Consider the following 67,321-nt stretch of genomic DNA (forward strand, 5'->3'; position numbering starts at 1 on the left):
TGCTATTGCGTGTCAAGAAGTAAATATAAGCATTACGGCACAACTATTCATTAACAGACCCAGTGACACCGAGACTGTAGTTATTTTGCTGTTTTGAGTTCCATTATTCTAAGGTTCTTCAAGATTTTAAAATTTAGTGAGTGTACATACTTAGGATTAAAGTCTGATTTCAAACATAAAATAAAGACAGATGAGAGCAGTTAAATATACTATGGTTGTAAAGCACGAGAGATGGATCTTCTGGACTGGCCGAAGTTATCATGACCGAAATGAACAGGCTACAACATTTCACTCTCAAATCAAAGAAAAAAATTACAACCTGTTGGTCAAAAGGAGCAGCTTTTGTGCCACTCCCCCAAATATTGCTCCCTCCGAAGTACCCTTCTGGCCAGAAACTCTGAGGGATTGGATATTCATCATTGGACGTCATCAAACGGAACACTGAAAAAATACAGCTTCTCTATAAGCCTGTATGACTTTGGTAATAAGTTTTCTCTCATAACCCTTTATTTATTTTTTTCATATGTTGTTTACCCAGCTAAGATTTTCAGAAGGTACTTATTTAAAAGCAGACGTACAATAAAAGTGACTTACTTAATTATTGTGCACACAATTCTGATATCAGACACCATAACGTTCCACATCTTTAAAATATCAAGAGCTGTAAAACGACCAATCATTCGCTCATATTTAATGTTTAAAGAAATAAAGAATTAAAACTGGCAAGAAAATATTAGAGAGAATATGAAAATATAACATACTGAATGTAGTCCGCAGTCCATTCAAGGCGATATTTGTGCATACCATGACTCCAGTCAGATTGGCTGTTGGTTAGATAACAAAATGGTTGGCAAAAATGTTTTCAATTCAACGCTGTTGTAGAATTGAAATAAGTCATTTCGCACAACATTTATTTAATTATTCAACCAGTTTACAGAACAATGTTTAATTTAAATGAAATACGTGTACAATAAAACTGTATTTTATCTAGGACTGTCGTATACTTTTTTTCAACAATGTTCCAATCCATGAATAACATTCGGCTTCTTCACAAGGGTATAATTTGAAAAATTTCAGTAACATGTATCCAAAACCAAAAATGATAAATATACAGATATTTGCTATGGCTTTGGGTCAATAAGTACTTAATCAAGAACGATCGAACAATAAATTTAATAACTTACAGAGTTCAATGGGTGAGGGAGAATCTGTTTTGTCCAGCATCCGGTCCCCAGTGCATAGTTGCTCCAACCTCATCTACACCGTGGTTGTGTCCATTGCCATCAACGGCTCGGGTATTGCCTGTAAATAAAGCATGATTTCCATTAGCTCGTGAGTTTCCTGACATAATAGTATCATATACCTCGTGCAAATGCTCAATGCAATATCTCCATTGTTTTAACTCTTACATCATATTCCTAAGTAATTTAATATCTCTATCGCAGAAGAGCTATTTTGGTTTTCTGCACATGCGATATGCTAATACATTTAATATTACTTGCGGAAAAACACCAATTTGGTTTTCTGCCTATGTGATATTAGTCTACTTTTGCCTTAAGACTGCAACGATCAAAGTCGACTAGGCACTTATTGCTAATTGCTTGGAAAGCATTCGCCTGATAACAGACAGAAACAAATAAAACATGTCTTACAAGAACTTCGCCACTATTTTTGATTGAGAATGGTCTCCAGTTTTTACCTGACAAAAAGACTCCATATATCGTATATATGTCTATAACTTATTGATTATTTCAATAAATATATTGGTTTTTGCCAATGAATGTTTAGACCATTTGAATATTACCCGTTTAATATTATAAGTATGGCATTTCCGAGAAGGTAATATGAAATGTTCACCCTTCGAAGTATGACCATCAACCTCCACTGACGCTTCGGTTGATATTCATATTTCTTAAGAAATGCAGTATTTATACAATACCACACTTGCTGGTCTATGTTATTTATATATATTATATACATGTGTAATAACTCATTTCCTCATTTATATGAGATCATTATGCTGGATGCTAGTATGCTTAAGCGTTATTCTATCAGCTGGCAAACTTGTGAAATATATCAGTGTTACCATTTTCTTCGTTGGTTGGCTAAAATTTAAAAAGATCCTAATATCATCTATTTAGAATAATGTTTCATATATCAAATTTATTACATATGTAGAAAGTTTTAAACACAATATCCTGAAATAACGTCAAACAACCACTAACGACATGTACCCCGGACCAGTATGCTAAATAATTTTTAATAATAATTACACTTTTTTTCCTCACCTCTGCTTTTCCCATGATATCAATTTCCTCCTGACCTTGGCATGCACCATAGTTAATTGCTTCTTGGCAACATCCAGATAGCTACATCGACAATGTTTATTTCATTTCAAGGTACATAATTGAACTGGTACTTTCAAATAATATTTTATTCCATATTCGTAAGAAGTCATTAAAATAATATGCCAATTTATGTCTTCTATTTCTGAGCTAAGCTTAGTAATTAAAAGATCAAAAGCTAATCAAAACAATAATTCAATCAACGAAACAATTATCTTGGGTTCAGTTCTTCTTTTAAGTTTACAATACACCTTTAGAAATGAACATTTGAATTAATTTCACTTTTAAACAACAAGGATATTAAAAGTTTGTTTATCCAAAGTAATACATATTATGTACTTTTCCTCATTACCTGGCCAGATCCAGTCTCCTCTTGGGACTCGTGCCATAACTTCAACCACACCAAATCTTATTGTAGCTTTAGACGTGATTTTTCCCGACATCACCGGAGGGAGTATTCCATCCTTACCAGCTCGGTAGCAACCATGCCGGTCAGCGTTTGTGCAATATCCATATAGAGCTTGAATTAGAATCGGTGGATATCATTTTATGCTGGACGGGAAATATGGTTGACTTTCAGATAGGTACGTGTTTAGTTCAGTACTGAATTAACATAAGGCACTTTAAACTATAAATGTATGTTGCTTTTATTATATGCTATTCAGTCAATTATCGAAATATTATGGGTATGTTTACAGTGAAAAATATCAGACATAGTTTTCACTGTTAAGAAACTAAAACCTGGCTAAATTTAGTCAAAACATAAAATAAAAAGAAAATTTATTTGTTTTACATGTAAGATCGAAATATATTTCACCCGCACAGCCGTAGTAAGCTCGTGTTCATGACCCACAATGACCTATAACACGTAACTAAGTTGCTTGATAACGAATAGGTATTATAGCGTTCATCCTGAAAGGCACTGTTTACAGTTTAATATGTATGTGTCTGTCAGTATATTATCCTAAGTAACGTTTTTGATGTACCTCGGTATAAATGACAATGACCGGCCCCCGATATCAAGCAGTTTTGCATATAGGTTTTCATCCGCGTATCGCTATATATGATATCGTAGTTGATCTGTGTTATACAGAATTTTGCCAAAAATACGAGCATGCAGTTTTCTGGTACAGTATTTGTACTGACCAGCTAGAATACAGATTTAATGATCAAGTTGTGTATTAAAAGCAATTCCATGAAAGCCTCATTTGGTCAAAAATTTTAAGAAATGGCAAAATACTGGAATTTTGAGTATTAGTCTAGGAGAACTTCTGCAGCTGCTAGTTGATATAAAAGTAAAAGTATTGTCAGATACACACCCTTAAGGTCCATAACGCCTGAATGGAGAGATCCCTCATTATAGTTTTGGATATCGTGGTGAGAAGTCTGAAATTTGCCAAAACATATTTTAACTTGCCGTGATGAAAACTATCAGAGCTATTGCGATTTCCCCGGCGTCAGCATTGTGTGAAGACATCTTGCTAACGATTCTCAGCTACCTCAAATATTATTATTACTCATCAGAACTGAACAAAACTTCATCCATGCCTTTCTCATGATAAAATATTGGACCTAGATGATATAGGTTCCATAACTCGCACTGCTACATTTTGTATTTTCCCATCTTTTGTCTTATACTTTTTAAACAACATTCTGTTTGCGATTGTCCGCGAGTTGGTATTTAAGTAACTACGCACCACAATACTTAACTGTTTTACAATGATAATACCAACTGAATGACAAGGTATTAGATAAGCGCTGCTTTCATTTAGATAAAATGTTGCTCTTTTTGTAGTAAGCTACTTTTTTCAATTTTCGCGACTGTTAGTGAATTAGTATCACAGTACCTACACATTAAACTAAATGAAACTTCACACAATCCTACGTTATAATAATACCTACGTTTTACTTTATTACTTGATAGAACTATTCCCCTTTTTATTTGCTTTAGTTTCTCAGTAACTTCACAGCATAAGTAAATGATGCTTTACATTTGTCTTTGCCAGAATAATTCAAATAGTATAACTGTTGATGTCATTTTGATAAAATTATCTCTCTTTTCATATTTTAACACATTTTTATACAAATTAGAACGCAAATTTATGTTTCTTTTGTCATTCTTTAGTACAGTTTGTTATTTCTTGCTGCGAAGTCAAAGTGGGAATATAGAAATGATGTTCATAAACCCGTGTTCCCATGCGACCACCGAACAATGGTCTAATCTCTTTCCCTCCAAACCCCATTCCCATTCCCCCGACCACACCCACCATACACACATCACCACTGCTACCTCCTCCAAAATTTTGTTTCATTTTCATTTTGTTTCTCGTGTCTTAGTATTCTGTCACCTGCCACCAACTAACCCCTCTTTATATACATTTAGTTTCAGTTAGTAACATTCCTCGCTTCCCCATTTTCACTGTTTTTTGCGATCTCAGTAATTTTTCTTTACTCTAAAATCGAACCCCCGCCCACCAAACAGGATAAGATCGAAATACAGAGATTTTTGCCGAAATTTCGGTCTAATTTGCTTAGCTTGGCCGTTATCCGGATTTTATAGAATGGTAAATTATTCCATTATTATAATAGTTTCCCCCAAATGTTTGCTTTTTACCCCTGAAGTTATTTCTGCGATGATATATAGCTTCAAGTCCATGACAATTCATACATTCATTTTCCTCTTAAATCCGTTATATTTATAACAGTGTTACACTTACTGGCTTAATGAAAAGATGTCCATTCCTAGTAAAGATGTTTCTTGCTTCAGGTACGTACGCTTGGATCTCCCAGTTCTGAAAAATAATGTTCAAGATGGTTGAAAATAATTGGCAGTAACTTTGACTTTGTGTCACTCTGTATTTTGTTCGTTTATTCGTTGATAATATATCATTTTTTAGTTACTCTTGAAGGTCAAATTATAGTGATTTCGATAACTATGATTTGTATTTTTAACAGCTTTAAAAAGAAATCTATAACAGGAAAATGACACATTAAGTTATAATATCACTTACATATCCTCCATACATAGATACTTCGTAGTCCCATCCGGCGGGGTTAAATGCTCCGTTGAAATCGTCACGGAACACTCGGGTGCATGCTCTTTGTACTCTATTTGGTGGTGCTACAGCTAAACTTGTTTCCTCTTAGATTGTACATTAAATTTTATATTTAATCGTTAATCGTTAATATTCTTGATAATGTATGACAATGAAGACTTTGGCTCAAATTGTATTTACCATTTATTTGCCTTTTTTGTATGCTGGTATTAGCTACATAAGACCTCAAAAACGTATGCAGCAATTTTTGTTTTTGTCTCAGACTTTACTTAAAATGTATTTGTATTAAAAGTATCTCCCCAATCACATTCAGTGAAGACCATCAGTTGAACATGATTGCTGAAAAGTAGACAATTACTTTTACACGAAATGGTGATTTATGTCGGCTGTACATGGAGATACAATTTTTCATTAACACAAAATATTAAAGAATGCTTGATTATATATCCATTACCTGGGTATATTTTTCCTTGCCGGATACACAGATTTAACAACGATTCTCCAACAATGGTGTATTTATTTGCTTTCTGTCAGACGAATCAGCTCCAGGGTTACGGTGGTACCACGGCCGTCGCTAAATGAACGCAAGCATATCTGTACCTTAAGTAGCTGTAACATTGAACTTTTTGATGTGAAATTATTTTGTTGATTTTTCAATAGGTAAGGTAACTTTCTAAAATTGTCAAAATGTAACCAAATCATGACTGACCAAAAATGTGAAATGACTTGCCATAAAAATAGCCCATAAAACAACGTATTTATAGATACATGTACTTAACAAGGCTAGCGCTCATACAATTTAATATACATTAATTGACATAATCGTCATTATTAAATATAACATTTTTTGGTTGTACATATTCAAGAAAGAATGATAAAACAAACCATGTCCTTATAATATACAGTAGTGCGTACTACAAAACAGATGAGATATACACTTGTGATTTTAAATATTCAGTCAAATTATGAATAATAAAATATCAGTATTAATGTGACTAAACCAAAAACAAACATATCATATTCACTTTTTGTCACATAGTTGGTCAGTATTTACTTTTTATTGGAAGTTTATATAAACCATTGTTTTCATTATAACATTTCAGACATTTTAGATTGCCTCTGAGTAACTGCTAGTCGGTATAACTTACGCAATTAAAGACATAATTATTGAAAGTAAGTAACCTCGAAGAACCATAAGTACTGGAATATAAGAAATGATAATCATGTTAAACTTACCTGCCTGATGAAAAGGTCCCTGATGTGTAACTCCTTTGATATTGTAATTTACATCATATATCTTCATTCCAGGCATATCTGTATGAGAAAACAATACATTTATCAAATTTTCACAACCATACTTGATTTTTCTATAGTCTTTTTAATGCTTGCGTGTTAAGTTTAAACTACAAACGCAGAAATATATATATAATTGATTGAAGGGTCATGCTTCCAAATGAATAATACAATTCTATCTTTTTAAACAAAGAACTACTGATATCAGATATAGAAAACGGAAACAGTATTGTTTAAAATGATATTTTAATGCGCAAGATAGATATCAAATCCAGATAGCGAGATTAACACTTTCTAAACTTCCTGAAATGTACAGAATCACTTTAGAATTTCTTACCATAATTACTGAGTGTTGGAAGTATTTTCTAAATTTTGACACGTTTGAAATAAATGTGCAGACACGCAGATTTAAAGCTAAATTTTGCTTATTAAAATAGATAACCTAAAAAAGAAAAGAATTAATGACAAACACTTTCAAGAAAAATGATAGTACATACCGTCAACCGAAACTCCACATCTTTCTCCGCGCGAGATGATTAGTTTTGGTGAGGATGTTTAGCACTATTGGCGACGCTAAAATACATAGCAGCAACGCGTTAAACATGGTTAGACTCCCGTATCTCCGGCAGAAATAATATAAGACGTGGAGGTAAGAAGTATTTATATCATTTCTCTTATCACTTGGCTAAACGACACGCAAGTCATGTCATGCGATGTCGCATATGTCAAACGCTGTACTATTTTCTTACCCCCTGCACTAGATAGTCCTCAACTTTACAAAAGAAAAAGGTAAATACGGTCTTAAACTCATATAAACGCACAGAATTATCCTCTTGAGCGCTTTTTTTTTTGCAAAGGTAGTAAGTGCACAGTAGTTCGGATCAAGGAATAGAAAGTTAAAAAAAAAAACAGGACATGTTTGAATATGTCATTTAATAAAACTTAAATTTTGATTTAATCATATTTCATTGCTAATATAAATCTAGAACAACACATTAAAATAAACACACATAATATGGTGATGAAGCTGATTTAAGTAAAAAGCAAAAGGGTTGGACCACAAGTTTTTCCAACATTAATGACGACCCTCCCCTGAAATAAGGTAACAAAATTATCAGATGAATACATACTAAGTAAATGTTTTATATGTAATATCTTATATTTACTTTTGGAAAAAATATCCAACAAAGATAAGCTATGACATGAAAAATCAAATTTAATTTTTTAAAAAAAGGAAATCTATGTTTTGTTCGCTTTCCACGTCCCCGATGCAACAATGTTGATATGTAATATAAATATATTTGCTTGTTATCCCCTTACCACTTGTAAACGACAGCTACTTATGAACTTTTAAAATATGTCATTGTTAAATATCGTTTAGGTTGCTTTTATATAATATGTACTTGACGACATTTATGATAGCCTTGACTTCATCTGTTAAAATAATCACAGCCAAGTACTTAGGGGTGATACTGTCGCGTGTTAAGAAACAATTGTCGACATTGAAAAGCAAAATTTGGACATTTAAAGTATAATGATCTGCATCTTCCGGTAATAATTTCCGCATTCCACAGACTGAAGATATCCCGTAAGTGGTTATGAATAATTTTGCAATTAAGATTGCTGCATTTATTTATTTATTCGTGCGGATGAATTGTGAAATCTCTCACCAAAATGAAAAAAGGAAAGGTACTAAATGTGGTTGAATTTTTCCTTTTAACTGTACTTAAGACTGATAAAGAAAATAGAGCGGCGTATCTCCGATAAAGTTATTTCCAAAGATTTTGACAGATGATGATATGAAAAATTTTGCTAAATGTAGCCCGACGTGAACCAATAGTGTTATCTGCATTGTTTCTTAATGAATAATATTAGTTTTAAATACAGTATCTGGAAATTGTTCTATCAAATAGTTTGGTAACTCTCCACGGCTATATTTATATAACAATATTAATTTTTGCATGTTTCTTCTATCTGATAACGAAACCCAGCCTATTTAATGAAGTAATCTATCTATTGATACGGGTCGAGTTAGACCTTTTTAACAATTCGAGTTGCATCGGTATTGAATGTTATCTTATAATTAGTTTCGTAAATTGTAACAACTGTCGACCAGACTATCATGCATATTCATAATATCTTAAGTAGTATGATTATTGATTCAACGTTTTTTCGCTAAGTTTTGAATTTCAACATACTCCATTTTGTTCCTAAACTTTGGCTGCCTTGATCATGCATGATCCATCATTGCTAAAAGTTACCCCTAAATGTTTTATGGCTATCAAAAAAGTGTGTCTTGAAAATAAAGTGTCAGTAAACTGCGCTTTTGTTTGGCTAGTGAAATGTACATAACTTCAATTTTTGCTGGATTAAACTTAATTAGCCATTGTTTTTCCCAACGTGATATAATATTCAAATCTGTGTTTATCGTTGTGTCGATGTATTTAATGTCATTGGAACTAACTGCTAAACAGCTGTCGTCGAAAAACAATCGTGTTATCTTAGAAAGAGAATCAGCAATATCATTAACGTATATCAAAAAAAAGCAAAGGCCCGCGCACTGAGCTCTGGGGCACGCCGACATTAATAACGCTTTCATAAAAAAATTCTGATCCCACGAAAATCTTTTGTTTCCTACAGTCTAGATAACTAAAAATCCAATTTTTGATACTGCCAGTCACTCCATATTGTTTCAGTTTGTAAAAAAGACCCTTATGTCTAACAAAATCAAAAACTTTAACTGATATAGCGAAAAAAAAAAACCATACATGTGGCATTTCTGTCATCAAAGCGTAAAAATTTGATTATTAAATATCAATTAGCGGATAGAACTGTAGAATGACCCGGGATAAATCCAATGATTTTTAAAATAAATATATTTTCATGAAAATCTCTAATATAAGTAGTTGAATAATAATGCATTCCTTACCTTGCCAAGACAGCTAATGATGACACAGGTCTGTAATTAGAAGTAGTAGCTTTTATCGCCCTTTTTAAATGAACGGCATAACGTTTACAGTTTTCCAACTGTCAGATACTTATTTAACTCCAATCTGTATAAAATAAAACTGCAATGTTTGCAAACAGTTAATCGCGTTTTCTTAACATTCGATGACTATCTCTTCAGGCCCACGTGCTTTGTTGAACAACAAGATTGAGAAACATCCAACTACATCTTGTTCAGTACTTTTTTATCATTTAGTACATTATTTGTTTACTTGTCGTGTGGTAATGGTATCTTCTGATTCGTCAATAGAAGAAATAGATACAAAACATCATTTAATTTGTCAGCCTTATCCTTATCTGTAAATGCAAGAGAATCGTTCTGTTTACATAAAGTAGTAGGCATTTGTAATTTGAAAGTATGTTTCATTGACTAATAATTTAAACAATTTCCAGTATTTTCCTGCAGTTTGACGAGTTTCCAAGTCACTTAATGTGGATTTCTATATTATTAAAAGAAAAGTTTTTTGCTATTTTAACATGTTTTTCCGGTCTGTCGCGCTTTTTTGAAACTTTTTCCTTTTTTCTGAATGTACTTTAGAGGCATATCTCGCGGTCGAATTGTACTATAGTGATTCCTAAACACGACCAGATCAGTTTTCTAATTTGTCATTCAATAATACAAAATTTTGCTTTTTTAGTAATTCCATATTCGCGTTTGAAGGTGATTAGACTGATAACATATGTTAATATATCAAATGTTCCAAAATGATCACTTACTGACTTTTCAGTATTATATATTGACCGTATGTTAAACACGTAAAGAAGACGAAATTCCCGGATAGGATCTATAATGGGGGACTTATTCGTGTAGCACTCCTCCTTATTACATTTCTTAAATTATTTAATATAAAAATTTTCTTAAGTTTGTGGTTGTTTTGGATTCAACTGGTCTTCGGTAATGTCCTCCTGACCATGTATATAATATTACATAATTCCTCTAACGCACTACTCTAAACAGATACTGATGCGATCCCAAATTTCAACAGTTGAATGTGAGTCGTAAAGGTTACAGATTAAATAAGTATTTGTTTCGTCTTTTATTTTAAGCCAAATTGATTCCGGTAAAATATTCTCTAGATCATATAATCTTTCTGAGTGAATCATTGACGAAACATAAATAATAAGACGGTATTGTCTTTACTATACATTTTGTCAAAACCGTTAAGATGTAGGGAGTCATCTGGAATATCAGTTTATAATTTACTTTCTGTAAAAACAAAGTATATCGTAATCAAGAAAATTATCCTTAATATAATCAAATTTAATATTTCTTTACTTCTTATGTTTGATGAAATATTGACAAGCCTGCCGTCGTAATTTATCCGGGTCCAAGATTTTCCTCTATATCCCTGACAACATAAGTAATGAACCTGCAATGTAAAAGAAAAATACGCAACCAAACAAAAATGTCAATTTGCGACGAATGAGCATCAACTATTTCAAGCGCACGCTTCTAAACACTGCTAAAACGGGGCAAAAGGAAAAGTATTAGTTCACTGTACTAAAATAGACTGCATTTATAAGCGAGTGATAAAAACGGGTAATTGAGCGAGCAACTTTACAAATCCCGTCAAATACTAGTTGTATAAAACATGATTGATATTCAAATTTCATGTATAGTCGCTGCCTTCTAATATGAAAAAAAGTCCAATGGCCGCTCTGTATGAAACTATGTCATCACCCATTGGGGTAGTTAATGACCAATGTTAGCACACAGACATTTCAAAAGAATAAGAGAAAGGGAAAACTGAACTTAAATGACGAAACATATACAGTAAGCATCAACAACTCTTACTTCTCTTTAACATTATGACATAACCTATAAAACAGGTATCCATAATAATATATGAACGGCAAGCAAAGGAGGAGATACAAATCCGCCACGACATAATGTATATAACAGGTATCTATATACGAATAATACGTAAAGGTGGAGAGACAACTCCGCCTCTAAACAAACAACAGAAACATGCACACCAAGGCAGAGAAGAAACTTACTAGAAAGCTTTAAAGACTAAAAAAAATATGTTTAATTAACAGCATGCATATGGTAAATAGGAGGCGGAGGGGAAGGTGGAACCGCTTTGTTCGATTTTTTAGATTTTCAAGATGAATATAATCCGTAATTTGGTACCGTTCTTACCGCGTCTTCTCTGTCGTAGAGTGCATTTGGGGCACCCCAAACACATATAGATCTGCGGACTAAATAACATGTTTTACAAAGGTAGTAAGTACACCGTAGTTATTTTAGAAAGTACAAAACAGCACATGTGTGCAAACTTAAATGACGAAACACATACAGTAAGCATCAACAACTCTTACTTCTATCTAACATTATGACATAACCTATGAAACAGGTATCTATATGAACTGTACGCAAAGTTGGGGATATATATCCGCCACAAGCAACAAAGTTGCATCCCTAACCAAGGTGCACTCACTAGCCAAGCACAATATACCAAAGGCTTCTACAAAGGTAGTTAAATGTTATACCTGTAGCAAATTAGGAAGCAATAGATGCAACTTCTTCATAAAACCCATTACAATTCAATAATGTACGTGTCAATATTAAACAACACTCATAGTTAAAGAACAAGCACAAAGCATTCTTATACCGAACTGCGTGTGCAGTATATACAGTTTCATCCTAAAACACAATCCAGCCTTATACTAACTGCGTGTGCAGTATATACAGTTTCATCCAAAAACAAAAACACAAACCAGCCTTATACTGAACTGCGTGTGCAGTATATACAGTTTCATCCAAAAACAAAAACACAAACCAGCCTTATACTGAACTGCTTGTGCAGTATATACAGTTTCATCCAAAAACACGACCAACCTTAAACTGAAATTTATGTGTATTATGTAAAACTGCTGAATTTTCCATAAGCACGAGCCAGCCTTATACTGAAATTCGTGTGCATCAATGATAGTATTATGTAAAAGTCCTTAACAGGAAGCACGAGCCAGCCTTATACTAAAATGCGTGTGCATCAATGATAGTATTATGTAAAAGTCCTTAACAGAAAGCACGAACCAGCCTTATACTAAAATGCGTGTGTATCAATGATAGTATTATGTTAAAGTCCTTAACAGGAAGCACGAACCAGACTTATACTGAATTTCGTGTGCAATAACGATAGCAGTATATTAAAGTACTTATCTAGAAACACGAACCAGCCTTATACTGAAATCCATGCACATCAAAGAGTTTTAATAAAGAAAACATGAAACATGAACCAACATCCATTAGAATTGCAACGTGTATTATGTTACCACTAATTGAATCAGCAGAACCAGCATGATTACCTTAATCAAAGCAAAACAATTGCACATAGTGTAACAGAAAAAAGGGAATATCATGTTGCACTATTACAGCAAGCGTAACTATTCCGGCATAAGATAAAAAATACTTGATATGTTCCTGGGCAACAAGAACTAGTTGTCCAGACTGTGTAAAAAAATTACCTACTCAATAACATACAAATTGTGTTGCTCTGTAAGATAAAACTTTCTTATAGAAAACAAACATATAACAATGTATTGTCTAAATAATATCAAAGAACCAGCCAGCCTGATGCTGACGTCCCAATAGTAATGAGCTGCTAACACATACATTTACGAGTGAATATTTCTGAACCGAACTAAAAGTGACATCAGACACTGCGGATGGGCACAACTTACTTTGGTAAGCGTATGTATCTCTGTAAAGCATTAGAATGCCAATTAACGACCCATCTTTTTAATACATACTGTCATCTGAGTGGCCCTGCAAAGCAGCAACAGTTGCAGCACAAATCCTAAAAGAATGTGATTTGTAAAGTTTTAAACATAGAAAAATTATAGCATAGTTACACCTCAAAATGGTAGCAACGCATCTTGGTACTCACTACCAAATATTCGGCCGGGTTTTGGTTGTCACTACAAAACATAGTACCAAAATGCGCTGGATATGTAACAACCAACGCTAAAACGGTTTCTGATAATATCTTACATGAATTTACAAAAAAAAAAAGATAAATTAATTTGTGACAATGGGCCAATATTATTTAATAGAGAGTCATGAAGGACTTTAGTTGCTCATCCACCCTAACCTTTGACCTTAAAAATATAACGCCAAGCCCCTAATCAGTCAAGCAACCATTGGAATCACACGTGAGAGAGCAATGCATCTTAACTGTGAATTTCAAAGAACTTACCACAAACGTTTAACCACAATTATTTGATGCGTCGTTCGCATGACCACGGGACAGGTTTCACAAACGCCCATAAGTAAGTATAGACCGTTTGCGATTAAAATTCAGAAGATTCATTTCTGAGTAAATGATATATATCTTGCCCATCTAAACACACAGAACCCACCATTTCCATGCGTTGTCCGGAGAGGACCCCAAAGTACCATTCGCATATATACATCAAAATAAAAATCTAAATCTAACGAAGGAGAATTTAGTTTTTGGAAAATTATTGGAGTAAGCCAACGCCCACATTTTACCATTTTTTACGTTGTGTTTCAAAGTTATCTGTGGTGGACTCTCGAAACCACTCACTTTTAAAGAGAAAAAAACATCTTTTTTGCCGGAAATATTTATCTAAGACCACTAAAACATGCACCATTTATATTTATTTGGGATATTTTAAAAAATATCTAGGTAGAGGACTAACGTGTCATCCTCACATTTATATTTCGTTTTACAGAATTCAGCATTTTCGTGCTCTAAATATTCTCGTTGGACTATCCCTCCGACGACACTAGCACATTAAAACAACAAAACAATACAACGTTATTGCATAGGACGCGTCGTTTGAGGCCCCTTTCACACGCTCAGGAATATATATTTTGGTTGTTTTTATACTAAAACTATATCTCGGGAGGGGAACTCCGAACCCCCTCCCCCAACCATTTTTATAGGAGACATTCCCTCCTTTTATCTCTCTCTTTTGTGCATAATGTAGAAATAAGCAGTCCCTGGTGCAGAAAAATCTACCAAAATACGTTCCATTCTATGATCCTTAACACATCATATGTATCCTTGCAACGCATTTTGTCGCTACCAAAACTCGGCCGAATTTTGGTAGTGACTACCAAAATTCGTTGCTACCATTTTGAGGTAAACTGGAGATGAAATAACTTTTATGTAACTGGTTTTCCATCGTCAAATTGAAACAAAGGACCTGGATTATCACCCTTGCTCTGCAAATATATTTGTAAGGTTTTGGCTGGACTAACAGTGGGGTACAAATGATGGGTAGGAATGAAAAGAGTTACAGAGAATTGACTGTGTTTGAATTTGAGCAATGTGAGTTCTACACCTTGAAATTTACCGTTAACACTAACCATCTGCACACTTTCCTTTTGTAAAACGTAAGTATTGGCCAAGTTACTGTTCATCACACACGTAAAAGAAAAACACAACAAAATGCTAAACAACACATTGTTCCAAAAAACAAATGATTTGAATGTAGCAGTATGGCATGATATTTTTTTATTAGAGAGTAGGTACCTTGTAGGAAGTGGTACAATTTCAGATACATATAAACAAAATGGTAAACAAAAATGTTGGACTAATCTCCTGAATTTCCCCTATATACTGTATAGGTTAAAGTTAAATAGATTGGACCACTAACATAACAAAACACAGTCATAATTATTCCATACAGCTCCAATTTCCTAGACTTGATGGGTGTAAATGGCGATCTTCATTGATAATGCATACAGACTGTTATGTTAAGATACTTATCCTATTATACCAAGATAAAAGATTTAATTCAAAAGCAATTCAAAAGTATCTTACAGAGGATTTTATTTCACTAATCTTGCAGTTTTATTGTACTTTATTCAGTATTCGCTGCTTGAGGGAGCTTGTCCCAAAATGTTTTAAAACCCTTCACTTATTCAAATGAATCATATAGATCATTCAGCTGAAAGAGGCATTATCTTTCAATGAAATTTGACAAAGTTTTTTGAATCAGGGAAGATTGCATAAAATACAGTAAGACTATTTGGTATAGGGACTATCCCTAGCTGTAAATAATGCTAAAATCTTAATGATCGATATGACATTTATCTTTTTGTAGTCGGACGTTCTATGAGTTGTCTTTTGATAAATTTGTTTAGAGATTTAAAACAAACTCCATTTGTTATATATTATACTGATATATTATGTAGTACCAGAATTTACAAAAAAAAAATATCATTATAAAGCTTAGAAAGTGATTTCTTAGTCCTTCAAATTCAGGCAAGCTAGATGCTGTAAACATATGTGTTCATATTATTTGGGACTACAATCAAAAATCAAAGCGCTCAAAGCGCTGATGGTGGCTGCTGATCAATGTGTAAATATTGGAAAGTGACATCTGAGGAATTCTTAATATAAACCAGAAGAACTGTTTTTTCAAAATATTCGGATTGTGTTTCAAACTTAATCCTTTTTCACTGCCAGTCATTGTTTACATACACACTGATTCAGTCTTTAACGAATAGTTTTGGTCCTTTTTGATTATTTGTGACGAGAACTACAACATGTATTACACTGACGGTGTTTTTACTATAAATAAATAATATAAGCTTCTTTCCAAATCATTCTGCTTTTAAGATTTCTTTCTAAAACGTTTAGTCCTTATCAGATGGCTGTGGTTTTCATGAGATTTTTGTGAAAGAAAACACCACAAACATGCACCAGAAATATACCTCAGAATGTCAGTTCTGCAGCCAGTGTATTTTAGAGGTGCATTAATTATAACTCCATCTCTTATACATAATAGCAGGCTTCGCAAAAATATGCTGGACATTCAGTCTTACAACTTTAGTCAGACCGAGAAAAAAATCGAAAAATATGTAACTGGCAAAACAAAACCATTTTAATTTTGATACATATATTTGTATCAACCAAGACATCTTTAGCAGCACCATGAGAAAACCAGCATAGTGCGTTTGCGACCAGCATGGATCCAGACCAGACTATGTGCATCTATGCATAAAAGATCTCACTAAATTTATGCTAATTAGTGTTAATTGGCAGTATCAACATGTCAATGCTGAATATCGATTTTTCTATAAATAGCTTAATTAACATGTGGTCATATTTTCGCGTGTTTGAAACGAACAATTCGGCAACATTCGTAGATCACTAGGGTTGCATTAATACAATATATTACAATTTGATAGCTATGACGAACATTTAAGTTTATTCTGACATATATGAAAATTGTTACAACTTGCTGGAAAAGCTATGGGAGGTACAAACTGGTATTGTCTATGGACCGGAAATGTTCGGAAACCTTCGTGATGTGTCTTTTCCGTTGAAATTCCGTTTCTATTTTTAGCCATGGATTATTGCTATCTTTATCATATTCAGTCTTATATCTCGGGTGTTATATATATGACACTGCGGTTAGGATACAGGATTCCCCAGATTCCCAGGCTAGGATTCCACCTTTTCTACGTTATAAGCTACGTGACCTCTAGGAAGTACTTTATGGTGTCCCGGATATGATACGATGATAAGGAACAACCAATAGCTAAATATATTCGCTCCAGTTCAGATGACAAGAGGTCATCGTTTATTCACGTGGCATAAATTTGCATATTTGTATTCATACACGTGGTTGTTTTAATTAAAACGTTAACTTCAGTTTATGTTGATTTTAGTCGCCGAATTTACATTAAAACTGATATTAAGGCATACCTTATAGCATTGCATATTCTGCACTTTGTGTAAATATAATTGTTTCCCTGGAAAGCCTGGAACTATTTTTGGTTGCGGGTTTATCCCGCAAACAAAGTTAAGTGTATTTCTGACAATCATGTAGCATCTTTATTTGATTCCAAATCACAACTAAAGGAATTTGTTCATGTGCTACACAAAGTAGTCCCATTCATGAACAATGCGGATGCATTATCAATGATCAAGCATTTCATATTTATCCTCTATCCATTCACACTGGTCATTTAGATTATATAAGATTTGTCAATGATTAGGTATTCCAGCCCATGGTTACATCACTGACTTCCAGCTGTTCATGTAAGGTCAGGCAGAGTTTATCTTACATCAAGGCATATTAGTATTTGTTTCTTATACATGTATATTTATAGATTGGCATTTAAAATGAAAATAAACCTAGCAAAACCCGCAACCACCAGACATCTCAAGGCTTTGATTGGTTGTTAGGATCGTCTTAAGAACTGATAAGATTTCTCAAACTTAGTATTCTTTTTAACACTGGTGGCAGCAGCCACCAAACAAAATGTAAATTATATCTAATTTACTTTCCAATTCAATACATGTATACCACAATCAATAAAAACAATGGCAGCTTTTTGATATAATTATCTTTGAATGTCTTGTTCATTGAATTAATCTTTTAACGAATGGCTTATAATGGGCACAGCTCTAGTTAATCTTTTAAATTGGGATACCGGGCAATATTTCAAAATCCCGTTTGGGCATCCCTTAAGCAAAACAAAGATATAAACTGATTATGAATAATCAACTATATTATATCAAATGTTACATCATAAGGTCTGATAATAATTTTAACAATGATGACCGTGGAGGGCGGGCGAGATTTTATTTTCCCTTGTTCTTTAGCGCCTCTCAATCTACGCGAGGATGTGAAAAAAGAAGTGACGTATAAGGATACGATTAACGTCACATGTACATGGTGGCGAATAAGGTGTAGCCGAAATAACAGAGACTATCCTACAGAGATAAGTCATTAATCGATGTATCCTCACCTCAAAGAGCAAAGAATGACAACTCTTGTCTGAGTTTAGTATTAACCACGTTCTTACCATGGAAAAGTATTACATGCGCTTATAGTGACAACGTAAAATACATTTGAATAAAAGTGTGTTTCAACATCTATTCCAGCATAAAACTGCTGTTCTTGTCACTTTTCAGGGGCTGTTTTAACAGGAAAAAAATAGGTGTTAACAGAGAGATTCTCACATTTCTGCGCATTTCATGGAAATTTAATGACGTTGAGGGGCAATATATCCATTTGCCATTATTTGCTATTATTTGCTATTATTTGCGCGTTTTATGCTAAAATAACGTCAGCGCATGCTCATTTCGCTTTATAATATCTTCAGAATCCCTTAGGATACGTTGGCACACTCGCCCTACCAGACTTAGGCACCAACCAATCCCTCAAGATTTTGCAAATAAAAACAACAACAAGAAACATGCGTTATCCCTACAAAACAGATATATTTTTCTGTGAGTAAAAACTATCAGTGCATTACTGAGGCAGGCGGTTTTGAAACCTTATTCATTGAAAATACAAGCAAAATCTGTGACAGTAAACCAATAATCACTCAGAAATTAACAGTGTAGGTTGTATATTTGTGTTTTGAATATGTGTTATATTCAAATAAATCACATACTGGAGTAAACTCGGTTATTAGTTTGATCTGTAGTATGGTGTCTTTTTTAATTGAACTCTACTATTAAATCCCCAGTCTTTCCTTGCACCGTTGTTGCATATTAATTCTGGTGATCTTTGTTATTTTGCTCAAAAGGAAAAGGCTTCATGCAAAAGTAGTTGTTGTTTTTAGAATCCTGCACCTTTGTGCGAGTGAAAACAAAGACATTTTTATTCGAAAATACTTTTATTTATTGATCTGATAACGACTTATATTAGCACTGATACATAGATACATAATCAATTTCCATGGCAACATCGTCGCCATGCCACGTGGGTAGCCAGTTTCCTCTTCCGTTCCAGAAGTCCTGTGGCTCTGTCGGTGAATTATTGTTCCATGGTTTTGGTGTGTCATAGCTCCAATTGTCAGGGAAAAATCCATTAGTTCCAGCAATGGCGACATTCAGAATCAAATAAAACTGCAAGAAGAAATACTGTTTATATATCGATCACAAGACCTTTACTTTTAGTTTAAAAGAATTTCGTAAAGGTGTTATAAAATTTATCTTCAGATTATTAAAAAAGGTATAATATCTCAAATAAACGCATAGGCTGATGTAAATACATACAAATAAATTTACACATATAAATGCATTTCGTGTGCAATCAAATTATGATTCGTAAAAAAGATTAATGGTGTTTTCTTGAAAAGGCTGGCATTCTTGTGTATCATATGAATACCTTCAAGAGATTACGTCTCTGTGTTGTCATATTTTCTGGTGCTTTGGTGTCAAGAAGTACATTCAAGGTATATGTATTATATAAAGCCATTACGGTACAACTACTCGTGAACAAACCCAGTCATACTGGGTCTTTTGTTGGTTTTTTTTTTTTTTTTTTTTTTTTTTTTTGGCTTTGTTTTTTTGTTTTTTGTTGTTTTTTTTTGGCTTTTTTGAGTTCCTTTATTCTGAGGTTTTTATTCAAGATTTTTAAAATTTAGTGAGTTTAAATGCTTGGGATTTAAGTCTGATTTCAAACAATAGATAAAGACATAAACGAACATTTAAATATAATATGACTGCAAATGGATCTTAATGACTTTGCTGAAGTCACCATGACCGAAATGGACAGGCTACAACATTTCACTCTCAAAGCAAAGACAAAATTACAACCTGTTGGTCAAAAGGAGCAGCTTTTGTACCACTCCCCCAAATATTGCTCCCTCCAAAATGACCCTTTTGCCAGAATATTCATCATTGGGCGGTCATCAACGGACACACTGAAAAAAACTGTTTTCTCTAAAAGCCTGTAAGACATTTGACAAATGAGTCGTGCCATGAGAAAACAAACATAGAGGTTTTGCGACCAGCATGGATCCAGACCATGGTCAGGATCCATGCTGTTCGCTTTCAAAACCAATTGCAATTAGAGAAACCATTAGCGAACAGCATGGATCCTGATCAGACTGCGCGGATGCGCAGGCTGGTCTGGATCCATGCTGGTTGCAAACTCACCATGCTGGTTTTCCCATGGCGCGGCTCAAATATATTTCGTCTGTCATAACCCTTTATTGTTTTTTTTTCCTATTCTGTTAACAGCTGAGATTTCTGTAGGTACTTGCTTAAAATGCATGTGGTATCATATACTCAGTTCCAAAAGAAAGTGTGCACTTAGTTTTCTGTTATTTTTTCTCGGTTATTTTCATGAAAACTTATAATGTTTGGTACCAAAATTTAAATCAGTTCGTAAACAAATTGGTGTGCATTTTAGATTTTGAGTTGCAGTCGCTTTAAGTGGTTGCTTTTAATCGAAATAGAACAGGTGTTTAAAATATTTAAACTTAAAAAGTGCACACATTCTTTTGGAACTGAGTATATACCATATTTTTTCTCATCTTTAAAATATCAAGAGCGGTATTAACAGCATAGTTGATTACATATCTTTTCATGCATGTCACTTTTATAATTATCTTTGCCCTACACTTATTTCCGTCAATCTGACTAAAGTACTTGATCTTCTAAACGAAGATCTGAGAACGATCCATTCACATACGTCTTCTGTATATTTTGGATTTCCAGTATTGCTATTTTTATTTTAACCAATCAGACGACTCGTTGGAATGTCGAAGAGTAAGAAAAATGTGCAGTCATTCAGGGTTCGAACCTGGGACCCCTCGCTACAAAGCAGTGGCCTACCGATTGAGCAACCGGCTAACTGACACATTACGACATAAAATTGTAAATATCAAAAGTCAGTCTGCAGGTAGATTTGCAAGATGTTGTAAGTTAAGCTCTGATTGGCTAGCGAAAGGGTCGTCAGAACGAGGCTATGAATAGGTCGTTCTCAGATCCTATGCGTAGCGTAATAGGAGATGTACTTTAGTCAGATTGTTATTTCCGTTATCCTAAAAAAGAACTTTTGAAAAACTGTTTCTCGCCTCAAGCTTGTCTCAGAATGTTCCGATTTTAGTTTAGTGTAGCTAAACATACATTTAGTGCTGTAATTTTAAATCATATCATACATATACCGAATAATTACAATACGATTAAGTCAATATTTTTATTCAAGGTCACAATCAAATCGCTAAGGAGTCTAAAAGTTCGAAATAATCATATTAAATATATTTAAGTGATCAGAGAAGAGAATATACACTATTGAGTGTCTTAAGTTTTTTATATAGACATTGTAAGAAAGAAATTCGCAATGTATTCTATACTCCAAAGATCATTTCTGTTGACAGTTACATAGAATAGATCTATTCAATGTCACAGTCTGGCTACAGAGATACACAGTCCAAATGCCATATGACAACTTTCAGTTACAAGTATTAGAGAGAATATGAAAATATAACATACTGAATGTAGTCCACAGACCATTCAAGGCGATATTTGTGCATACCATGGCTCCAGTCACCTTGGCTATGAGAAAGACAACAAAATGGTTGGCAATAATGTTATCAATTCAAGGCTGTTTTAGAATTGAAACAAGTCATTTTGCTCAACAGTAATTTAATAATTCAACCAGTCTACAGAACAATGTTTAATTTTAATGAAATACGTGTACAATAAAACAGTATTTTTTTCACCCAGGACAGTCGTATATTTTTTTTCACTCTTCCAATACATGAATAAAATTCGGCTTATTCAGAAGGGGATAACTTGAACTATTTCAATTAGTATACATCAAAACTAAAAATGATAATAATATTAATATTTTGCTATGCTTTGGTCAAATGTACTTTACCATAAAATGAATCGTACAATAAATTTATAAGCTTACAGAGTTCCGTGGGTAAGGGAGTATCTGTTTTGTCCAGCATCCGGTCCCCAGTGCATAGTTGCCCCAACCTCTGTAACACCATGATTTCCATTGGCTCGTAAGTTTCCTAACATAATAAGAATTAGTATCAATATACCTCGTGTAAATACTCAATCCAATATCTCACATGTTTTAATTCTAAATCATTTCAACCTCTCCTGACGCTTCAGTCGATATTCATTTTTCTCAAGGTGGATATATTTCGTTCACCCTCTCGGGAATGCAATATTTAAAATAATATCGCCCTTGCCGATCTATGATATGACTCATGTGTAATAACTCATTTCCTCATTTATATGAGATCATTATTCTGGATGTTAGCATATTTGGCGTTGTTTTATCAGCTGTCAAACTTGTGAGATAACAGGGTTACCGTTTTCCTCATTGGTTGGCTAAAATATAAAAAGATCCTTATGTAATATTTTTAGAATAACGTTTCATATATCAAATTCATTACATGTGTAGAATGATTTAAACAAAATACCAAACGTCAAGTAATCACAAACTATATGTATCCCGGATGTATATGGTAAATAACTTTGATAATAATTGCATTTTTTTTCTCACCTCTGCTTTCCATGATATCAATTTCTCCTGATCTTGGCCATGCACCATAGCGACTGCTTCTTGGCAACATCCAGATAGCTACATCGACAATGTTTATTTCATTTCAAGGAACATGATTGAGCTGGTACATTCACACAATATTTTATTCCATATTTGTATGCAGAAGTCATTAGAATAGATTACATCTCTAACATGCCAATTTGTGTTTTCTAATTCTGAGTTAAGCCTTGTAATTAAAACATCAAAAGTTAATTAAAACAATAATTTAATCAACGAAACAATTATCTTGGGTTCACTTTTTCTTTTACGTTTACAATACACCTTCAGAAATGCACATTTCGATTACTTTTACTTTTAAACAAATAGGGTATTAATACGTTTGTTTATCCAAATGTATTACATGTTATGTATTTTTCCTTATTACCTGGCCAGATCCAGTCTCCTCGTGGGGTTCGTGCCATAACTTCTACAACACCAAATCTTATTGCAGCTTTACTCTTGATTTTTCCAGACATCACCGGAGGGAGTAATCCATCCTTACCAGCTCGGTAGCAACCGTACCGGTCAGCGTTTGTACAATAACCATATAGAGCTTGAATTAGAATCGGTGGTAATTATTTTACGCTGGACGGGAAATATGGTTGACTTTCAGATATGTACGAGTTTAGTTACTGAATTAACATAAGACACTTACAATTATAAATGTATGTTATTTTTATTATAGGTTCTTCAATTTAATGAAATATCGAAATTTTAGTGTGATTTATATCTGGTACTTTCATAGTGAAAATTTTCAATTATATCTTTCAATGGCGACAAACTAAAAATGGGTACATTTATTCAAAGCATGATATAAGAAGAAAATTTATTTGTTTTAATGTAAGATCGAAATATATTTCACTTGCGCAGTCGTAGTAAGCTCAGTTTCATGACCTACAATGACCTATGTCACTTAATTAAATTGACAAATGAGTTTGCTTGATTACGTATTATATGTGTCATACGAAATATTTATGCAACAGTCTAGCAAATTGATTGAAAATATTCAATTCTCTGTGTCTTGTGAAACGCCGAGTGAACCGAAATACACTGTTTACAGTTTGAAATGTATATGTCTGTCGGTATATTGTCCTAAGTAACGTTCCTGATGTACCTCGGTATAAATGACAAAGACCGGCCCCGATATCCAGCCGTTTGTGTTTAGGTTTTAATCCGCGAAAAGTAATGTATGATATCGCAGTTCAGTCTTTCTAACATGTGTTATACAGAGAATTCGCAAAAATATCGAGCATGCAGTTCATTGTAAAATATTGTACTATCTATCTGGAATACAGATTTAATGATCAAGTCGCGTATTAAAAACAATTCCATGAAAGCCCCATTTAGTCAATATTTTAAGAAATGGCAAAATACTGGAGTTATGAGATTTAGTCTGGGAGAACCACTGAAGCTGATACTAGTCTCGATATCTCAGAAAAACGGAATATAAAACAGATATTGTCAGATACACACCTTTAAGGTCCATAACACCTGAACGGAGAGATGCCTCATTATAGTTTGGATGATCCGTGGTGAGAGTCTGAAATTTGCCAAAAAATATTTAAATTTGTGGTGATGAAAACTATCAGAGCTATTGCGATATCCCCGGCGTCGGCATTGTTTGAAGACATCTTGCTAACGATTCTCAGCTAGCTCAAATATCTTTTATTACTCATCTTAAATGAACAAACTTCATCCATGCCTTCCCCATTATAATACCAACCTTATGACATTGGAACTAAATGACACAGGTGCCGTAAGGAGCGCTTTCATTATGATACAATTATGCTATTATTTGTTGTTGTTTTTTTGTAGTTATACATCTTATATTTTTTTAACAACATGCTGTCTGCGATTGGTCTTTAAGTAACTACAGATCACAACTGTACTTAACTGATTTGCAATGATAATACAAAAGGAATGACATAGGTCCCTTAATTGTTGCTTTCATTTAGAAGAAATAATGCTCTTTTTATACTAAGCCACACTTTCATTTTTTCAACAGTATTCTGTTCGAGGCAGTTTGTAAGTTACTTTCACAGTAACTGTACATCACACTTGTAAAATAATCAAAGATTACTTTATTTGTTTAACTTGTCAAATAAGGTCAGAAGTACATTAGCGGACATGTAACAAGTACATCCTGTCAAGTTGATATATGATTCATTTTTGTAATTGTTTATTATATCAAACCCTCAGGTTTTATACGTCAAATTGTCAGACAGTGCATCTTAGAGAATTACTATATATTGATGTTTTAGATGTCTCGAGTCAGAAGGGCTTAGAAGTCCGGCTGGACTTAGACCTAGGAATGGGTCTCGTAGATATTAAGTTAGGTTTTGAATATGACACTTGTTAAGACTTAAGAAGTTACAAAATGAATTATGAAAGTTATGTACGAAATATTCTACTGTGTAAAAAAACATCAGAAACGTTCAGACTCGTGTTTGTGTTGTGCTACGCGACACAACCTTTCATCAATTTTTGGTGCCGTGACCAGGATTTCGAATTTCAAGATGGGTTGTTGCGACATTACCAAGCGAAGTACTACTGCCAACGACGACACGCTGCCAAGCCGAAAGAAGAGAAACTGTGAGTTGCCATTTTACCTATCTTCTAGTACAATTTTGCAAGCTTGTCTTTTCTTTTATTAAATTTTTGTTTCTATTTTTGAACAAAATTTCAAGATAAATTCATTTTTAGATTAATTGTTAGACACCAAAAGAAATGTAAACTTATAAAATGATAAAACCTAACTCATAATATAAAAAATTCTAAAAAACAATGTAAAATAGTTAGAAAAAAAAACGTAAAACAATAAGAAACAATGCATTGAGGAAAATACTCAAAAGACTGAATTAAGAAATGCAAATGTGAAAATATTTGTTTTTCGAAAATTTTACTTGTCATATTATGTTTATTTTACTTGTTCCATATGATATTTGTTTCCCTTATGGCCACATTTAAACAATTTTGAGCATTCCTGCATTGACAAATTGTTTAAATGAAGGAAGATGGATTGTCCTATGAAACTTGTGTATAGTCATAGATATGCGCAAAATGGGTTGTAAATAGTTTCTGTTGAGGTTATGGGTAATATTTCATCACGAATATATGTAAAAATACAAGGAACGGCTGAAAACTAGTTAGATATGTGAAAATCGTGTTTAAGATGTTTTATGCATGAAAATGCGTTGTTGGGTTAAATTGTTATTGCTGAATAAATTTGTACATGGTTATCGTTCTAATCATATGGTTACTTCAAGTCTCAGTAAGTTAAAAGGTTGGTCTGGTCTGTTGTGCTGGAAATATTTTGAAGCCTGATATGGCAAGGAAGAATATGTTTATTACGTAAAAAAAAAGACTTGATATTGTCGCTGGAACATGTGGATTCCAGTAAGATTGAATTTATATATATTGTGAGATACTAACAGTTACTTAATATTGTCTTTGTGAGACTGGAAGTTGTGATCCCAGTTGTTTTGTAAGATGTATACTATTATACAGACACAGATACTGTCTTACGAAATCTTTAGCCGGTGTCTTACTATCATAGCGTGAAATCGATGCATATATTGCCTTATGAGGTTTACCGGATATTTTAAGTACAACAGCTTTTTTGTTTTATGAGACCTGACGTAGTATTTTTTTTGTCAAAGAGTTGCAAAATCAGTCGAACGTGCTGTTACTTTTTCATGTTACCCTTCACGATTTTCATGCAGAGAATTCTGTCGGAAAATTTATATTTTCTCGCGGACGACATAATATTTCTGTAGGATCATCGAGAAAGGTCACATTTTTTTGTAAATAGAAGGGAAGAAATCGTTTACAGTTATTCTGACATATATGGGTGTTGGTCATTTGTGTTATGTCTATTTGTATTTAGGTATTACTAGGCGCTTTATTTTGTAGAGTTTTTGTAGCTTTCATATGCATTCTTAAATACAATTATTTCTATTTTTCATATTAGAACATATTTTGCTTTTTGTTAGGAACATATTTTGGGTGATTTTTTTTTTTAATTTTTGAATAATGTAAAACGTAGGACATAGCTTGCAAAAAAAAGTACAAAGAAGTAAGGTTTTCGGTAACATAATGGTTTATGCGAAGTACAGGTACCACTATGAAAAGAATTTACGAACGAACTGTCTGGAATAAAATACGAACTGTCTGAAATAAAATACCGACAAACTGTCAAATCAAACTGGAAAAAGTGTATTTCATGACTGACATATTGCGGACTGTCATTATATAATAGCCAAAGGGAGACTCATTACATGTAACTGTTACATATTGGGAATACCTGGCAAAACGAAATGAAGACATTTGCATTTGTGTATTATGACAATTTGTAAACATGCAGTCTTGATTTTATATGTCATTTATGACAAATGGGAACAATATAATAACATAAATTATTTTCGGTGGTCATCTGAAATATTGGACATAACGTAAATGAAATAGTAATATTATAACTTGGAGAACTCTAGAACATTTCAGAAGTTAGCAAATGAAGTTAAATTGATGAACATCATTAACTGGGAGAGTACAATACAACGTTATAACAAAACATGGCCAATGACGGGAGATCCTTAGCTACAGAGATTGATGGTGATGCGTTAAATGTGTAGAAGGATAGCGAAACCACGAAACCAAGTAACAATGGCGGAGTGGACTGACAAGCTGTGAGCCTGTGGAGTTTGGCGAAGAAGATGGTCCAACTGGAAATTTGCGGAACACTGAAAACAACTTATTACCTTTTCTTTCTTTCTACTTATCAATACATAATTCATATATTTTGGTCATTACATATCGATTTTACTATTTATTTAAGATCTGTAGTCAAATAAGTGAAATTTAAATGTCATGATAAATTTCTATTCACGCGACAATAATTACAAGCAATTTAGCAATGTTACTAAACGAAATTGTTATCTTTTTCCTAACTCTTATTTGCATATATTCTAAAAGATGCTCACCCGTGTTTTGCTTTATTTTTGCAGATATTGGTTTTGTGAAATATGGATGTAACACGGGTTAAAGAAAAAGTCTTCGAGGAAGAAAGGAAAAGTGCCACTATAAAGGCCGATATAAAAAAAGAAAGACTTTCTATGAATTGTGAAAATTGTTTAGTTTAAAATTCTATTCTCCTTTGTTCTTGTTTACACTAATTGCATAAATGACTTAAGAATTTTTTTTAACACTGTTCTTTAATATCATTCCTTCAGATAGTATTCTAATGTTCTTGATCATATTAAATATCATTCTACATGCCATATTGTAAGGCGAGAGATAGTACTTCAAGTCTGAAAAAATTAAATTTACAATTCAATTTTTTTTTTCTTTCGGTGGGTAACGAGTGTAAAATAATCAAAGATTACTTTATTTGTTTAACTTGTCAAATAAGGTCAGAAGTACATTAGCGGACATGTAACAAGTACATCCTGTCAAGTTGATATATGATGCATTTTTGTAATTGTTTATTATATCAAACCCTCAGGTTTTATACGTCAAATTGTCAGACAGTGCATCTTAGAGAATTACTATATATTAATGTTTTAGATGTCTCGAGTCAGAAGGGCTTAGAAGTCCGGCTGGACTTAGACCTAGGAATGGGTCTCGTAGATATTAAGTTAGGTTTTGAATATGACACTTGTTAAGACTTAAGAAGTTACAAAATGAATTATGAAAGTTATGTACGAAATATTCTACTGTGTAAAAAAACATCAGAAACGTTCAGACTCGTGTTTGTGTTGTGCTACGTGACACAACCTTTCATCAATTCCTACCTAAACACCGCACGGTGCACAGTAAACGTGAACTACGCACAAGTAAATACTGTGGATACCACCGAAATGAATATTGTACCTAAAGACGTCACACCGGGAGTACTGTGAACTATACACAATACCTAAAGATGTCATACTGTGAATACTGTGTACTATACATACTGTGAATACTGTGAACTATATGTCATCATACTGAAAATAAATCAGTGCGTAGTGCGGTTGAAATTATATATACTGTGAATACTGTGAACTATATGTCAGCATACTGAAAATAAATAACATTATGCATTCTATCCTTTTCCCATAATTACATTATTATATCGTTATCATAATATACATTTGTGTATATGTGTTTATTTGTTTTCAAAATTCTTACTTTCGTACATTCGTTAAACGTAGATTGAGATTTTTCCTTTAAGTCTGTTGTACACAATGTTAAAAAAAACAAATACTACTGCTAATAATAATAAAGTGTGTTCTTACCATAAAATATTGCTTGAAACTTTGTACCTGTATTAAACTTTCCTTTTTCAGCTTGCTTTGTTGTATTGCTCACCGAAGGTTGATGCTCCAACCAAAAACTACCCTCTATTTATTTGCAACCCCCGAAATTAATTACGAGTAAAAAGTTTCATTTCCGACTAAGATAAGAAATTAGTTGAGAAATTTACTTCCTAATTGACATTGAGTAATTATTTAGGTGAGAAAATTGATTAACGAGTTGGGTAATCATAGCAATTATCTACTAACTCGAGGACACCTGTCCCTTGATTTAAATTAAGGCTAGAGCTGACACTAATAACCACTAAATCTCTTTCAAATCGACAGAGCATCCGTTCTCGGCAACATGTAAAAAAAAAAAAAAAAAAAAAAAAAAAAAAAAATTTTGGTTTATATATCTTCATATTGTCGCGTTGTTACATGCAAATTATTCTATTAGAACAGAAATATATTGTTACATGTATAATATTCTTATATATTCCTTCACTACTTGTAAAAAAAAAAAGGAAAAAAAATATCTTTGATTATATGCATTCTCACTGTTACATGCAAATTATTCTATTAGAACAGAAATATATTTTTACATGTATGATATCCTTATATATTCCTTCACTACTTGTAAAATTATTTTTTGATTATATGCATTCTCAATTGTTACATGCAATGCATTCTCATTTGTTACATGCAAATTATTCTATTAGAACAGAAAAAAATCTTTTTCCGGCGGGTAACGAGTGTGGGATAATGGGTTTTTCCTACCACATAATTTGGGATTAAATTATGATTAAATACGATTTTCTCTGTTCTAACTAAAATTATTAACATTGTGTATTGTACAAAAGAAAAAATATAATTTGTTGTTGTTACCCTAATGACAGGTGAAATATCCCTGGGCCTTTTGTATATCATGAAGTTGTAGATATGTCGGAGATAGGGAATGGACAAAGTTATGACTTCAAGTAATATGTTACCTTGACAGATTAATGTCAGAAAGCGACTAGCTACATGGGCCTGGTACCACGAACCTGTCACTAGCGTAGCCATTTGATATATACTCTAATTAGTTTTCCCTCTATATAAGAAACGTCAAAATGCTTGTAAGTGAGTTAGCCTTAGACTGCCACTGTGGTGCTAAATAAAGTATACTTAAAACGCTAACTTGTGTTGTTACGTGTTACGTGTCACACTCCTATTCCATAATAATACCAACGTTTTACTATGTAAATTTTGTTACTTTTGCTATTGTTTTGATGAAAATATGCCTCTTTTTACTTGTGTTAGTTTCTCGGTAACTACACATCATAAGACAATGATGCTTAACATTTGTCTTTGCCACACAATTCATATAGTACTAATAGTTGATGTCACTTAGATAAAATTATCTCACTTTTTTTTACTTTTAAGACATACTTATAAAAATTGCATTGCAAAATTCAGTTTCTTTTGTCTTTCTTGAGTATTTTGTATATGCCCCTCCCAACTCGCATCCCCATGACCCCAACTCCCCCATTCCTCCCAACCCCCAACATACACACACATTCTCGCCCCTAACTCCCTCAAAGTTTTTTTTACTATTTTCGTTTCTTGTGTTTCTTGTTATTTCCTCTTAGTATTCTGTCACCCTCCAACACCCAAGGGGCCTCTGTGGTCAAATGTTAAAGTTCGCTGACTTCAAATCATTTGCCCCTCACCAATGAAGGTTCGAGCTTCACTCGGGGCGTTGAATTCTTCACGTGATGAAGCCATCCAGCTTGCTTAAGGAAGGTCTTTGGGTCTACCCAGGTGCACGCTCACGGTGAAATAATGCACCTGGAGTCTTCCACCACCATCAAAGCTGAAAAGTCGCCATATGACCCTATAATTGTGTCGTTGGGACGTTAAACCCAACAAAATAAATAAATCCAACACCAGTACTTCCTTTTCATATTTTTAGTTTCAGTTACATGTACTAAAATTCTTGATACGGTCTCCCTTTTTTAACTTTGACATATTTTTTATTTTATTGCTTTTCTCTATATCTTTTCTAACTCAACAAACCCCTGCCCACCAAACATTACCACGTAAAAATAACCCCGTTACGAATTTGCTCATGTTAAACTTTTTCTGACAATGTTTGTTGTGTTTTGGAATCAAACTCTTCTGTATGCCAATAGAATCCGTAATTAGTAAAACAGAAACAGTCTTCCACTTACTGGTTTAATGAAAAGATGTCCATTCCTGGTAAAGATGTTTCTTGCATCAGGCACGTACGCTTGGACCTCCCAGTTCTGAAAAATAAAGTTCTATGCTTGAATATGATTGACAGCATTTCTGACTTTGATACAGCTCTGTGTTTATTTCGTTAACCGTTGATAATCATAAATGGCTATTTTTTTATACTCTTGAAGGGCAAATTTTAGTGATCTGACAATCATAATTTGCGTTTAACAGCTTTAAATTTCTTATAAAAAATCTAGAAGAGAAATTACAAAAGAAGTTATAATATCACTTACATATCCTCCATACATAGATACTTCGTAGTCCCATCCAGCGGGGTTAAATGCTCCGTTGAAATCGTCACGAAACACCCGGGTGCATGATCTTTGTACTCTATTAGGTGGTGCAATAGCTAAACCTGTTTCCTCTTAGAAAGTACATTTATATTTAATCGTCAATAGACTTGATAATGTATGACAATGCATATTTTGGCTATCTAGAATTGTATTTTACCATTTATTTGCCTCTTCTGTATGCTGGCAAATCGCATGGATCTCAAATAGGTGTGTAGCAATTTTTGCAAAGTTATGCTGTCACTGACTTTACATAAAACTTATTTGTATTAAAAGCTTTTTCCCCAATCACATATATTAGCACAGTGAAGACGATCAGTCGAACATGACTGCGGTAAATCAGACTTTTATACGAAATGGTGATTTATGTCGGCTCTACATGGAGATACAATTTTTCGTTAACACAAAATATAAAAGAATGCTTGATTATATAGATTTTCAAGATTTCATATATACCTGGGTATAGTTTTCCTTCCGATACAACATGTTTACCATCGATTTCTCCAACAATGGTGTATTTAATAGCTTTCTGTCCGTCGAATCCGGCTCCATGGTTACGGTGGTACCAACGGCCGTCGGCTTAAAAGAACGTAAGCATATTTGTTCCTTATGAAACTGTAACATTGATCGCTTGGATGTAAAATTATTTTGATGTTGCTTTTTGATTAGTATTACTACTAAGATATCTTAGGTTCATTAATATCTAAACTTGTCAAAATGTAACCAAGACTATAGTGATTGCCTAATCATAGCCATTACATAAACAAGATAAGCGTGTCATACAATTATAAATATTGACATATTTATACAATAACAATTTTTAGTTGCAAATATCAAGAAAAATATTAAATAAACTGTCATGCAAGCTGAGAAAGAAGACATAACATTTTTCATTTTTCCATTTTTAATGAATAATAAAATACCAGTATAAATGCGGCTGAAGCAGAAAAGTATATAACACTTTCACTTTTGTTACATATATTGTATTTTATCAAATTTGGTGTCGACCGTCATTTTCCATTAAAATGCAAAATAAAAACATTTTCCTTTATGTTTTTAAAAATTCTTCCGTTTTGATTGGTGCATATACGTTGCAAGCACCACGTGATCAACGATAGTTACGTATACGCATGTTTGCGTGGTGGAAGTGCCATTTTTTCTTAATTTAATTAAGTCAACGTTTTACAAGAGCAAGACTATATATGGAAACATGAATAAACCTTTACTTCTGAATCATTTAAATAAATGCAAATGTCAATGTTTTTGTAACACAAACCACCATGAGTGGGCACTTGGACTAATATTTGTTGAATAGATGCTTAACCCAAGCTTGTAATATTTAAAACATTATAGGCATTTTTGGTTGCCTTTGTGTCTTTGGTAGTTGGCATAACAAAGGCAATTAAAGACAGATTCAAAATAAGTTACCTGGAGAAACTATAAATAAAGGATTACGAGAAACGATAATGTTAAACATACCTCCGTGATGAAAAGGTCCCTGATGTTTAACTCCTTTGATATTGTATTCAACGTCATATATCTTCATTCCAGGCAGATCTATATGACAAATGGAAACATTTATCAAGTTTCCACAAACATACTTAATTTTACTTCTGTACTTATTTTAAAGTTTAACTACAAACGCAGAAAAATATGAAAAATTGATTGAAGGGCATGCATTCAGATAAATATTAAAAATCTTTTAAACTACTGATATAAGATTTAAAAATAAAACGAAAATAGTATTGTTTTTAACTGTAGCTTTTTTTTAATGTGTATGATACATGTATGAAGTACACTTTCATACCAAATTGCGATAGCGAGATTAACACATTTTTATTTTCTTATTTTTTTTTTTTTTTTTTGGTGTTTTATAAAATTCCTGAAACGTTCAGAATCAATGCAATTTCTTACCATAATTACTTAGTAATGAAAGTTTTTTTCTCTAAATTTTTGATATGCTTGAAATAAAGGTTTAAATAAATAACCTCAAAAAAGAATTAATGGCAAACATATTAATGAAAATAATGGATCAATGCATTACCATCAACCGAAATCTCCACATCTCCAGTGGCGAGATGAGTTAGTTTTGGTTGAGGAACGTTAGCAGCAAATGCCGACGCTAAAATACATAGCAAAAATGCGTAAATCATGGTTATACTCCCGTATCTCCGGCAGATGTAATATAAGACGTGGAGGTAAGAAGTATTTATATCATCTCTCTTATCACTTGGCGAATATGTCAGACTTTTTTTGGTGTCGCATATGTCAAAAACTGTGCTATTTTTTACCTCCCTGCACTAGATAGTCCTCAACTATACCGAATAAAAAGGTAATTACGGTCTTATATTCATATAAATTTGCATGGAATTTTCTGATATTAAAGAACCTTAATCGAATGTAATGCTTGGTGCGATTTCAGCAGTGTTACAAACCATTTCAAATACGCACTAACGCAGACAGACGATAGCAAGGCGGCTTGAGAATGCACGGCATTGCTCTGGTATCTTCCGGAACATGAATATATGTTCCATTTACAATTTCAGCTGGTATTAAATACAAGTAGTTGTCAACTTAATACATTCAAACGCGAGCGGGCAATGTATTTTCTTTTTTTTTTCTTTTTTTTTTAATTTCAAGAAGACAATGCACTGATACACTGAACCAAACTTTTTATCTATGCAAATGTTGACGCATTATATTTTGAATAAGTCATTGCCCTATTTTGACAGAGGTTATGTTATCTATAAGGAAGATCGTGAAATGCAGGCTGTTTATTTGTTGAATAAACTTATTTGACGTGATATGAAGATATATTTCAATTTGCAATGTTGTGTCAAATACTAGGTGTCTTAATCTTTAACTTTCCAAACATTTTCTAAATCAACGCCCTCTTATATCAATTTAGATATGTAATAAAAATAATTAGATTAGGACAGTTCAACAGGTGTAAATATTTTTTATTTTTATTTTATTTTATTTATTTATTTACTTTTTTTAAATTGAAAATTGGTGTAAATAATGTATAGGTTAATAAATGGGAGAGTGGTGCCTTGTTTATTACATGTTTACCTATAATATAGTAAGAATTTTTTTGTGTCAATTTTATGGGTACTTGCATCTTCTGGCACAATAAATTTCAGCTTTTCAGTTTCTATATTATTAGTATAAGAGTCTATTTGCTGTATAAAATCAAATACCTGGATAGTTGTACTTTCTTGCTTATTGCATAATTTAGGGATAAAAATATGTTATTTCACAAAGAATACACGATGTTACGCTCAAGATGAAAAAATAAAACGTAAATATTCGCTGTTTTACCTCCATGAAAAGCCATGACGTCATTTCTGTTTACGGACGTTAATTTCCCGCGCTAACGCCAGGGCCATTATCGATAATGGCCCCGGGGCTTTTTATGATAATGTGATAATGCATGACGCAATGCGATGATAGGAGAATTTTCAACACAAATTTGTTACTATTTATAGGTACTCATGTAATAAGTACAAATAATGTACAAGGATTGTTTGAAAAATTGTGAAATTCGAAGAAATTTGACAGTTAGTAACTTTTATATGTTTTCTAAAAATACAACAACATTGTTACAATATCTCATGAACAATAACTTTCACATAGACTGGTGTTGCTGGCGCCGTACAATTTATCCGATAGCAAATACGCACTGACGGGCGGCAATATCATCTTTATGGGTATCCATAGAAAAAAATGTTTGATACTAATTTTTTGTAAAGTGTAGCGCTACATTTAGGCCAAACTTATTTTGGATAAGTCGATATGAATTTACGATGGAATGAGCTTTACGAACAACACTCGTATATCAATTTTCATTACTGGTTCGTGTCAATTATAAAAAAAAATCTTCTCTAAATATTGGACAACACCTCAACAAAGGAGAGTACTGCATTAGATATTAGAAGTAAGACTTTAGTGTAGTGATTCTTTTCTAAATTTAGACCAGCAAAACTTTATATTGTAATGCTTGGCATTACCATGTTTGTTTTTTTCTTATAATAATCATGTGGCATGGTGTTGCAGTATCTATTAGAAAAAATATTTTTTCTATTTATTTGTCTAAATAAGTATTTTTTAACAATATCCTTCACATGGTATGTGGTATTTACTTATTACACTTAGAATACATGGGAAATACAGTTTACACCTGCCCCTTGTTGAATATGTCATTGATTATTTGTGTAAAATTTACTCTCCCTACTTGTTGTCATGTATACATGTATATATGCTTTCTCGGTTCGATATTAAGGTCACCAGAGTTATGGGCGAAATTCACACATATTATACCATGTCATGCATTATTGGTGTCTGCACATAAAGATTTACTTTGGTTAACTATCTGCCACGGCGATTTTTCTTAGATAAATCTATGTAATACGTAATGGCCGAGAATATGCACTGCGTTTCTGCAGCATGTTTTACTGTCCGCCATTATTGTTACAGTTTGCGCATGCGCACTTGTCTTTCCTCAATTGACATAATTTTCCTGTAAACAAATCGTTATTTTTTGTACGAAATTATTATTTGTTTCATGTCCTGTTATCTGGCTATTTTTAAGGGTGAATTCGTCGCGTAATGTTGTTTTCGTAATAGGAACAGCCTTTTCCTCACCTCACTCCGCGACTAGCTTCAGTCTGCACCATTCCGTTTTAGCTTTTACTCATCAGATTTCCTCACAGTCTTTGACTTTTGGTAATTGATCATAGTCAGTTATAGTTGAAGAAAAATAATTTATTTAATTATTTTTCAATCATTAAACCCAGTTTTACGGAACATTTTCCCTTCCCGTTGGACGGCCGTTTCACCCTCAAGGCTCGCCAGAATATTTATTATTGTTATTTTGTTTACATGATATACTCTCGTAATACATATAGTAAAAGTGATTGAAACGTTACATCGACTTGAGTTTGCCTGTAGTTAGGAATACATCGTATTTTCCCAGGTTGATATTTCTGTCTTAGAGACACCTCGTCCCTGCCCCTGTACACGCTACCGCTATTTATCCGTTGGGAAATATATATTATACCATACACATAGCAAGAGATAGGAGAGAGAGAGGCACAGACAGAGAGAGAGGTGTTACAATATTTAAAACTGCTAATGAGGCCGTAGTTCTGTCGAGTTTATTGTTTCTGAAGATTCAAACATAGTTGAAAAGTGTCCCTGCACTGCTTCGTAGTGCCCTTGATGGTGTTCATCTTGTTGCTCTGGCTTGAAAGGCATTGAGTACGCAATTTCTATAGGTTTTGATTTATGTATATCTTTACACGAGCACATTTCTGCATTTATGTTTTAATGTGATTTATATTACAAGTACATTAGTGATGAGCCAGGCAGCGTAACCGGTTTAAAGTCGATAGCGACCGTTCCAAGTCGATGACCCCCTAGCTGTGATCATTCTCTGTGTTTGTTAGTTTCTTATAGTTAAATCTTTTTCTTTCTTTCGACACTTATCATTATTTCTCTTTTTGAGAGCGTTAAAACTAAACACACATTCTTCAGGTGGATTTCTATGACAAAAGTTGACCTAGTGATTGAAGATAAGAAGCTATGACGTCTAATGATTTGTTGGCTTCTCTCTGTTTAACTGTGCCATATATAGAGGATATTATACGGGTGTCTATTCTTCTTGAACTTATTAAAAGAGTTGAATAGAATAACAAAGTGCGAGGCTCTGGGAAAGACACCCATGTAATAATTAAATCAGATCTTAGCTTGTCCTGCTGAAACATCAAAATTTCTTCTTATATCAAGTCAATTCGACCAAAGTCTCCTATATCCTATACTTAAAACCAGTACAATGTCGAAATTTGTTACACTGTGTAATACCAGAATTATAATTATTATGCAGAGGTAGACCCTCATAGAAAGACTGTAAATAAAGTCTAGAAATTCATTTCTAAGTCCTTCAAATAACCAACAATGTTTTTCACAAAAATTAATGTGAAATTTATCAAAAATATGTTTATATCAATAACTGAAATTTTAATATCTAGTCTAAATCTGTGATCTGCAAAAATGACAACTCTTGCCTTAAAGTGGCATTATGCGGATGTTATTGCACAACGTGTGTTTTTGGTAAATGTTCTATGAAAGCAATTTTAGCTTGCTGTGCATTTAAATTTGTTAAATTAACGATAATGCCGCATAAGTATTTGTAGTTGATGCTTTAGAAATAATGTTATCGGACAAATGAAATATCCAAGAAAAGCAAGACTTTTTACATGAAAATTGTATTTAAAACATCAACAAAGTTTTGGCATTTGCATTCATATGTATCATTTTTGAGTCAGAATTTGTGGATATTTAAGTTTTATTCGTTATCGTAACTTCAACATATAGGGTATGCCGCAATTTGTGCAGTTTCATATACAACTGCTACTAAAACAGTACTTTAATTGAGCCGTGCCATGAGAAAACCAACATAGTGGGTATGCGACCAGCATGGATCCAGACCAGCCTGCGCATCCGCGCAGTCTGGTCTGGCTCCATGCTGTTCGCTTTTAAAGCCTATTGGAATTGGAGAAACTATTAGCGAACAGCATGGATCCTGACCAGACTGCGCGGATGCGCAGGCTGGTCTGGATCCTTGCTGGTCGCATACCCACTATGTTGGTTTTCTCATAGCACGGCTCAATTGTTATTTGCAACGCAGCTTGTCGCACTTTCCGTTACATTTCATTCGACTTATAACAATGGCTTCTTCGAGAAGTTGGAGTACTAAACAAGACTAACACAGCAACTTACATCACATTTTGTTTATAACTTTAGAAGTAAGAATGTACAAGAATTATTCACAATTTTCTGACAATAAAAAAAATCAAACTAAAATAGGCATAGGAAATAGAGATCACTATGATTGCACCTTTACTAATCCTGCCTGACCTGTATTACAAAACCTGTTCTGTTGCGACGTTTTTATACAAACAAAACTACATTATCTTCACTGTAAAATACTAAGTGATACTCCATGTTTGTCGAGCCGCTTGCAGAAGCGAAGACATAGTTGTCCAAATGGCTGTTCGATGTGCGTGCGTGCGTCCGTGCGTCCGTCCGTCCGTCCGTATTTGTTTGTCCGGACCATAACTTTGACCTGCATGGAGCAATCTTGTTTATATTTGGCATGAATGTTAATCTCAGTGAGACGAAGTGTCATGCGCATACCCCAGGTTCCTATCTCAAAGGTCAAGGTCACACTTACAGGTCAAATGTCAAATTCAAAAATGACTTTGTCCGGAGCATTTCTTCTTCATGCATGGAGGGATTTTGATGTAACTTGGCACAATTGTTTACCATCATAAGACGGAGTTTCATGCGCAAGAATCAGGTACCTAAGTCTAAGGTCAAGGTCACACTTAGAGGTCAAAGGATACAAGAATGACAACTTTGTCCGGAGCATTTATTCTTCATGCATGGAGGGGTTGGTTTTGATGTAAAAAAAAGAATCCCGTATTGTAACTTCCATAATATATGTTGCCAGACAACTTTCATTGATATGCATGAGCTGACACAGTTATATAAATAGCGCACACAAAAACATCACTCATTTCATTTTAACATCAACAAACATTTAAGATTTCTTTCGATTATAAATAAACAAACAAGACGATGGAGGTATATATTAAAAGGGTCATTACAACATTAGCAAGATCTGGGATTTTGTATTCGGCTCTCGTGGATTTTGCAAGGACGGATCACACTCGGCTCATGCGCCTCGTGAGAATTTATCTGGCAAAATCCACTGGAGCCGAATACGGCATCCCAGATCGAGCTACTGTTATAATAACCCTATTATACCAATAACATTTTTCTCGAAGAAAGACATACAAAAACAATGCTGACTGACTGAGGTAATCAGAACGGCTGATAACTTAGACGTATTAGACGTGTAAGACAACATGAACACTGCTTACTTCGCGTTTATTGACCTTTGAATAAATGCGTAGCCTTTAATCAAATATCGTCCTTTTCATTCATGTAACACGGAAACTCGCATCCAAGCTGGACTGTCCAATATGGAAAAACATATAATTTTTTATAAAAAAAGTATGACCACATGCTCAAATGAGAAAAGTCGACTGGACTGAAAGAATAAATGTAGGATTCAAATCAGTTGCCTGAATACAAATTAACAATCTTAATACGCTGTTATTATAATCTTATATTTCAGACTTTGTCTGTAACTTATTCAAGAATTTATAATATGTAATATATGGTACAGAAACCACATATATGTTATCGCTCTGCCTTCGCATTAAAGGTAACAAAAATGAGACGGGGAGGCGTTATACAGCCAACATCGGTATTTATTGCTTTACATAAAGTAATACATAGTTATCAGTACAAATTTATTTAAAACAATTAACACGTTCTCATGTCAATGTAATCAACTTCCATAGCGACATCATCTCCGTGCCACGAAGGTAGCCAATTTCCTCTAGCGTTCCAGAAGTCCTGACCTTCTGTAGGGGAATTATTATTCCATGGTTTTGGCGAGTTGTAATTCCAACCGTCAGGAAAGAACCCACTGGTGCCACCAATAGCAACATTAAGAATCAAGTAGAACTGCAAGTTAAGAGATAATTGTCATTAAGAATTCAACGGTCGCTTGTGAAAAGCTTTTACATTAATCATAAACAGTATCGCTTATAACTGCAACATTTATGTTATCTTATGTGATGCTTTTGTTAGACAAGATACATTGACAAGTTCTTAATTTTTAGAGAAAGAAGTCAGAAAGATGACTCACATGTAATCATTCGAAAGTCATGATCCAGCATTCTTTTTTTTACAACACAGTACTGTCTGTTATAATGATATAATCCAATACAAAATGTTAGTGTGTAATACTTCTTTCATCTCTATGATAAGATAATGCAATGGTTACATTTTTAAATACCATCGGCAAAGCATAAGTGTTCTGTGGAGATTAGTTTGTGTACTCACCGGTTGATCAAAAGGTGCGGCTTTTGTACCACTGCCCCAAATATTGTTGCCACTAAATCCTCCTTTCTGCCAGAAACTTTGTGTAATAGGAATGTCCATCATTGTTCTACCATCAACAGATACACTGAAAACAATTTTAAAGTATTGAAAATATATTTGTCTGAAGAAAAAAAGAAACTCGAAAAGATGAACCAGTTTTTGTTATAGCTCAGTTCAAATAAATTCAGGTGAAGTAAAAGCATCTTTGTAGTTTTGCCATAGAAAAAAAGTAGGTACAAGTGATATTTAGACTGTATTAAGCTGAAACAGAAGCAAAATTGATTTGTATTCTCGGGGAGTAGGCTTTCTTGTCCGTTTTGAAGAGGATCCCACTTTGTACATTTTCAAACAAGTTCTTTGTACGTTTAGTATACAGAGGATACTACATGTGTGACTTTTCATATTAAATTTATTAAACGAGTTGAAAAAAAAAATAAAATGCGAGGCTCTGACGAGCATTTTATTAATTATATTCAACGAATTCAATAAATTCAAATTGGGTAGGACACAAATGTAATATTCTTTTTATTACATGTAAGTTTTCCTGCTGAAATAACAAAATTTAGTCCTTTTTACCTATTATAGACCTTGTTTATTCGACCAACGTCTCACATACTTAAATCGACGTCAACGTCAAAGCTTTTTATAAGGAAATAATGTATAGAAAAACAATGTTTTAACGTTATTAATGCATGAAAAGAGGTAATATGGCCGCAGAATGATTCCACGAGGTCAATTGTTCTGGGGACGTCTGACCGATCTGAGTGTATTAATTTAAATAAAACACGATTTTGCTATACATTATTTCGATTCTAATATGCTCTTAATACAGAAGTTACAGTAGATGAAATATAGAAGCGCTCTTTCATGGTCGCAACAAAAATATTGACGTCATCGCACGTTAACATGACATCATTTTAGCGTTACCTTAATTTAACAAAAACAATCATATTAGAATACATGTTCATATTACACAAGTGTAATACTAAATTTATGTAGTGGTTTTATTTCACTCCCACGACATCAAACGGGATAAATATGCCAATGGGTACACATAACATTACAAGTACACGATATTTAATTCAACTCATTTCATATTATCATTGCCATGACAATTCTCTTCGTTTCATTCAATATTAAGAAAATAAAAATTGTTTGGTGTCCAGAAATATGGATTTTCTGACTTATACACTGGAGATAAAATGGGGTTCAGGTATTTTTTCAGATTTGATTAGGCTTCCACCATGGAGAGTGACCGGTGACATTTCAAGTGACGCAAGCGTTCTTGTTTCCTGTTTCTCTAAATGTAAGCACTGACAGTCAGTACTTGTCACGATATTTTTACACAAGAACATTTTTGAAGGCAATTTGAAAAAAAAGATTACTTGCATATCAATGAATTAAAATCTACGGTAAGAATTGTTTGAGTTAAAACATACTGAATGTGATTGACATCCCAAGTAAGAAGGTAAGTATGTAGGCTATGACTCCAGTCTCCATCGCTGAAAAATGTAAGTAAAATATACATTTATTAGACAAATTGTAATGGAACTGATTGATTCAGCAAAATTATATAGTATATAGAATAAAAAGCAAACCTATTGATATAATGAACATATGACTATCTTTTCTGACCATTTATCTAATATTTGTTACACTTGGATGTAGGCCTATAACACTTACATGAAAATTTTTAACAATTAGTTTCTACACTAAAAGTGACTTATGCAGAGGCTTTTCGATCAAACTGGAAATAACTTGAAGGAACGTGAGCAAACACAAAACTTGCATCTGCAATACCGTTACTGAAATAAAACGTTCAAGCTAGCAAAGAGCTTAAGTCCTGTTGAGAAAAGTACCGCTTACACATCGCCGTGGGTGAGTGAGAACCTATTCTGGCCTGCATCTGGACCCCAGTGCATAGTTGCACCGACCTCATTTACGCCGTGGTTGTGTCCACTGCCATCAGCAGCTCGAGTATTGCCTGTAAAAAAACAAAACGACCTATTTAATCTAAATAATCTGGATACAAGTAAATATAACATACGAAAACAAATTATAACCGTTTGTTTCATAGTGTAAGGTTATGTAATAGCTTTAAATTATTACGATTTACTAGAAAAGAAAGTATACATAGCTTGACATCCGGGACTTTGTTCTGAATGTTATTAATAGTGATAACAATGAGCGAATGATCTGATGCGTAAATTTATCCCAACGTTTATATTCACCGTTTCTATCTACATCTGGTTTAATACAATTTTAAAAACAGTATCACCTCTGCTTTCCATGATATCAATCTCTCCAGATCTTGGCCATCCACCATAGTGACTGTCTCTTGGCAACATCCAGATAGCTGCAACATAAAGTATTCTTTTTAAATGCATTGAACTGTCATTCTTATATGATAATTAAAAAACGGTACGAGTATATATCAAAACCATGTTTTAACATGTCGAAACAATGATAAGGTTGTACTGTTTACTTAGCCTGGGAAGCCGTTGATAATATTCGTGCTTTGTCAGAAGAGCTATGCATTAAAAATCCCACTTGATTTGCGTTTATTGGTGTTAATTGGCATTCAACGAGTTTCTGTCAATTTGCAGGTAGGAAAAAAATACTTACTACCGATTCGTCTTGCTGAGATATGTTAAAACATTATTCTACTATATATTATTTCAATTCAATATGTCTTTTATGTAAGCAGGTAGATGAAGTAATGAAGCACAATTTCGTGACGCCAAATATAGTAGGTTTGCGTGACGTCAACGTGTAACTGTGTTTTAAAAGTGTTAAGATATGGGATGTAACACGTCCTGCGGAATAACTTGATACAGTGTGTAGACGTCTAATCGCTTATAACCTATACAGTGTGTGTGAATTAAGTGTTACACTATTCTGTTATATCATTTCTGAAACGTCTATGGTAGATCAAAAGTAGTAGCACTTTTTCGTCGCAAATAATACGTTGACGTGACGTCAAATGTCCATGATTTAACGGAAATGTGCATCTATCTTTCATATTAGAATACTCATTCTACATGAAAAATCCTTTCACATCTTATTAAAACACAGCAATATTTATAAACGTCACGTTGACATATATCACTTGAAGCAATACAGGGCTACCACATTTGATCTATTATACAGAAGACGTTTCATAATCAAATGATGTAACAGAAAGATGTTACACTTAACTCACACAGATTAAACACATTCTATCGATTATAACACATCAGAGATGTGCACTCCTAAATTATTCGGCGGGACGTGTTACTGTTCGAATTTTATTGTTGTTACGCGTAAACATTAAGTTTGACCTACTATATTTTTTGGCTATAATCGATTGCTTATTGTATCCACTTGTTTACATACAAGACATTTTAAAACCGAAGTGACACATAGCAGAACCATGTTTATTGCAGTCACATGCCGCAAATAATAATTCATTCGGGCGTATATTATTCCAGAGGCGTATAACCTCTTTGTCGCATGAAATGTATATTAAACATGATTCTGATATATATTATTGTTAAATAAAGCATGCGTTAGCTTCTCAACTGAAATAGATGTTGATATTTCATTGTTTGGGTACGGATACGTCTAGGATTCAATGAGCACCTGTAGTGTCTACATTCAGAACACTGAAAAATCCATTTAGTCGTGCACTTCCATAATGTTCTTGTAATTTACAACATAAATCTGAAGTTTGAAACTCAATTAAATATTTTGAAAAAAAATGTCAGCAGCCGCTTAATTCTCATTCTTAAGTAAAAGAATGTTGTACATGTGTCATAAAATCTCAACAATTTTTAATTATCAATTAAAGATATCCCATAACGATATTATGTAAAGCATATTTTATCTCTATTTGGCTTCTTATTATACGTTCCAAAACTTACAGTTAGACTTCATTTTCTGACTTCTTTTATGACCTTGGCATAATTATTGGGGAGCATGATAATGATAATGCTAGTTTAAAATGTCATTGCAGTGTCAGCCTACATTTTAAACCGATAAGAAGTTTGCTTATATAATAATATATTATGCAATATGGCAGCCGGTTAAAACTGGGTTTTATCTACTGATTGTTCCAAGGCGATGCCCAACTATGTTCCTGCATTGTTTGTTTTGTGCATATTGTCTGTTTGTTTTACTTTGTCTTTTTCGTATTTTGAGTGCATATAATTTATATACTGTACATCCATCCATACATTACCGCATGGTTTCATTTAAAGCATTTGAGTGTTATCATTCCTGTAAGATCTGTGTCCTTATTCTTGTTTTTATTTAGTTTATACTTATATTTGATTTATTTTAGGTCGATTGTAAACGAATTTCTACAACTTATATTTATCACTTTCGACACATCATTCCTGATGGAATCCATAGCCACGAGGGTATTTACAACAATGCATTGCTTTTAAAATCGTTCGCTGTTAGTAATTTGTACAAAAAGTACCTCTTTCAATTGTGTTTCAAAATTTCCTTTACATCATAAGAGTTTTATTCAAGATGTTTTGTTCAGGCATCTACTGCAAAGACTGTGCATCTCTGAAACTCTAACGGAAAGAAACGAGGCCTGTAAAACCTTATGTAACAAAGGCTAAACCGCTGAACCGACTGTCAAAAGAAATGAACACTTTTGTAGTTATAGCTTGAAATATAACTTTTATCTTTTATTTTCTACCAATACTTCTACATTTCTGACTTACAAAGTTTGATCAGGTTAAGTAATCTTTAACAATGTTCATTTCTTTTTTCATACTGATATGATTTTTTTCTGAAACTGCCTTTCTCTCTAGGCTCATCTCAACAGACTCCGAGATAGCATTAACGATATGCTTTTGCACATTGACTCTCATAAAGGCTTATACCCGTCTGTTATATTTCTGAGATATTATACAATTATCGACTTTCTCATAGGTTGATATCAGGATTTATCAACCCGAAAAGAGTTATATAACTTTTGAGGGTTGATAAATCTTGATACCAACATATGAAAAAGTCAATAATTGTTTTATTACATGAATAAATGTAAAGTCAGTCTTGTTATTACAATTGTAATTTTAATAAAGAAATAAGGAACAAATTTAGACCAAATCAGGTTGATATTGGTTTTCCAAGCACCTACTTCGATCTATTTTTATTTTTGTATTATTTATAACCCAAGATAAATTGATATGATATGTACTCATTACGTTTCGAACCGTTTTCAGCCAATCAGAGAAACAATAGAATACAGTCATGTAATAATACTTATTATTTTCCCAGTATTTGGTATAGTATGACTTAAACGTTGGTATGTTACCTGGCCAAATCCAGTCTCCTCTTGGTATTCTTGCTCTAACCTCAACTTGTCCAAATGTGATGGTTCTTTTGGACTTGATTTTTCCGGACATTACTGGTGGCAGAAGTCCATACTTGCCTTCTCTAACACAGCCATATCGATCCGCATTTGTGCAATATCCATATAAAGCTGTCAGCAAAAACAGAAATGAAATTTCTAGCATTATTGTTTTCTACACTTGGATGGTCATTTTAATCCTTGGTTCTGTAAAACGGGATACATGTCTGTTACAAGGCTTTCTTGCAAAGAAAATGTTAACAGGTATTCATCATTTTTCAGTTTTATGAAAAGATGATCATTATATACATGTATGTTTGAAAATTATTAAAATCTAATGACATTTGAACTGAAAACCTTATCCGGACTGATAAAAAAATATACAATTAATAGGTAACCTGTTGACAAGCAAATGTTACAATACACGCTCAAGAATTTGATACTGATATGTCGGACAGTCAAAGGCATGCATTTCTTACCTTTCATATCCATAACACCATTTGAAAGTGTAGATTCAGAAAAACTTGGATGGTCTGTCGTAAGAGTCTAAAACATTGGAAAAATTTCAGATTATGTGTATCTTAAATAAAATGTAAGAGTATAAAACCAGGAAGTATCGAATGATCATGATCGCGCAATATCAGTAAAATAAAACAGTAAAATGAAGAGTTTAACGAATGCCATGACACTTAACGATTGGCTAGTGATAATAAACGATGAAAGCATATAACTTATGTTTTATGGGAATCTGAACTATTGCATATCAGATATATTGTTAAAACTTGAAGCAATATATACATACAGGTTTGATGAAAAGATGGCCGTTTCTTGTAAAAATGTTTCTTGCATCAGGGACATAGGCTTGGATCTCCCAGTTCTGAAATATATTTAATATTTCATCCATTATATTATTCCAAAATTGAAACAAGTGAAGCAAAACCATTTAATAAAACACTTGTTTATTCTGATACAACAAGTTCACAATGCGTGTTCGATTTTTTTTTCTTTCGCATAATACGTCAAATCCAAAAGACTGAATTTACGCTGCACAAAGTGAAGCAACATTTTTTTATCATCAGACTCACTTTTTCCTCACATTATTGAAAACGCTCATTGTTATGGTAAGGGAAGTGATTGTAAAATTTTCCTTACATAACCACCATACATAGACACTTCATAGTCCCAGCCAGCAGCGTTAAAAGCTCCATTGAAGTCATCTCGGAAAACTGAGGTACATCTTCGTACCCTCTTTGGTGGAGGTAAGGCCACGCTTCTTTCTTCTAAAAGTACATATGTATCGTATTAGGAAACTATATACGTTATAAATGACACATTCTGTGTATTGTTCATTGGTAGGGCAACCAAGGTAGACGAAAAGGCAGGTGATCGTAATTCAAAGAACCTGTATTGTATTGAACTGCTATGTAATTATATAGTTCTCAATTTATTTCTTCTTTGACAAACTTAACTAATGTAATACATTTTTTTCATAAATTCTTGCCATTAATTATGCAAATCAGGCTTAAGCCAGTGCTAGGGAGCGTGAGGGGTGCTGCACATTTTATTACCTCTTATGAGCAGACTCAATCAAACCGAGTCTGCTCTTATTTTGCTTGTTTGCATTCTATGCTTCCAAAGGATCTTCATATAGGTTTTATTTAACAATGCGTGCAAATCCATAACATAACAAAATCCTATTAATCACCTTCTAGAATTACCATGGATAAATATACTACATTAATATATCAAATATCGGACCTGGGTGTATTTTTCCTTTTGATACAACAGTTTTGCCGTCGATTTCTGCAACAATGGTGTACTTCAACTTTTCTTTTCCATTGTAGCCTGCTTCATGATTTCGATGGTACCACCGACCGTCAGCTGAAAGACAAATTTCAAATGAGTTTGATGGAATATTTAGTTTAACCTTTGAGTTCAGGCTATGAATTTATTTGTACACAAAGACAGAGCTTTAAATGGAAAGTTGATATGCCAGCTTTTATCAGTTTATTTTGACCACAATGGACTGTGATAAAGTTCTACTGATAAGAAATACGATTGGAATACCTACAAGGAATATAAATGTTATACCTCCCTGATGAAATGGTCCCTGATGTTTATTTCCTTTGATATGGTATTTCACATCATATACTTTCATTCCAGGAGCACCTGTAAAGCAAAGGAACCACAGGGGTCAATATTAAGCAGTAAACTAATATCTTAAAACATTGCACATACCGATACATTTGAAGAGAAAACATGTATCATTAACAATTAGGTAAGACTACGAATTAATGCAATAATAACAATAATAATCATTCAAAATTAGGTAAGACTACGAATTAATACAATAATAATAATAATAATCATTCAAAATTAGGTAAGACTACGAATTAATGCAATAATAACAATAATAATCATTAAAAATTAGGTAAGACTACGAATTAATGCAATAATAACAATAATCAATCATTAAAAATTAGGTAAGACTACGAATTAATGCAATAATAATAATAATTAATGCAAATAAAATTTGGAAAGAAATATTTTATAAAAGAATTTGGATATTTTTATCTTACTATCAGAGGATGATTCTGATCATTTAAGTGTTTACTTTATTATGAAATAATTTAAAAGAGTAGAATTCCATTTAAGGTTACACAATGTACTGCAATTTTGAAACCCTTTGGACCTGTACTTTCATGATTCATCATAAATTAAGAAACTTGTTAAGTATAACAGCATTAATGTGAAACAACAAGTGATATCAAAACAAAGAAACTCTTCCGATGATTATATCAATAAAAAGTTCAAAAGTTCTGCAAACGATAAAATGAAAATTTACTAAACTATTAATCTAAAGTGTTTAACTTTTAATTAAATGTAATCTTTAATATATAACGAATACCTTCATACCTTCTACAGACAGTTCTATATCTCCAGATGAAAGGTGTGTTAGTTTAGGTTTTGGCACGTCTGCACAAAGTGCTGACGCCGCCAGACAGCATAAAATAACGATAAACATTATTATTCAATGGCTCTAACTTTGGTAAAGTTCAGCCAGAATATGAATCGTTTGCACACGTTTTAAAGTACTTATATTGACCTGATAGGCTTACAGATAAGCTAATATCTTATAACAGATCACTGTGTCACATTTGTCTATGATTCCACGATTTTGTTAAAAATACGAAGTGTACTGTAGAAGAAAACGTATTAGGAATGACAAGTGAAGTGAGATGTAAGAGTTCACCATCATTCAAAGCCGAAAAACCAGCTGCATGCTTCAACACAGTCCCTTTGGTTGGTTGATTATCTAGGCTCCAATGGACTGCATCTATTTTTTTTACTATACAGAAATGAATACAAAAAGCTGACCAACGTATGCATATATTATCTGAACGAAGGTTCCTTAGCAAACAGATCATTTCTTTAACAACAACGGTTGTGTTCGAAGATTCACATAACTCTGTACTGATCTGAAAGTAAAACATAATTTGCCTCTTGTTTCATTTATTATCGGCTTCTCTCTATTCTGCTATAGAATATAAAACGGTTTATGAATTAAAAACTTGTGGCAGCAGTAAAAGACGACATGCATGACCAAAGGTGAACTATAAAAACTAACGATATACATGTAATAATATTTTCAACATGACGTAGCATCTGCAGATTGCCCTATGAAAGATAATCATATTTTTACATCTACATGGACGGCATTTAACTTGATAACCCTTTAATGTGACAGCCGTTTGTTTTATTCTTGTGTTTTATTCTTTAGTTACTTTTGTCTTACAGGCAAAATTAATACAGTTTCACCCTTCAATTCTATCAGGTTCGCTTTTTAGAACAACTACAAATTTTTCGTAATTTATTTCGATTTTAAGTAGGACAAGATAGTGTCAGTATTGTGTTTGATCTATGACATCTTTCTATATTTAGAATCAACTTTAAAGAAATCATGATGTTTTCAACCTTTATTAAGGGGTTCTTACAGATGCATTAACTTTAAACTTCGTTGATGCAGAGTAACTGTTCTAGTTTGCAGAAGTTCAGAATCTTTCCAACTTAAAGCTGAATATAAGTGTTGTACTAACTAAGTGTTACTTCGCTAAGCTGATGAAATGATACATATATTCAGAATTAGAGAATCAATACTTCAACATTCTTTGAATTTTCTGGATATCAGAATTGCAGGTCTGTCATAAGTCTGTAAGTTATGCAAATTAACGTTTAGTCACATTTTTGCAAAACCACTAAGTAGTCGACTCAAAAAAAAAAAACATGCAAACAAAAATTGTATATAACTACTATCGCATGCATCTTGACTTCGTATTCTTCTGGACGTTTCTTACCTTCTCATATGTTTTATTAAGTAGTGGTACCTGTAAGAAATATATAATTGGAGATATCATGTAAGTAAATCGAAAGTTTTTCGCGAAAACCCGACATTCCTGACAATTATTAATCTAAAGGTAAAGATGGCTTGCAATTTTAGTTTAGAACATGTGGCATATCTACAAGTCTACAATATTTTACCGTAGTTCGGAACGGTGATACATGTAACAAGACTGAAATCAGACAAAACATATCTTTGAAATCAGTACGAAATTTTCTTCAGAAAAGGATGTTATGGCTCAATGAAAATAATGTTGGTGGAGTATAGGAATCGTCCTAAAATTACCTACAGTGGCAACACCTGTGGCTGTTAGTCATCTCAAAAAATAAATACGCAAACATAAAGACAAATATCAGAAAATTTTGGAGATTTTTTCCCGCCACTGTAAGCGATGTTATTTCTAAAATGTTGAAAGAAAGTTTAAGAAAAAGCACTGCACAAATTAACAATCGAACGACATGTTCCTGGAGACTGTGGTGGACGTAAGAAATAAATTGATTATACTTACTATGATTGTGTTAATGTTCTACCCAGGTTGTACCCGTGGACGACGATGGCCTAACAAGTTGAATGCTCTTGAAAAACTGCATGAGGATCTTTAAGCATCATTCTTTCGCTGCAGAATTTATGGCTTAGAATGGTGTCTCGTATTCAGGTTGTACTGAGAAAGTTGTGCCGCGTTTCCAGCCGATTTGGCTGAAAGAATGTCCCATCATAATAGCGCATGTATCTAGTCATACTCAAAATCAGACATTGGACACTGTTAAAACTATTTAAGTAAAATTCGTAACTCTCGAAGAGACCGGACACAATGCCGATAGACATATTACCACTGGTTACCCTAACCGCTATGGGTTCCAAACCTCGCTTGAGATGTATACTTTTTTCATATGATGAGACCACCCGGCTGGACTACGGAAGGCCAATGGCTCTATCAAGGTGTCTGTCCGTGATGAAATAAAGCCCGGATGGCCACCTGGGTCCTTCCGCTACCATGAAAAGCTGGAATGTCGTTATATAATTGTGTCGGTGTTATGTTAAACCCAGTTACTCACTCCTAAAGTGTTCGCGTGGAAAGTGGTCCTTATGATCCTCTTCTCCGTTAGAGGCTTAAAGGGCATTGGGGGTAACATTTTTTCGTACTTATGCCTTCCGGTAAATTTGGATAATAACTGTGGTCGTGTGTAAAATTAACTTAATCCTTCCCCAATAACACTAATATTCAATTAAATATATATACAAAAGATCCTTCGGAAGAATCGAATACAATCAATTAAGAAAACTCAATGCAGACTCATTCGGTTTGTTCATGAAAGTATTGAATGTCTTTTATTCATTTTTGATCCGAATGAGTTTGGTGTGTAGGCAATTTCAAATCTTGTTTTCAGAACATTTTGTATTGCAGTTGGTGCCCCTCGTTTTTGTTATCTTTTTGTTGTTGTTGTTATTGTTTTTTTTTTTGTTTTTTTTTGTTGTTTTTTTTTGTTTACTTGCGTATTTGACGCGTGTAGTGATTAGTTGAATTCTTACAGAATTTTCAAGATAACTCGTAGATAACTTTCTGATTGAAGCAATCATAATAACGTTCGGTTGACACACTTCTGTCAAATCGCCGGACAGATCTTACGCCTTTCCAAGACATGTAGTAAAAATCTGTAAGACAATCCCTTAGAATCATAGAACGCAACCTAGCAAAATAAAACAGAGTTCGGTTTGATTGAGTCTGTTAACGCCAGATTATGAAATGTGCAACACACCACACTCCTGCTAGTACCGGCTGAAGAGCAATTATATTATACATATGCATTGAATGCACTTCATGATCCAGACCAGCCCGCTTAGCTCAATAGGGAGAGCGCAGATCTACGGATCTCGGGTTCGTGAGTTTGAGCCCTGGGCGAGGCATAGGTTCTCCGTGACGATTTGATAAAAGACATTGTGTCTAAAATCATTCGTCCTCCACCTCTGATTCATGTGGGGAAGTTGGCAATTACTTGCGGAGAAAAGGTTTGTACTGGTACAGAATCTAGGAACACTGGTTAGGTCAACTGCCCGAAATCCCGTTGAAAAACGGCGTTTAACCCAAAACAAAACAAACATTTCATGATCCCAAAGGACCAGAACATATAACGATGCTAAGTATAGACTTTTTCAGCTACGTCCTACACATGAAAGTTAAAGACAGACTGCTGTTTTGATAATCAGTATTTGCAACACTTCCCATCCCTCCTAGGACCAGCCTTAAGGAGCCTCAATTATAAATATGCATTGCATGAACGTCATTATGCTAAAGGGCCAGAAAATTTAAGAACACCGAGTTCATGTTCTAGAATATAGTATACGGCCGCGACACTGCACTAAAAGACTCTCGTGGTGAGAGTTAATAATATCTGTAAGAAGATCATTTGGATGAGTAGAACGCATCCAAGTTCAAAATATCAGACATGCCGCTTTGAGATAGACTGAAGCTGACTTCCATTATGTATACACTGAATGGACTTCATGGCCTCAAAGAACATGGGAATATAACAACACTGAATCGCAACTTCTCGATCTATAGTCTTCCGCTTTGCCTAGTGATCGGATGGGCTAGTCAATAGATTGACGTAACACCAGATTTTATGTTACATGCATGTGTTTTTATTAAAATGCATTAACGTTTGGAGAGGCTGCGCGTATTTTTTTGTTTTTGTTTGTTGAATGTTTACCATTGATTTCTTTTATTTTATTATGCAAACAGATGAGTCTCTTTTCGCTGGAATTATACCCCTCTGTAAAGAGAAAAAAGCTGTTATCTCTTTCCCCCGAACGAGGAAGAGGCCAGTACAACCAGCGAGCAAGGAGCCAGTACAGCCTGGAATATTCGAGTGGTGAAGTAGCATGACACAACGTATGTTTACCCTTCCGGTATGATACGGTTCTCATGGACACCTCGACTGAAATGTTCGTGACAAAACTCTTTATCGCCAACATTTTAAATCCGTCTATTTGAAGAAAAAACTGACTTAGCAGAGAGCCTTTACCAGATAAAACAATCATTAAGTGCAATTTATCGGACACTTTAAAAATTCCAAATGTTTGTTTTCCAGTGTTTCTCTATATTTAAATTGAATATGTTCGTGCTTTGTTGCTTTTATCGAGCTCTTTAATGCTGATTCTTTAGATACATCGCTGTTCCATAGTTTGTGCTATTGGACGGCATAAAGTTCAAAACTAAATTTTGCCGAAATATGAACAAAGTAGATAAAAATTTATTTCTGATGTCATGTTATAAAACATTAACTGAATTCTGCACTGGTCAGTAGTCCAAAACTATTGACCCTCGATCCTTCGAGTCTCGGGCAATACTTCAGACAAATAACCGGCCATTCAATAGGTGTATAGTATTGCATGCTCCTTGTGTAGTTTTGCTATATGAGACGCGCCATGTGAAAACCAACATAGTGGGTTTGCGACCAGCATGGATTCAGACCAGCCTGCGCATCCGCGCAGTCTGGTCAGGATCCATGCTGTTCGCTTTCAAAGCCTATTGCAATTAGAGAAACTGTTATCGAACAACATGGATCCTGACCAGACTGCGCGGATGCGCAGGCTGGTCTGGATCCATGGTGTTCGCAATCCCACTATGTTGGTTTTCTCATGGCGCGGCTCATATATAGTTTGATAAAAATTTTATTAATACAGTCACGACGGTCAAAGGACTGGTCAAAACACAATTAAACTTAGTTATTTCTTACATAAACGTTCACATGATGTAAACAGTGTAAAAACAGCTTCTTATTTGTTAATAAAATAACGTCAATTTTGGCTATCAATTTCTTTGTAAGACGCTGTCCTTGAAAAAGTATTCGTTCAAATCAGTTATATTTTATATATTTTCTTTTTTTTTTACCGACGACATTACAGATTTGCAATAATATCTGACATTTTGTTGCAGTGGTCTTCTTCATAGTTTGATATATCACAAGATAATTTGAATGCAAAGTAACATGTACATATAAACGTAAATGTGAGTACGTGCTCCAACTTTGTCACTGTGTTATCTCTTGTCGCGGCGTCGTGATTTTATCTAAAAATATTGAAGATTGTAGGGATAACGCATGTTTTTTCGTGTTATAACATCTGCAGAATCCTCGAGGGATTGGTTGGTAACCAGAGCCCGATAGGGCGAGGGTAGCAACGATTCCCGAGGGATTCTGAAGATGTTATAACAAGAAAATAACATGCGCTAACGCTATTCTAGCATAAAACGCGTAAAAAAACAAGTAACGCGCAGATATAAAAAGATGTTTATACTCAAACTACATAAGCAGGCGAGGAATAACCAAAACACGAGTAATTCTAACTAATTTATTTGGCAAAACTGGCTTGATACACCATGACTAAAACAATATGCTAAATTTCATTGCAGGTAACATAAACTGAAGTAATTGAAAGTATAAGTCTGGTGTAATCGAGCCAGTCTGCTGCAATCTTTCTTGGGAACGAGGCTATTAATGAATAGCCGAATGCCCGCAGAAAGCGCAGACCAACCCGAGACAGCCAGTAAGGCATTGCTCAATGAGGTAAGGTGGTGGGGATGGATGGAGGTTACAAGCCTCTGGAGTTCGAAATGAACTGACAAAATCGTTAAACCGCGTGTAATGATATGCGTGCCGCTTTTAGTGAATATTAAGCTACATGTCACATGACTCAGTTCTATATTTACTAGAGGCAGACCTAAGGAATCGAAAGTGAAAGCAGATGACCATTTATTTCATTTTTGTATAAACCATGTTTATTACATAAACAACAATTTATACTCAGACTACATAAGCAGGCGAGGCATGCCGTGAATTCCCAGTCAAAATTACCACTTTAGATTTTCGCAGTAGAGAACTGTGGCAAGTCTATACCTGCATGTAGTTTTCGTGTGGCTATCGGTGTGTAACATTAACGTATTGCATTGACCGTTAATTGTAGGCTCTAGCATTTATTTTTATCCATCGGTATTTAACAAGTTAGAAGAGTTAAAGACCCACGAATACCTAGTGGTCTACTTTTCCTCCCACATGAACTTTGTGCAAATAATTCTGGTAATACTGGTATCATACAACTATTCTACAAGATGGTAGGTGGACAAGCTCAGTCCGGTTTTCATAACTTCATCTGCAAACTTACACAGTCATTCTCTTCTCAGTATAGTTTTATAAAAAAATAGAATAATTACTATCTTACACTGTATATAGAAACAAAGTGTGATCTAAACTCACCTTAATACATGAAGTACCGTGCATACTACTACATTATTTGAATAATATATTTAGTAATACATTGTCTTAGCCTTATATCTGTTACTGTCAAACTGTAATTAGACACTTGTTATTTCTCATTTCTCCATACAAAAATGTATAATTACAATTATGGAACAATCTGACTGAAGTACTTGATCTTCTAAACGAATATCCGAGAAGGACCCATTCTTAATCGTGTTCTGTATATTTTTGATTTCCAGAATTGCTATTTTTATTTTCGCAATTCTATTTCCTTTTTTTATTTTAACCAATCAGACGACTTGTTCGAATGTCAAAGATTAAGAAAAATGTGTAGGCTGTCAGGGACTCGATTCGGGACCAGTCGCTTACAGAGAAAGTGCTCTACCGACAGAGCTAACGCTTTACCGACAGAGCTAACCGGCTGACACTTTACGTCATAAAAATGTAACCATCAAAAACCCAGTCTAAATATATAGATTTTTTTATTCTTACAAAATGTTGTAAGTAAGTAAAAATGTGTAGGCTGTCAGGGACTCGAATTCGGACCAGTCGCTTACAGATTTTTTATATCTTACAAATGTTGTAAGTAAGCCTTCTGCCTGGCTAACGGAATGGTCGTCAGAACGAGGCTGTCAATAGCACGTCTTCAGATCCTAAGTATAGCGTAAAAGGAGATGTACTTTAGTCAGACAGCATTATGGAAATACAAAAGGTTACAGTTAGTTAGGGTGTGTCTTTAAGGTAACTTGACAATAGCCACTACTGACCTTGACATTTTAAAGGGATAAGTACAAAATATAATAACTCCAAAGTTAGAATTGAAGCTCAAACAAGAAATGGCACTATTAGTGACAAACGCCCCCGAGGTTTGTCCAAGAATGCTACAGTTCGATGCGCAAATATGACTAATTTTTCGACAAGAGAAAAATTTCTCCGAAGGTAACCTTGACCTTAGAGCTAGGGTCTGGGTCTTGAACATGACACACTAACTCGTCATAGGAAAATTGTGACAAGTAATGTTGATGATGGCAGAGTTATGATTGGACAAGAAACATAAATGTTAGCTTTTTAATCTAAGTTTGACTTTGACTTGAAAACTAGAGATTTGGACTTGCGTCTGACACGTCATTTTAATATAGGGAACGTTTATGCTATGTAATTGTAAAATGTCTTCACCGACGGAATAGGTATGAACTGACAAGAAACACACCATGTAAACCGTTAACCTCTAAATGTGACAGCGATCGTGGAGCTAGTGGTCTGGTTGTTATGCACGACACGTTTTCTCGTTACGGGAATATTTTTAATGTTTTCATTTTCATTCCCATATTTTGTTTTTTCTTGATGGTTTGTATTTGTATGTATGCCTTTATATAAAACAACAGTATGTTTATTATTTGCATGGCTTAAATGCATGCATTTTGTCAATATCCACTTTGATATAATGGTAAACTTTTCGGATCTGCCATATCGGCTTATGATACTTCTCTGTTGTGTTGTCACATAGTTCATGAAGGAATCTTAATTTTTACGATAAAAAATGTCGATGGTGAGTTTCGAACCCACACGGTAAAAGATCTGTTTAACATGGACTGCTTTACCACTGAGCTAATTTGCAATTGGTACAAAATCTTAAAATATTTAGATTGTAACATGATTAATGACAGAGTTACGAATCGGATATGAAACAGACCCTCTTAACCTTTCACTTGACTTCTAAGTGTAAAACTTGATCTTGGAGCTAGGGGTCTGGGTCCTTCGCGTAACCATTGCCTCCTTATGGTAAACATTTATGCCAAGTTGTTTCAAAACCCCTCTGATATAACAGAGTTATATAATCGGACACGTAAAGATCTATTATGATATGACTTCTAAATATGACACTGACCTTGGAGCAAGGGATCTGGGTCTTGCGCGTGACACATTGTCTGATTATAGTTACCATTTATGCCAAGATATTTCAAAATTTCGCCATGAATAGCAGAAATATGGATCGGACACAAAAATAACCCTGTTAACACCTTGACCTTGGAGTAGGGTTCTCATTTTGATAAACATTTATGCTAAGTACTTTTAAAACCTCTTGATGAATGGCAAAGTTACGATCCGGACACAAAACAGACTGTTTGACTTCTAAGTGTGACCTTGACATTGTAGAAAGGGGTCTGAGTGTTACACATGAAACGTCGTCTCATTAAGGTTAATATATTTATGCCGAACTATTTCAAAATTCCTTCATGGATGACAAAGTTACGATCGGCATTAAAATCAAAGAACATACTGTAGTGTAAATAAAAAGGTTATTTGCTTGACTTCTAAGTGTAAACTTGATCTTGGAGCTAGGGGTCTGGGTCTTTCGCGTAACACATTGCCTCCTTATGGTAAACATTTATGCCAAGTTGTTTCAAAACCTCCTCATGGATAACAGAGTTATATATCGGACACGTAAAGATCTATTATGATATGACTTCTAAATATGACACTGACCTTGGAGCAAGGGATCTGGGTCTTGCGCGTGACACATTGTCTGATTATAGTTACCATTTATGCCAAGATATTTCAAAATCTCTCCATGAATAGCAGAAAATATGGATCGGACACAAAAATAACCCTGTTAACACCTTGACCTTGGAGTAGGGTTCTCATTTTGATAAACATTTATGCTAAGTACTTTTAAAACCTCTTGATGAATGGCAAAGTTACGATCCGGACACAAAACAGACTGTTTGACTTCTAAGTGTGACCTTGACATTGTAGAAAGGGGTCTGAGTGTTACACATGAAACGTCGTCTCATTAAGGTTAATATATTTATGCGAACTAATTTCAAAATTCCTTCATGGATGACAAAGTTACGATCGGCATTAAAATCAAAGAACATACTGTAGTGTAAATAAAAAGGTTATTTGCTGAAACATCTTTAAATGATGTAAGGATGTTATCATTAAATAAAATCCTAAAATTATCTAATGTTTTTTGTTTTTGTTTTTGTTTTTTGTTGTTTTTTTTATTGAAATAGATATTGATATATACTTAATCACTTAATAACAACATAATATATTAGGCCCTAACAAAATCTGAAAAATAGATCCCTCAGAAGCAATGAGGACAAAACAAATAGTAAATATTGCAGACTCGATTTGACTGATAGTTGGTTTAATTTGTACGCAAGTCAGCAGTGTACAGTCATGTATTTAGATAATTTACAACAATGCTTTGCACGGAATGAATTTGCAACCATGCTTTGCACGGAATGTCATGGATCAGAGGGATAGACTGGCTATATTCATCACTAAAACCCGGCAAACTGTATGAAATCTAAAGTGGTAGGATATTCATGGCATGAATAACCAAAACACGAGTAATTTTAACTAATTTATTTGGCAAAACTGGCCTAATACACCATGACTCAAACAATATATAGTGACAATAACCGCAGTTTTATGCTAGAAGACAGAGATACTACACGTCTTTTTTATGTACTAACGCCTGCAGAAGCCCACAGGCAAGTTTGTGATCGAGACCGAAGGTGGAGGTCATAAACATATCCTAAGAGCCTCTGCATACGTTGTATTGTTGCTATTTTTGCATAAAAACGACTGGACGACACACATTCTAATATTTTGACCATATTTTCCTTGAAAACATTAATTTCCACCAATTAATCTTTTAATATAATTTCCACCACGTCCACGTGGCATCCCGTTATGCCCAGTATTGGTCAATCAGCCACACTTCTAAAACCGAAAGTACCGAGCCGATTAAACGCTTCATAACATATCAACACCTTGGAACATGACCTATTTATGTCTCCCCCAGGAGACATATTGTTTTTGCCCTGTCCGTCCGTCCGTCCGTCCTTCCGTCCGTCCGTCCGTCCGTCCTTCCGTCCGTCCGTCCGTCCGTACGTCACACTTCATTTCCGAGCAATAACTGGAGAACCATTTGACCTAGAACCTTCAAACTTCATAGGGTTGTAGGGTTGCTGGAGTAGACGACCCCTATTGTTTTTGGGGCCACTCCGTCAAAGGTCAAGGTCACAGGGGCCTGAACATTGAAAACCATTTCCGATCAATAACTAGAGAACCACTTGACCCAGAATGTTGAAACTTCATAGGATGATTGGCCATGAAAAGTAGATGACCCCTATTGATTTTGGGGTCACTCCGTCAAAGGTCAAGGTCACAGGGGCCTGAACATTGAAAACCATTTCCGATCAATAACTAGAGAACCACTTGACTCAGAATATTGAAACTTCATAGGTTGATTGGTCATGAAGAGTAGATGACCCCTATTGATTTTGGGGTCACTCCGTCAAAGGTCAAGGTCACAGGGGCCTGAACATTGAAAACCATTTCCGATCAATAACTAGAGAACCACTTGACCCAGAATGTTGAAACTTCATAGGATGATTGGTCATGAAGAGTAGATGTCCCCTATTGATTTTGGGGTCACTCCATCAAAGGTCAAGGTCACAGGGGCCTGAACATGGAAAACCATTTCCGATCAATAACTAGAGAACCTCTTGACCCAGAATGTTGAAACTTCATAGGATGATTGTACATCAAAGTAGATGATCCCTATCAAATTTGGGGTCACTCCATTAAAGGTCAAGGTCACAGGGGCCTGAACATTGAAAACCATTTCCGGTCAGCAACTTGAGAACCACTTGACCCAGAACGTTGAAACTTAATAGGATGATTGGTCATGCAGAGTAGATGACCTCTAACGATTTTGGGGTCACTCTGTGAAAGGTCAAGGTCACAGAGGCCAGAACATTGAAAACCATTTCCGGTCAGTAACTTGAGAACCACTTGACCCAGAATGATGAAACTTCATAGGATGATTGGTCATGCGGAGTAGATGACCCCTAACGATTTTAGGGTCACTCTGTTAAAGGTCAAGGCCACAGGGGCCTGAACATGGAAAACCATTTCCAATCAATAACTGGAGAACCTCTCGACCCAGAATGTTGAAACTTCATAGCATGATTGTTCATGCAGAGTAAATGGCCCCTATTGTTTTTGGGATCACTTCGTTAAAGGTCAAGGTCACAGAGGCCTGAACATTGATAACCAGTTCCGATCAATAACTTGAGAACCACTTGACAAAGAATGTTGAAACTTCATAGGATGATTGAACATGCAGGGTAGATGACCCCTATTGATTTTGGGGTCAGTCTATTAAAGGTCAAGGTCACAGTGGCCTGTTCATGTAAAATCATTTTTTGGAAATAACTTGAGAACCACTTGACCTACAATGTTGAAACTTAATAGGATGATTGGACATGCAGAGTAGATGACCCCTATTTATTTTGAGGTCACTTGATCCAAGGGCAAGGTCACAGGAGCCTGAACAGTGAACCACTAGGCCAAGAGTGTTGAAATTTAGCGGGATGACTGGACATGCCAAGTAGATGATCCCTATTGCAGCCAACCATCAGTGTCTCTTTGACTTTCACTCCTGACCCCTATTGACTTCTTGCCTATAGGACTTTGCATTGGGGGAGACATGCGCTTTTTTACAAAAGCATTTTCTAGTTTTAACTTACTAGTAATTGAGGCCAAAAAAGACCGCATCATCAAACTATAGTGTGTTATATTCTGTAAATCCCATACATGAAGCCTTATTTTCATAAAGTAGATGTTATCGTTGCCCTCGTTTGAGTGCGTGCTTAGTTCTATGAATATATTTACAAACTGAGAATGGAATGAAAATAAACTTTGAAACTTTGAAATTTGTTGTTTTCATAAGTGATGACTTTACGACTCCGATACAATTTTAATTACCCTTATGTTGTTCTTGGAAAGTTAAATGAGAGAGAAGAAAAACAAATTAAAAACAGCACGACTATCAAATCAAATGATTCATCATTGAACATTGTTGTACGGGGGTTACCTGAAACTGTGAATGAAAATGCAGAAAGTAAAATTAATGCTTTAGTCAGAGATGGGCTGAAATTACATGAAGTCACAGTGGTCTCGGCTGTAAGGAAACAGAATAGAGACATAAGTAAGCCTGGATTGATCATAGCAAAATGTAGGAGTAAAGAAGACAAAAAGAAGATAATGGTCACAAAAAATAAGTTAAAAGACTCAAAGAAATATACAAAAGTATTTATACATAATGACCAGTCGTCGGAAGAACGCAGGTGGGCAACAAACATGCGTACATTAGTGGATGCGGTAAGAAGAGGAGACAAAAACCTATCAGTGCGTGGGTCTAAAATTGTGTTAGATAATGATTATAATAAACAACATAAACAAGGTGAATATTCGCGTGTGCAGAGTGAAAATGATCAGAGCCGTCAAAGAGACGGTGGCAGTTTTAACCAACAAAGCAACTATCAGCATAATAGAAACTTTGACAGAAATGAACGTTATGTAAGATATTCGAGTCAAGATAATAGAAGACATTCGTCAAAAAACAATTATTCTGATCAAAGATACTCTTCAGATGATACTTACAGGTCAAATAGAGGTAAGTACAGTGGGAAATTGGAGACGAGAGCAATGCTAGATAAAAGCAGGTTTTTGGAACGTGAATGGATGGAACTGCAACATTCAAACTGATAATTTCTTTTTCAGGCAAAAATGTATAAAATGTTAGATTTAGATATAATAGGTGTCGCAGAAAGTCACTTAAAACCTCAAGAAGAACTTAAAGTAAATGGATATACATGGCTTGGAAATAATAGGTTAAATTTACATAAAAATGCAAAATTAGGTTGGGGGGTGGGGGGGGGGGGTTTAATTGAAAATGATATACTAGTACTTGAGGATTTTAAAGTGACAGAATGCAATAATGAAAATGATGGTATTCTGTTGTTAAAATTACAATGTATACATGATGATCTTTGTTTATTTCCGGTTGTATGTTATCTACCACCAAAATTTTCAACCAGACAGATAGATGTACAGAATTTTTACGACAATCTTTTAACATTGGTATATGAATATCATAAATATGGAACATTATTTTTTTGTGGCGCCTTTAATAGTCGCATTGGCGATCTTTATGATTATATAGAAAGTGTTGATTCTGTCATTGAGCGGTGTGTTATTGATTTTATCAGTAATGAATATGGATATTTTCTTATTGACTTTTTAATAAATAGTATTTCTGTGTACTAAATGGTAGGAACACTGTGAAAAATGATTATACATGTGTTAGACCACAGGGTAGTTCTGTGGTAGATTTTTGCCTAGTTAGTCATGAAGATTTGAATTTATATCAAAATTTTGAGATTAAACGTATGTCTGAACTGGTTAAGTTGTTTAGTATTATGCCAATTGCAATGTCAGATCATTCCATTTTAGTATGGGATATTATGATATCATGTACTCTTACTAGAAACGATTGTGTAATTGATGATGAAAACTGTAACTCATCAACAATGTATGATACTCGAAATATGCCAGATACTTTTTTCAAGATACTAGTATTGTACAAGATTTACATAATACAGTTTTTAAACTTGAGTCTAGTTTCCGAAATCAAACTGATATTGATGAGGCATATTCTAAACTTTGTAAGACCTTAAACAAAGAAATGTCATTAAAATTAAAGTGTAAGATGAAGAGTACGTCCAGTAATTCCAAGGCCCCCAAAAAGAATAAAAAGACTGGAAAACCATGGTGGAATAATGACCTCTCAGTAAAATGGAATAAAGTTTGTGAATATGAAAACAAATATTTAAACAGTAAAGTTCCTTCTACCCCAAAAAAGTATAGAATGGATTTTCTGATGTGCCGTAAAGAGTTTAATAGATTAGTGCAAAAATCTAAACGGCTGCGTTGGTTTAATGATCAACAGGATTTATTACAGAATGTAAATACTGATCCAAATAAGTTTTGGAAATCCTTTGGTAAAATTGGAGTAGGGTATCAGAAAAAAACATTCTATACCTATGGAAGTTATGTCTGAAAATGGTCACATTATAAGATAAAGTAGCTGTCTTACATAAATGGAAATCCAGTTTTTCAGATTTGTATAATATACTTGATAGAGAAGATAAATGCCATTGAGGAAATATATGCTGAAAGTGATTGGCTTTAGAGATAAATGAAACATTAAATAATAATATTAGTGTGCAGGAAGTCCACAAAGCAATTTTTAAGGCAAAAAGTGGAAAATCTCCAGGCTTTGATGGTTTCCCATATGAGATATTTAAGAATGATGACTTCTGTTTCATATTTACATGTTTTATTTCACGTATGTTTTAATTCTGGTAAAATACCATCAGACTGGGGTAAATGTATTGTAAACCCAATTCCCAAAAGTAGTACAAATGATACTAGAGATCCTATGTCATACAGAGGGATATCATTATCACCTACAATGTATAAACTGTACAGTTCAGTTTTGAGCGAGAGATTGTCTCTATGGGCAGAATCGAATGAAAAATTAATTGATGAACAAAATGGCTTCCGAAAGAAAAGGAGTACTGTAGATCATTTATCGTCTCTAACAAATTTAATTGAAACTAGAAACAAACATAAAATGTCCACATTCGCAGCATTCATCGATTTCATTTATTTATTTATTTTGTTGGGTTTAACGTCGCACCGACACAATTTTAGGTCATATGGCGACTTTCCACATCGATGAGGGGCAAATGGTTTGAAGTCAACGACTCTAACCACTCGGCCACGGAGGCCCCTTCATCGATTTCAGGAAAGCATACGATTCTGTACATAGAGGTCGTCTCTGGTGGAAACTGGGCAGTACAGGTATACATGGTAAAATGCATGGTGCTATAAAGTCACTGTATGATTGTACATCTTCCTGTGTTAAAGTAAATTGTTTTCAAACAGACTGGTTAAAAGTTAAAACAGGTTTGAGACAAGGGTGTGGCCTGTCTCCAATTTTGTTCAGTTTCTTTATTAATGATTTGGCAGTGAAGATGAAAAGTTTAGGATATGGTATTGATATTGATAATGATGAAAAAGTCTGTATTTTACTTTATGCCGATGATATTGTACTACTATCCGAGAATGAAAAAGATTTGCAGTTATGTTAAATACACTGTATGAATGGGCCAATGAAAATTGTATTTATGTTAATCCAAACAAGAGTAATATAATTCATTTCAGACCACGACATATACCATCTACCAAACATATATTTAAATGTGGTAACGATAGTCTTACAGTTGTAGATAAGTATGTGTATTTAGGCCTTACTTTGGATCAGTTTCTGGACTTCAATATTACTGCTAAATATGTTGCACAATCTGCAAGCAGGGCACTTGGTCTTTTGACTGCAAAGTTTAGAATTCTGGGTGGTATGCCTGTAGATGTGTTTACAAGATTATTTGACTCGATGGTGTGGTCCGTCATTGGATATGGAGCAGCTGTTTGGGGAACCCAGTCATTTTCCTGCATTGATTCAGTACAAAATAGAGCAATGTGTTTGTTTCTGGGTGTATCAAAATTTGCCCCAAGCGGCAGTTGCTGGCGATATGGGATGGCGACCCACACCAGTGAGACAACTAATTAATGTTTCAAATTACTGGTATAGAGTTTGTAATATGTCAACATCACGTATAAACCATAGAATCTTTGATTATTGTTATAACCAAAATGGCACTAAATGCAAATTTGGTGTTTTAGAATATGTCAAAAATTTAAACTTATTAGGTGTGAAGAGTTGTGTAATCGCTTTTTGGGTATGTCTAAGAAATCTGTTTTAGATGGAGTCATTGAGTCTTCCATGCAAGAATTTGTTTATAGGTGGAAAACCGACATAAATGCTCAACATGGCCCGAGCAAAAGAGGTAGAAATAAACTACGTACTTATAAATTGTTTAAATCAAAGTATGAAACAGAACAATATTGTAAAGTCATTCTGTCTCGTCCACATAGAGCTGCTTTTGCAAAATTGAGGATAGGTGTTGCGCCAATACGTATTGAAACTGGAAGATATATGGAAGACTAGATATTAATGAAAGGCTTTGTCCATTTTGTAGGGAAAATATTGAGGATGAAAAACATGTCATTATGGAATGTCAATTATATAGTGATTTTATACAAGAATTATTCAGAAAAGCCAGTTCTTACGAACAGTTCCTGTTGAAATATATTTTAAATAAAACATACATTTTAAAACAGATAGCTTTTTAATAGCTGTATCAATAACACTGACATTATGGTCTTATATGTACCAATGTAGATATTTAGGACAGTCTGTAAACAATTGTTCTATCTCCTTTTCATGATAAATAGACTGTTTTAAACTTTTAAATGGCACTGTTTTAGTAGTTATATGTCTAATTCCTAGATTTAAGATAGTTTATATAGAATTTTAATTAGTGGTAATACTAGTAAAAGTAAATATGAATATGTTTTTTAAAAACTTTTGTCTGGCTTTTTATAGTAGAAATCAATTTTATCTCAGTCTCTTATAATTCATATATGAATGACATTGTACATTGTATTATTGTTTCTTTAACCTATGTTGTATATTGATGTACTGTACAGTGAAGAGACTATAATAAAAATAAATAAATGGAAACAATAAACATGTTTTAAATATCCATAACCAGGGCCTACAAATCAACAACACTACCAAATGCATATATTGAAGATTTTTAAACGACCTTTTTTTATTTCTCGTTATTACAAACATGACATTACCCATAGTTTTGCATGTTACTAAAAGTTTGGTAAACAGGAACACAATTACAAGAATAATGACTTTACATTCGAGTTATTTTGTGTACGAACACATTTCGAGTACGGATGAGTACAAACGTAGTGACAAGCTTTCAATCTGCGAAAATTAGATAAAAAATACAGTCCGTGTATGATAACTTCGGAGTGACGTCACGTTTGTTTATATTTTCTGGACTTATAGAAATATCAAAATAGGTAAAGCAGCTTACATAAACAATAATATTAGGAATATTTTATTGCAACACGTCTGTCAGTCCCGGTAGCTCAGTGGTTAAGCCTTAGTCTTTGAAATTTCGAATATTGCGGGCCGTAGGTTCGAATCGAGCGGAGTGTTGTTGTTGTTTTTTGTGTGTTTTTTTTTTTTCTTTTGGTTTCTCTTTCAAGGTAACCACCATAATCATTCATTTTTCCTGGAATATATTTTTATTTATTTAGATAAAGGGGACCAAGCATCAGCTCTGTGTAAACACATCGTATTATGAATGCATAGTCAAGAAAACACTCGTAAATTTCGTGCAGGTTAAATTCCTCTGGTATATTGCCAGTATTACTGTAGTCAACATGTCCGAGGCATCCACGTCTTTTTTGCAAAGAGAAACACTGTTCAGTATAAGAATGATGCTTAATGCATACTACAAACTTTTCTGAAGGTTATTTCAAGCATAATCATTTTTTTTTCATATTTCAGTTCGTTATTATATACCGTAGTGCTGTATTGCTGCATTTTGAATATTTTCAATTGTCTTTGGAAAACTGTAATTAAAACATAGATAAAAAGCAAGGATTTAAAAAAGTA

The 67,321-nt window shown here is 34.0% G+C and overlaps 2 pseudogenes; both read right to left on the reverse strand.

The window, feature by feature from the left end:
- Positions 1 to 19,297: 19,297 nt before the first annotated feature.
- Positions 19,298 to 34,036, reverse strand: LOC123549064 (beta-1,3-glucan-binding protein-like; annotated as a pseudogene).
- Positions 34,037 to 40,199: 6,163 nt separating this feature from the next.
- LOC123549063 (beta-1,3-glucan-binding protein-like) lies at positions 40,200 to 49,279 on the reverse strand (annotated as a pseudogene).
- Between the last annotated feature and the right edge of the window lie 18,042 nt (positions 49,280 to 67,321).

This window comes from Mercenaria mercenaria, chromosome 6 (genome assembly GCF_021730395.1).
Source record: "Mercenaria mercenaria strain notata chromosome 6, MADL_Memer_1, whole genome shotgun sequence".
In the NCBI taxonomy this organism is placed as follows: Eukaryota; Metazoa; Mollusca; class Bivalvia; order Venerida; family Veneridae; genus Mercenaria; species Mercenaria mercenaria.